The sequence below is a fragment of the Eretmochelys imbricata genome, chromosome 12, assembly GCF_965152235.1.
Source record: "Eretmochelys imbricata isolate rEreImb1 chromosome 12, rEreImb1.hap1, whole genome shotgun sequence".
Taxonomy (NCBI): Eukaryota; Metazoa; Chordata; order Testudines; family Cheloniidae; genus Eretmochelys; species Eretmochelys imbricata.
The window spans coordinates 12,069,775-12,141,863 of NC_135583.1; the positions used below are offsets into that span (position 1 = coordinate 12,069,775).

The window sequence follows — 72,089 nt, forward strand, 5'->3', positions numbered from 1 at the left end:
CCATACCCAATCTTATTCAATCATGTCCTGACAGATGCCAGAATTACATCATCAGCCATAGGCTGCTTACACCTTTAACCAGAGAAGTAAGTTGTAGACCAATGGCAATAAGAGACAAGGTGATAGGAGGCTATTGAGGGAATAAAGGCATGGCTAATGGACAAATGGCACTGTCTGGAAAGGCTACTGCAGTGGAAAAACATGGAAGCTAAATGCTGAAGTATAATGCTCTCTTCTGCAGCTGTGGGCCAAATGTAAGGTGCTACACTTAGGGAAGAAAAACCAAATGCACAAATACAGAATAGGGGAAAACTGGCTTGGCAGCAGCATTACTGAGAAGAATCTGGGAGGAGTTGTGAATCACAACCCCAACAGGAGTCAGCAATGAGGTGCTGTTTCAGAAAAAGCAGATGCAATTTTAGGTTGCATTAACAGAGGCATAGCATGCAAGTCATAGGAGGTGATAGAACCGCTCTACTTGGCACTGGTTAGGCCTCAGCTGGAGTACTGTGTCCAGTTTTGGTCACCAATGTATAGAAAGGATGTAGAGAAACTGGAAAGGATCCAGAGGCAAGAGACAAAGATGATCAAGAGGATGGAATGCAAACCATATGAGCAAAGGCTTAAAGAACTGGATATCTTTAGTTTGGAAAAGAGGAGATTAAGGGGGGATATGAGAGAGGACTTCAGATACTTGAAAGGCTGCCATAAAAAAGATAGAAATAAGTTGTTCTCTTTTGCCACAGAGGGCAGGACAAGAGGCAATGGGTTCAAACTACAGCATAGCAGATTTAGATCAAATCTCAGGAAACACTTCCTAATTGTTAAAACAGTAGGAAAATGGAACAGACTGCCTAGGGAGGTTGTAGAAGCTTCTTCACTGGAGGTTATTAAAAAGAGGCTGGATAGCCGTTTATCTTGGATGGTTTAGACACAACAAATCCCGCAGGATTTGGCAGGGGGTTAGACTAGATGACCCTTGCGGTCCCTTCTGACCATACGATTCTATGAAATATTTGGATTGGTGTAAATTGGTGCAGCTCTATTGAAGTCACCAACTGAGCATTTGAACCTGAGTTCCTAAACGCTTCCGATATGCATTTCTGTTGTGGGTTAATATTGTCTTTCCTTTGACAGACACTCAATTTAACATGCTACCAAAATGCTTTGTAAATTCAAACAATTCAAGGAAGCATGTCTATGAGAATCACTGACAGCGTCATTTGGTTTTATTTGTATCATTGGCATTTTGTGTGTGGGATTTTCTTTTTTTTTTTATGAATAAAAACATTCCATCAGGCAGTAGATTGAAAATTTTCCATCGCCCAATGTATAAGCAAGCAGGTAAACAAATAAACAAACAAAGCCCGCAATGTTATAGAGAACAAACAAAACAAAATAAAATAAAACAAGTTAAACATTAGTACTTGGCTTTTTATGTATAATGCATCGACCTCAAAAATCTGAGCCATTCTGTCCATATACACAAGTGATAGTAGTAACAAAGTGCATGAAGCAAATTGCTAAATTTTAACTAAGATATTAAAATAAAAAGTACTTTAAAACAATACTTTTAATACAGTTTCTTGCCATGATTCCATCATGCATCAACACAAATCAAATCCTGAGGCAACCTGTGCCTTTGACAGTCTTTCTGTATTACTATGTAAATAAATGGAAACGATGACCAAAACCTGCAAGAAGGTGACAAGCGTTGAGACAAGTCCATCTATATTCAGAGTTGTATTAAAAAAAACTCAAAGTGCACTGCTGGTACATCTCATTGGGGCCTATTTGGGACTGGTACCCTACAGGAGACAGAACCAAGGTCCAAAGACGTCAGTTTCCATTGACTTCACTGGATTTTGATTCAGGCACCAGGGGAGTAAAAGGTGATGAATGTTCTGCTACTAGCATCACTATGATGATCATGAAAATTGGAAAGTTGTACCCTATTTTTGGGATACGTAAGTAAACATCTTTTGTATATTTAGGAGGTGCACGCTCTTAAATTATCTGATGAAAGAAAGTGTAGAGTACTGGTACTTAGTGTTTTGGTACCAGTACCAGACTGGTCCATTAATTAGCATTCAGGTCTATTTCTAGTTACAGAAAAGGCATATAACAAACAGAGTAAGTATTTGGTTATTAATATTTTATACAGTTCAGCAACCCAACCAATCGGATTTTACATTGCCGACTTTAACAATCTTCAAGCTAGTGTCTTCCAGTTTTAGATAATACCAGTCCTTGAAAAAGTAGCTGTACCCTGTGAAGAGAGAAAAAAAGAAGGATATATATTACGGAAAACACAATTCTTGATAATAGTTTTTGTTTGTTTCTTTATTATTTCACTATAATAATACTAAACCTATAGGAATAGAAGAAATTTTTCTAAGGATATTTAGAAGAAATTGTGTCTTGTTTTTAACAGGGTTTTTAAAATTACATTTGTATTAATAACTTATATATATATATATGAAATTCAGAGTGGCTATCAAGAGAGGCCTTATTTTGAAGGAAGCCGATTTTGTGAGCCTATGTTTTATGCACACAAATATTTGCTGGCACAATTAATGTCATTTTAAAATTTAGCTATGTGGTATGAAGGTGCGAACAGGTAGGCACCTCTGTGACATCTCACAAACATTTGTGCCTGTGAAGTTGTCAGTGCAAAAATGGCAGGCCACTTCTGAAAACCATGGACTAGGTCCTTAGCTGCAGCTGAGATACATTCAAAGATGGAAGAAGCAAAGGTGGCTCCAAGCTACCTGTATATATTCCCCCAGTCCTGGAGCTTACCATGGTCTGATTCAGACCCTGGGAGAATTAGAGCAGTGCTGGAACATACTCTAACTGGCCACCCATGATTCCAAGGAGCCATGTGGGGAAATCTCCTGGGCACAAGGAGTTCCTGGTCACGCCCTTTCCTCTTGGAACACTTCTTATATCAGAGGCCATGCGGCATGATCTTATGCTGACCCTATCCTGGACTAGAAGGAGAATTCACAGGAAGGCAGCTAATCTGGTTTTCAGGCTTCACAACCACCAGAATAGTGCAAAGCCGAGAAAGTGGACCCAGACATCCAGTCCAAGCCTTAAGGATTATGTCGTACACATTTATAGTGCGTGTGTGTGACTGATTCTTTTTTTACATTCCTCCACATATAGAACACGTTTGTAACCTCCTGGAGCATAGTGACAGAAAAAAAACTAAGGCCTTCAAGCTACCATGGACAAGACATGGCTTATAAAACATAAAGCCAAAAAGAAGACCCAGTATACAAATTATATTGACAATGAGGTTAATGTTGGGTAAGTCCCCAACAGTTCATAATTTGGATTCAATTCAAAAGTTCAGGTGTTTAGACAAAATCTAACATTGCACCGACTTTCTCATGAGAAGTCTCTTTCCCCATGAGGTTTTTGGCATTCTGGTTCTGGTCAAGTATTCTGGAAGAAGACCCTTTCCTGAGGTATATTATTACTTCCACTTCCAGTCCACAATGGAAACCAAGTGGAGAAAACTCCTCCAAAGTAGAGATATGTTCCAGTTGACAAAATTTGGCTCTGGGCCCAAGTTTGGATTCTGACTCCCCTCAGGATTCCATATTCCACAATATGGTTCAAACCCATCTCTACTCCAACCAGTTCTCTAATGGGCTGTTTTAAATATGGTTTTGGAATGGGGAGGAACTTGTTATCTAATTTGGTTTGCCCATTTCTAAAAAGGGAAAATGAGAACTAAAAATCAAAGGATTCCTTTGCTACTAAATCCCTATTTCTAAGAGACTTCCTTTCCAAGGGATCAGTGTCAGGGGAGCTTAAATACTTTCAATATCAATGGTAGCAGACTTTTTAAATACATGTACTGCATGAAAGTGGTGCTGATTGAAAGGATGATTGTTTTTTACAGGAACCAGAAACGTTCAGGAAATGTAATAATTCCTAAAGCTTTTGATAATTCCTAAAGAATAAATTGAGAGCAATGGGATATTTAACTGAAAAACTTATTTCAACTGGCAGCATGCCAAGCAGAATGACGGAGTGGCTGCATGTTCATTAACCACTAGAATTGAATGTCTCCAGGAAGTCTAGAAGTAGACAAGGGCAATACACTCTTGAAAGGAAGCTCTATAATGACTTATGACAGACTGCCGCTCACCACTTCCACTATGATCCAGCACCGCATCTAGGTTATCTGGAACTCCATTCCAAGCATCAGCAATTAATTTAGGGAACCCAGGGTCCATTTTCTTCTTTACTTCATTGTACCTGCAGAAGATAAAGCCCCATAATCACATGGCTTTATTTAATTGTAGCGTCTGACACTACCTTTCAGGAAGTCACCAGCAACTGTGGCTGTACAAAACATTCACATGTGAAATTCAGTAACTCTGTTTTCACACTGTTTCAGTTTCACTAAACTGGTCCAATTTTGTGAAAATCCTGTGAATTTTTTCAGCTTTTCTGTTTGAAAAGGCAATCAGTTCTGAACTGAACATGGACCTCGCTTTCACTCACAGATCGCCTTTTCTGAGCAACGACATCGAGTTCCCAAAATTCATATTTTAAACTTCAAAACGTAATTCCAATGAAGGAGCTCTGCAACCAGCAACTTTTCAAAATGGCACAGTTTGATGTATAATGGCCATTCAAAGTGACATTTCTGAGCCATAAAAATTACCCAGAATGAAATTATAAATAGTTTTGCATGAAATTTCACCCCAAATCTTCACTGTTTTCACACAGCCCTACCAGTGATGATAAAAAGGTTACAAGAGCTAAACTTCCTTACATGTGTTACTACCAGTAATACTTTAGCTTGGAAAAACAGAGAATTTAAACCATCCCAATTACTTTCATTCATTATACTTTTGGGGCCAAATCCTCAGCTAGTATAAATCAGTTTAGCTCCACTGAACTCATATCTACTTTCCAACATTCTTTTGAAATGACTGGAGCTTTGCCGATTTCTACCAGTTGAGGATCTCATGCTTTGTTCACTTCGGGCACTTCGCTCTAGACTAGCCTGTGCACAGGGAGAGGAAAGATGTAAGAAGCCGTTCCCCCATTTTCATAGCCCACATACAGTTAATCCACAAGTGACTGTCCCTATGCACATAGGAGCACAGGGACTAATCCCATTCTGTGACCCTTGGGATGAAGGATATCTAGGGTGACCAGATAGCAACTATGAAAAAACGGGACAGGGGGTGGGGGGTAATAGGCACCTATGTAAGAAAAAGTCCTAAAAAACAGGTCTGTCCCTTTAAAAACGGGACATCTGGTCACCCTAAGGATATCCCCAAGGGGTCAGGGAGGCTATAGCCTGGCTTGCCACCTCACATGGACCTAGTAACTGAGACTGATTCCCAGAAGGAGGAGAGAGGAGAGTATGCAGGATTTACCAAGGGACAGTAGCAATGGATGTACCTATGCCCCCAGTACAGGACTGCATCAGTGAGCCTCATTTTAAACTGTGATAGTGGACTGATCTCTTTATGGTCATCCTCACTTCCTACACACAAATTGTCTACAGAAGTGTTTATATTCCTGTTCTATATAGAGCCTGATTCTCCTCTCCCTTACTAGTTTTACACACCTAAACTCCTCTCGATTTTGACTGTTACCCCTGGTTTATACTGATGTAACTTAGATCAAAATTACACCCATATATTCAGAGAGAGATTTAAAATCATGACTATTTTTTCTATTACTAGTTAAGCAAAACCTACTTTAGGGGGCTAAACCATCCTGCGGTAAAGTTTTAAAAGTTTAGCCACCAGCCCAGTAAACCTCCCTGGCTTAACCATCCTGTTCTGAAGACACTGAAAGGAAGGCAGTGGGCTTCCTTCTTATACCTCAGTTTAAAGCTTGTGATAATGACATGAAAAGGACTTTGCCAAGTAGTTATTTTCATTCTGTCTGGCAGAGTACTTGTATAAAATAAAGCAGCTGCATATTTACGGTTATAATGTCTGTGTTAAACACAGTTGCCTTTTACCAAATGTTTTTTGATTGCTTGCTATCTTCTTTATACAGATATAAATCAGTTAAGCTGTTTAGTTGCTTAACAATAAATTATACATTCTACAGTGACTGCAACTGATAAGGAAGGGGCTTTGATCGAAATAGTGTCTGAGATCAGAGTGATAAATTTCTTGGAGACCCAAATGTACAGTTAATCAAAACAGCGAGTGCTCAGGAGCAAACTAGCGGCTTTGCTAACTCACGGTCTGTAATTTGAAGTATTACAAGTAGCTATATTGTAAATACTTGAAAACATGAAACATGATCAGCTGCATAGTTAATATTTTCAAAGTGAGTGATAAGCAATCTTTTGCTTTTTAAGATCAATGCCTGTATTTTCAGATAATGGGGAAAAGAAGAGTGCTATTCTCAAAGGTAATTAATCATACTTGTCTTTCAAATGGCAACCTTTCTGAAAGGATAGTTTATGTACTTATAGGAATTCATAACTACTAGGATATAAAAAAGACACTTCATCTACTCTGTTAACAACATGAAATTATTGTTCATATAAAAAGGATTCACACACCCTAATATACCTTTGATGTGTGATATAGCTTACATTTCACTGAAAGAATACTTGAAACTTTTGGAATATATTACATCTGTCGTAGGAGTTTCCTGATTTTTCCGTCTTTCTATATTATCAATTAATGACTGGCTCTTATTTCTACCTGGAATGTAAAGTGTGTGTTCTCAAAACCAAACCTTGCCCTAATTCCATGTGCGAGAAAGGTCTGTCTGGAGATTAAAGCAGGAGCCAGGATGTCAGGACCTCTGGATTCTGCTCCCAGCTCTACTCCTTTCTTGATGTGATGTGTATTCCTTAGGTAAGTCACCGCAGTTCAGTGAAGCACTCAGACCGGTAACTAATTTTAAGAACCTATTTTTGTGCCCAAACCTGCTGACAGTTATACTCCTGCAACTCCACTAAATCAAATAAAATGGGTCCAGTTTTCTTCAGATACAACATAAGATATTTGATACTATTTTAATCACACTCATAGACCCACGGTTAAAAACGTTTCCTTCTAGCATGGGACTCAGTTAGACTTTCTAGTCAGGGATGGGTGTGAAGGAGCTGTCCTTTCCTTGTAGCACAAAGTTAGCCAAAACTTCCTGCTGTGCAACTCTTTGAGTATTACTTTGATTATTTGGGAAGGAAGAATAATTTTCAGGAAATCTGGTTTCAGTCCCCAGGTTTGCCACAGACTTTCTATGTGACTTTAGTCAAGTCTCTCTGTGCTTCAATTCCCTTTCTGTAAAATGGGGATAATCCTTAATTTCTCCCAGCCTTTGTCTGTCTTGTCTATTTAAAATATAAGCTCTTTGGTGCAGGAACTGTCATTTACTATATGTAACTACTATGCCTAGCATAAAAGGATCCCATCTTTGTTAGAACCTCTAGGTACCATCATAATATGTGATAAATAACAAAAATAATAATATGACATTTGAATTCTGCATTTGGTTACTTATGTTGCATAACATTATTTTAACTCCCTGACAGGCATTTCCAACATGACTCTTAGGGTACATTAATATACACGCTAGTATTTCTGGGTATCTGTGGACATCCTTACAAAAGGTGCTTGCCTCGCTGTGCATAGAAAACATATGAAAAGGATTACAGATGCTGTCAAAATAAATTTCAAACTAAGATTTGACAAACGATTAACAGATATATTTTGGCAGGATGTGCCCAGCTCCCCTCAGCACCAGCTGGATAAGTAAAGCAAATATGTTAGCCCTTTGTTATTTCTGTTGTGACAAGAAGAGCAGTTATCCCAAAGTTTGCTAGCCTTATATCATCCCTTGTTTCCCCATTTTTATGTCCAATGTCCTTCAGGAATAGTGGTTTAAGGGGAGATTTTTCAAAGGCACAGATGGCAGTTAGATGCTTAACTGCCAGTGACTTTTACCTAGCTCCTGTATGTGCCTCTGAAAATCTCAGAGATTTATTCCAGGCCTTGTCACCTGACCACCTTGTTTCTCTGCTGCCAAGGGATATAATCTTTTTAGGCTCTTGTCTGGCAAAACATTTTGCAGCAAACACCTGAGCCTAAATGAGAACAAGGATCCACCGCAACAGCTGTGAGCTTAGTTAAGGGCTCACCACCTTAACTGTAATGTGTCTCACCTCCAAAACTTGTCTCCTGCAAAAATGTATGTCTTCTTGTTTTTGCTCCAGTTAAAAGCTGCATTGACGTGTTGTACCTCGGGAGGTAACCCCAGACTGGTGAGTTTCTTTGGATATCCTCTCTCCAAAGTACTGGCTGAATAAACCCAGTACTCATTTCCTAAGTGGGAAAAACACTTAGTTACATGGTAGTTAACTCTGGAGGTTTTTCGCCTTCCTCTGTAGCATGGGGCACGGGTCACTTGCTGGAGGATTCTCTGCTCCTTGAGGTCTTTAAACTACAATTTGAGGACTTCAATAGCACAGATATAGGTGTGAGGTTTTTTTTTTGTAGGAGTGGTGGGTGAAATTCTGTGGCCTGCGTTGTGCAGGAGGTCAGACTAGATGATCATAATGGTCCCTTCTGACCTAAATATCTATGAAAAAAAAGTGGATTAACCAAAAAAGCTATTTCTGTTTTGTGACACTTTATAAGATCTTTTATCATCCTGCTTATATTACTAGTAAATGGTGTGTTCCAGTAGGCAGAGAACTGGACTGAGGCTCAGGAATTATGGTTCTGTTCCTGGTTCTGGCATTGACCTGATGCTTGGCTTTGGACATATAGCTTCCCCTCTCTGTTTCCCCTCCTGCTTGTCATCTGGCTTGTCTATTTAGATTGTAAGCTTTCGGGGACAGGGAGTGCCTCTGACTATGAGCATGCATAGGCTTTGCTGTCAGTTGGGTTTACTGTAATACAAATAATTAACAATGATAATCTGCTTGGATGATGAAGTCTTAAAGCAGGGTAGTCTGAAGGCCAAATGCAGCCCATATCCCACATGCACCCTCTCCATGTATCTGTGGTTTGTTTAGTTCAGAAATTTCTATTCATCCATCGAGTTAGATACAAGAATATCATATATTAAGTGGTCGTCTATATCTCCATTTTAAAAGGCCCTGATTCTGTGGTCCTTGATTCAGGAAAACTTTCTAATATGACCCAAAATACATACAAATCAAAGGGCCAAATTCTGCAACCTTTACATTGATTGGTACCTTACTCAGTGAATATTCCCATTGACGCCAGTGAGATTACCCGCCGGTGACCATGGAAGCTTTCACCATGAGAGAATATTTCTATTGGCCATAATTATATTACAATAATTATGAATGTCAGAAAGCTTTTCATTGACTTCACTGGGAGTTGGATCCGGAAGTAAGTTATATAACACGAGAAAGGTGTAAGGTGCAACACTGAAGTTCCTAGCAAACTCATAGATTCACAGATTCCAGGGCCACAAGGGATCATTGTGATAATCTAGTCTGACCTCCTGTACAACATAGGCCATAGAACTAACTCAAAATAATTCCTAGAGCCGAGCTTTTAGAACAACATCCAATCTTGATTTTAAAATGGTCAGTGATGGAGAATCCACCATGCCCAGATTAGATTGTTCCAATGGTTACTTATTCTCACCATTGAAAATTTACTCCTGATTTCCAGTCTGAATGTGTCTAGCTTGAACTTGGATCGGGTTTTACCTTTCTTTTCTAGACTAGAGCCCATTATTGAATATTTGTTCCTCTTGTAGGTACTCATAGACTCTGCTCTACTTCAGATTCCCCTGTATAGGCATCTCAGAATTGCATTAGCTATCTTGGCCACAGAGTACAGTAGGAGCTCAAAGTTGAGTTGATTATCCACTACAACCCCCAAATCTTTTTATAGTCACAGCTTCCCAGGATAATCTTCTCCATCCTGTAAGTTACCAGCGTGGCCTTTCAGGAGCAAAATGTGGATGCTCCTGTACAAAGGATTTTAGGATACTTGGGCTACAGGCAGTTTCCTACTGATCTTTTAGTGTTTGCTAGTCTTTCCTGTTTAGAATTCTTCTAAAGCAATTGCATTTCCCTGGAAAATGTAAAATCCAAAAGCAAAACAAAACAAAAAAACCAAACAAGCAAACAAAAAAAACCCCCACATCAAACCAAACAAAATAAATCTCCGAAGTCCCCAACAGCTAACAATAATATTTACTGAAGATGGCATATCAAAGCATTTTGACTGTGCTGAGTTTTTATTTTTTATCATGTAGCTTAATCCAATAGCCAATCAAACGTGGAATAAATTACCAATACTTTCCCCTCCTGTGCAGAAAATGTACAGCAGCATCAACCATGTGTTTTTTCCATGGTTGGAGATGTTTAGTCATGTTGCAATGGATTCTGGAGGTTAGTTTTTGCTGGCTCAGTTTTCCAAACATTGAAAACAACCTCCCAGCTGCACTAGTTTGGCTAGGCTAGCTGGAGCATATATATGACTCCAACCATGTTAAAATGGATAGTATACTGATTTATATCTATTATTATCCTCTCCCATCAAGCTAGCTAGCATGCCCGCATGCATCCTCTCTGCGTCTCTGAGTAATCCGGGTTCTGCATGTTGCTGAGCTTTTCTTTCAAGATGCTAACAGCCTTTCAGCTCCCAGGGGGTTAATGGCAGTGGAGGGTGCTCAGCAACTTGCAGGTTCTGGACCTTTAGTCCTAGGAAAGGAATGGCTGAAATCTAACATTCATAACAGATCTGATATGGCCTCAGAGGTACATGTCCCTGATCCAGCTTAGCATTTAAAAGATTGAATTTGAATGCAGCGCTTATACAAGCTATGTTTACAACTTGAAACCAATACCTGAAAAAAACACTGTCTTCTCTTCCTGAGGGGCCTCATAGACAGCATCGATTTTTTCTGGCACCTCTGGCCAGAATGTAGCAACAAGCAAGGGACCTGTGGGTTTATTTCGGGGGTTTACAGTCCTCCACATGAATCTGAACAGAACAGAAAATGGCACAGGCTTTACAATGAACTGATTCATCAGCACATCTGTTTCTCATCACATCTGGCAAAGACCTATGTGCAACCACACGCACATGCTCTCACATGGTCTAGCAACAGCAGCACAAACTTATAACTACTTGGCTATACGTTCAAAACGGTGCCTGAGAGGTTAAATGAATCCTCCTGCCGCATGCTAATGGAATGGCTGCATAATCTGCCGCACGCCGGAACCCCACTGAAATGGAGTAGATTGATGGCCGAAGGGCTCACGTGGCTTCTTGCGCCAGAGTAAAATGTATTCTGTGCTTCACTTGTACAAATAGAACCATTTACAAGGCAGTGACATGATTACAGTTATCCTGCTGTTGTGTATGGAGCAGATGGACAAGCATTTGACAAATGCAGACATTTGCATTCCATGAATTGCTCTTGCCATTATTATTGTAGTGACGAAAAGTTCAAATCGAAGAACTATCTATCAAGCAGCTGGGAAGGGAGCTTGGCTGTAAGAGAAACCTTAAACATTAAAAATGTTCATTAGAGAAATGCTTATTTTGTGTACAAGCGGTATCCTCAATTTGAGTTATGATTTTAAAACCTGTAATCGTCTTTCAGTGGCAGGGCATTCTGTAGAAGGCACTTGATAGTAACAAAGGCACTACTGTTTTCCTCCCCTGCTGAAGGAACAGCCTTTTCCCCCTCAACAGAACAAAAGCTTACAGCAGTTTGCCAATTTTTTAAGATGAAAAATCAACAAGCTAGCTGAATCCCTCTTGCAACGTACATTAGCTGGTAGCTTGTAAACAAATCATCAGGTCAAATCCAGCGTTCATCAGTCTGAAAAGTAGGAGCTGAAAAAATGGGCCCGTTCTGCTCACCCCTACCTGGAACCCTTTTCTCATGAAACTCTCAGAGTCTGAAATTGTATTTCAGGGTGGCCTAAACATTGGAGGATCAGGCCCTAAGTGGCCTTTATAGATTGCTGTACCACCATCGGCTGAAATCTGACAGTGAACAAATGGAGCTAGCAAGGACACACGTTGAGAGCATTTTAATATGTATTTATAAGTACGACAGGGTTTTGTCTCATTTCTAAAATTAAACAATTATGATAATCGGGTGTAGTAGCCGATATGAGCAAGACAGCAAATGGCTAAATGTGTATTACTTTTCCTCTTTTTCTACAAAAGTTTTGTTTGATATAACCTGAGATACAGTCTTAATAACTGGGATAATGATGTCTTAATGTGTTCTATTTTTCCACAGGTATAAACATCAATTTCATTTTTATTTTTATTTTTAATGAAGTAATCAGAGTAGCTATAGCAGGACAACAACAACAACAACAACAAAAAAAAGCAAATGTACTGATACACTGTATGAAAAGAGTCCTTTTCCTATTGCCTATTATATGTTTCTTTTCTTTCACAGAAAAGCAGATCACATGTGACATAAGGAACTCCATGTAACACATATCTGCCACTACATTTATAGCTTTTAATAAATGATTAGCCTTAGAGAAGGGCCTAAACTGCAGAATTCTGATCCATGTTAGTGACTCTGCTCCCCTTTGCTAAGTTTGGATCAAATTTAGGTTCTAGTCAGAGAAAATGGCCAGGGATCCATATCCACATTAGGATTCTAAACCTCCCAGAGCCCAGAAGGGTTTGAAAGCCCCTTTCTAATGAATGGAGCCCACATTTTTGACACAACAGTTTGCTGTTGGAAAATGCAATTTAGTCAAAATTGATACATTTTGTGGTTACGTGTTGATTCCAGCAAAAAAATTCAATGGCAAAAAAGGAGAAATGAACTTTCTTGTTTCATTTCAATAATGTTGAAACATTTTGTTTAGACTTTTACATGAAATATTAATTTAATAGTGTATATTACACATACATATAATGCATACAATATATTATGTTTTTACATTAGTGAAACAAAATGATTCAGTGGCTCTGAATTTAAATTTTTTGGACTTTTCATTTTGCAGGAAATTTTGAATATTTTTTTTTTGTTCCAATTGAATGAAAAAACATTTCTAAATGCTGGAATTTCTCACTGAACACAAATTCCAATTTCTTCCCAGCTCTACTGATTCATAAGATTGCTTCATACATCCTCACTGGAAGGGCTGGCAGGTCTTTTAATACCAGACCTCTTGCTTATGTAGAGTAGCACATATGCACAGTATTTCCCTTCCCTTATTTCTTGATTCTACATACATTTGTATGGAGAGGAAAAACAAAAACAAAACCCTTTGTTTTGAAGAGCTCATCTAGTCTTTCTCCTTAGTCCTCTCTCAGTCTTCTATCTGTGTGATATAAAAATTGGATTCTTTGGTAAATTTTATTATTAAGGTGGGTGAGTCATAAAAGTCACAGGCCCCATGATTCAGGGTTATTTCTTAATTCCAGAAATGGATCACAAGGTTGTTTTCTGCCTTCTCTCCCTAATGTTGGGAAATCCAGGAGACTGATAGGCAAATGAATTCCAAAGTAAAACAAATAAGTAGTCACACCCTGTCTTTGCTGAATGTTAGATAAAGTATGAATCAGTTTGAACAATTTGTTTTAGTCTTTTATATTGTTCTTGGAACAACTAAATTATACTGACTGCATGTTGAATTTCATATTTCCCTATGATTTTGTATCTTATAAAATGTTGACCTGGCACAGCTGATGCCTCGTATATACACATTCATACTTGCCCGTGAGTTTCAAGTGTAAGAGACCTATGTGAATAATATAGTTGATTAAAGCTAGGCAATTGCTGATTACACTAATGCTATGACTTGCATTACCACTAGCAGCTGCCAAACAAAGGAAGGAGGGGAGAGAGTTGGAGAGGAACTGCAAGAGGCTGTTGCTGGGCTCAGCAGAGGTGCCCTACATTAGGAAACTAAGTATGGCGTATTTATACACCTGCCAGCCTCTTCTCTCTCTTTCCCAGGAGACTGAGTGGAGATTTCTTCAGGAATCTTGGATTTTAAAGGCTGGGAAACTGTTTTTAGTAGGATCTGTCTTCAGAGATGGCCTCTATTTGTGAACTCCATTTGTACCAGAAAATAACTATGGCTGTATTTTTGTGCAATGTTAATATCCAGTGCAGTACTAAGGTGCTTTCCTGAATCAGGATCTGAAAGTCAAAGGGGCTTAGAATCTAAATGCCTAAATCGCTTTTGAAAATGATACTTAGACCGTTAAGTCAGTTAGGTGTTGCAATGCTGAACACATGAATACCTTGACAAATCTGGGCCTAAATCACTACCCATTTACACCAGCAATATTCCACTGGCAAAAATGGAGGCTGGCTTGGGGCCTGGCTGACAATTCAGTGCTAAAAATGATATGTGTGGCATTGGAGTACCAATTTTAATACCACAATTCAGAAATGGTGTGAGCTAGCCACCAGTCAGGCAGGTTTTGCAAACGTCTCAAGTTACTTTTGTGCAATGAAACAAATTTGACTCCACAGATTTTTTTCCCCCTGCATTTAAAGTTTGTTGTTGTTTTGTTTAAAAGTGATCGACTTTATTGAAAGGCCATGTGTTTAGCTAAAAGGAAGCCTGAGCTGAGGGTTGCCCTCAAATATCGAGGCTAGCAGAAGTGTGTGCCATATGTATGGTAAACAGGAAGTGGTTCAGGTCCTGGGGTCCAGCCCTTTGCAGCTCAGGCATGGAATGGTCCAAAGGTGGCTTTCTGCAATGTTTGCCATCCATGGACTGCTTGTGCAACTGCCCACAGCCCACAAGGGACCATTCTGGCAGCTGCACATCACCAGATTGTAGGGAAACCCTGCCCACACCTACTTTTTTGGGGGCTGAAAGGAATAGCACAGGAACTTCTATGTGCCCCAGTGCCAGCAGAGATTCCTTCCCAAGGGAAATCTCCTGAGGCCCCTTATACCAAAAGGAGCTTCAGTGAGAGTTGTCTTCATAGTTTCTTTACTGTGTTCCTCTCTCCTCCATCTGTCACCCCAGTCTCTGTTACTCGACCAGAAACCCAGTAACAGAGCAAAAGTTAAATCTTCCGAACCTTGGCCCTTGATTCTGATCTCACATGCATGTAAAGTGGGAGTAAATCCGTTAAATTATTGGTGTTATACCAGTGGAGTTACATAGTGGTGAATCAGGCCCCAAGAGCTTGCTTCTCCCTTCTGCTCTATCTTTTTCTCCGAAAGGATGATCAAAGAACATGGCTTAGGCACTATTATTTTGCAGAAAATCAAAAGTGTTCCAGCTTCAAATTAAACGTGGAGGAGATTTCTGGGCATACAACACCAGCAGGCACAAATGATTATTGAATGGCCTGAGATCGGAAGCTCCACTGCAGATATTTTGTGAGGATGCCCAGTTGGTTATTTAGTTCTGTTCAGTGCATCCAAGTCTCTTGTGTTTCAGCCGAGCACATAGCTGTTGTGGTTTCCAGTACTGCTGGAAAAATGGCCTTTGTGCCTGTTTATCTGGGACAATAATATAACCATTGACATTCTGATTCATGCCAATTTCATATTTTACAGCACTGCATAAGCAGTTTTAAACAAGGGAGTCTGCTTCTTTTAAACAAGTTAGATTCGTTTTTACATTTTTAGCTATTATTAAAAAGCATAATTTCTAAAATGAATTTACTCAAGCACAAATGAGTGTGAATGTGCATACATATATACTCCCCCACACATATCACGTACATAAACACATAAGCTGAGTTCATAGATTTAAAGCCAGAAAGAGCCATTATGATTATTTAGTCTACTCTCCTGTATAACAGAGTTGTCTGTTTTTGTGGCAATAATAAAACATTGGATTATTGGAACAATGAATGTACTTTTCACTCTTTTATTTTGTGTTACTTTTTGCAACTTGCAGACACTAAATTGGATGGGTCAGTTCCATTGGATAGTTTGGCCAGGTTCAATTTATAGTCCTAAATCTGAGCTGTTGTGTTTGAGTTTCACACTCTCACACACACACACACACACACACAATATGCACATGGCCAGAACCTTAGCTATAGCCAGCGAATGCTTGGTGTAAATAAGCAATGGGGGGTGGGGAGCACAAAGGTGCTGTTTACACTCCCCCCAACTAGAGCTGGTTGGGAATTTTCTGACTAAATGTTTTTTCATGACTGATTCATCAAAACTGAACTATTTTGCAGAAACATATTTGTTTCAATGAACTTCTGGCAAAACATAAGTGGGTTCCAATGGAACCCTGCCTGGTTTCCTGCCACCTTACCTGGCGTGCTGCTGGGAAGTCCAGGCTCCCAAGGCCAGTGGCTCTTGGAGCACCCCTGCCATTCAGACCGTCTCTGAGTTGGGGACCCCAGAGCTTCCAGGCTCCCTGTGGCAGAGCCCAAGGTACTGCAGAGATGGGAGCCTGGAAGCCCTTGGCAGCTCCAGCTCTAGACAAACCTCCCAAACCTGCAGAGGAGAGCCTGGAAGCCCTGAAAATCTGAGGCTCCTAGGACTTCTAGGTTCCTGGCTCTCTGTCATTTAAACAAACAAACAAACAAACAAACAAACAAGATTATTTCTAAATCCCCCCCTCCTCCCGATTTCCCTTCCACTGGAAATTTCACCATTTCCACTTTGTTCTGAAACAGAACATTCGGTTTGTTCAGAATTTTGAATTTTCCCTTGGATGGAAATTCTAGTTTTCGACCAGAATTTTACAGAATTGCTTTGACAGTATAGCACAAACTTTCCTTCTGCTCCAAGTAATCATAGAATCACAGGGTTCAAAGGGACCACAAGGGTCATCTAGTCTAAAGATCCACAGATGCTCCAGCCTTCTTTTGAAAACCTCCAGTGAAGGAGCTTCCACAACCTCCCTAGGCAGTCTGCTCCATTGTCCTCCTGTTCTTCCAGTTAGGACTAGTGTCCTGAGATTTAATCTAAATCTTCTGTGCTGTAGTTTGAACCCGTTGCCTCTTGTCCTGCCCTCTGCGGCAAGAGAGAACAACTTTTCTCCATCTTTTTTATGGCAGCCTCTTATCACTAAGCAATTTCTCTCACTTACCTGTCTTTGAAGAAAAACGTTTCTCCTCTAATTTGGGAGATACCATCAAATACAACGTCTTGTTTGCATAACACTGGGGTGACTGGTCCAAGTGTTGGAGCTGGATCTGGCCCAAAATCAGTGGATCCTCCTACAATGAAGAACAGATTTATACTGTAATGTTTGAGTGTATTGTTGTTCTAGTAATGTGAAGACCCCCAACTGCTATAAATCATTTAAGGGAAGCAATCACTTCAGTTGTCTGGAGGTTATATTTGATAGAAATTAGAAAATGTTTCAGAGGCTGTGTAGTTCAGTGGACAGGGCACTAGATTAGGACTCAGAAGGTCTTGGGGCAGGAGTCTATTCCAAGCACTGCCAGTAACCTGCTGTGTGACCGTTGTCAAGACACGTCACTTCTATGTGACTGTATTTCCCCTCCTATTCATAGTTGATCTTGTCTATTTAGTCTGGAAGATTTTCAGGGCTGACAATTTTTGGTAGCAATTTGCAATTATTAACTTTGAGAATTTTTTTCTCAGTGATGGCGTAGTTTAAAATATAACAAACTAAAGTTTATGCCGTGGTATCTGAGCTGATGTGCAGATAATTCTGAATAAGGAGTACTATACATACCAGCTTTTTGTACTGCAGTTTTTCCAGCCTGCTAATAGTTTGCAAGTCATAAATACCCATTTTGAGCCATTTATAGCCTTTCTCCCCTTATTAAGAATCAAAATGTTCTCTTCAAAACATGCACTTTGCCATCTGTTGGATTTTATTTTGTTTTGTTATTTGGCCGCAGCTGCATTGCCTGGTGTAGCATCTGGCTGCTCCTTAGCAATCAGGTGGTTTTACATCATTAAACAAAATGTGACTCCGGCTGATTTGATGTAGCTCTGAATAATGCTAGGAAATGTGTAATGAATATAATCCCAAAAGCAAAATACAAGTTTGTTTGCAGAAATGAAAAGTTCTTTGAGTTAAAGTATTACTTCAGTTACTTAAAGAGGCAGGAAGGATGGTCTTCTGGTTAAGGCTTAGACCTGTGACTTAAGAGAGTTGGGTTAAATTCTGAGCTCTTCCAGAGCCTTTTTTCTATGAACTTTGAATACCACTTAACCTTAGTGTGCCTCACTTCCCAATCTTTTGGTAGTATGCTGCATCCTTTTCTGCTTTCATCCCTTTGTCTTGTCTATTTAGATTGTAAAATATTCCAAGCAGGGATACTTTTTCTGTTTATGTGCAGCACCTTGCACAATGAGGTCCAATCTTGGTTGGGCTCTCCAGACTTTACACAAATGATTAAATAATTGTAATTAAAGAGCCCAGGAATTGGAAAGAATGAAGATCCAAGTCAGGTTTTTGAATAAAGAACTTATGTCTGGTGGGTATTTGGTATTATTATTAGCATTTCTAAGGTGTCCAGAACTACAGAATCAAGGCACCAGTAATTAAGAAATGATGCAGGTAAAAAAGGGAAAAGCCTGGCTAGAGAAATGATATGATCCTTTCAAACTGATCAGCAGCCTTCTATTCAGAGATATTTGCAACTCTATACAGTAGTTTACCAAGTGTACAGACTGAATGGATTTTAACTGATCAAAGTAATGAAACCACCACCATGAACTATAAGCTAAAATGATCTCTGGAGAAAAATAAATTAATATTAAAGATGAACGCAGAATACAAATATCTGATATCCCCTTCTTCCCCACAGAAACCACAAGAAACATCTTGTATATACAGATATCACCTTCCACACATTATCTACACATGTTGTTTTTCCTGTTGTACGGCCTAAATCGTTGGCTGATTGATAGGACTGTGATAGAGGTAACAGACTGCACATTATACAAGCAAATTCTGGTCCATCATCAATAAATCAATCAGGTGAGGAGGTTTATTATTCACATATCGTTCTGCAACTTATCAGGAAATAACAAGAAACATCTATCATGTGGAGAATAATCACTAAATTGAGCAGAGTGGAGACAAGAAACTCATGAAAAGCAACTTGTCCCTCCGGCACAATTTATTTTCATTTTAACCACCACCAGCAATCACTAGTATCTAAGTCTAGGGAGTGACTCCTTAATGAACAAGGTAGAATTGCTCATCTTCTGAAGCATCCATCTTTGAAAACAATTGTATGAGGATGAAGATGACGTGTGTGTCTCCATCTGTGAAATAGCTTTACCCTCTTTGCATTGCTTTTCGACGAAAAAGGCCCTTGGAGTACAGACTTAAATGTCCTTTACAGGCTAAAAGAGTGACCTCCCTGGTTGGTGTCAGAAGAAGAAAAGTGTATACCCAGCCATTAACCTTTATCACCCCATTGCTTTAAGGAGACTAAATGAAGAGCTGAATATCTGGCATGAAGTTTTCTCTGGCTGATGGTAGGTAGTACACTGTCCTTGGGAAATGTCTACCCCCATGTTAGGCCCAGGTTCTGCCCGGAACTGTTCATGCACATCTCCCATAGAAACAGGGGTGTGGGCAGGAATTTAAATGTTGCCTCTTGCTGGGGGGAGCACATTAAACACATACACATTATACACATTAAACCATATCAACACATGCATCATATGCAAAGAAATAAACAGCTGCGTATTCACTATTTCAATGAACTGTATCTTTAATCCATTTCGAATACGGGCATATGGGGGGAACATGTACAAACCAAGTAGGTGTACGTACATCCATAACCTCACGTTATGGGGATACGTGTATGACTCACTGAGTTTGTGCACTGCATGTTAGGAGGAAATACCATAATAGAAAAAAAGGGGACGGGGGGCAGAGAGCTTCTCCCACCCTGGGGCTGCAGAGTGAGCTCCTCCTGCACTGGGGGTGGGGCATGGTGCGGGACGCAGAACTCCTCAGCAGGGAGAACGAAAGAGCTCCTCTCCCTCAGGGCTGCGGCCCATGGGGAGAGTGGGGAGGGTCCATACCAGGACCCTTGTACTGCCCTCTGCCATTTAGTCAGGACAGACCACCCCATTTAGCAATATGTAGGGCAAGGAGATTATGATCCCCTGACACCTGGTCATGACTCCTGAGTTAAGGACTCCATGTTAGAGAACAAGTAGCCCACAATTCCCAGCATGGCGTTTCACAGCCGAAGAGAGAGAGGGCCTTTGAAAGTTCCACCTAAAGATTTGGGATTAACCTATGCAGCTCTGGGGCTTTCACAGCTCAGAAACTTAAGTGGCCACTTGTTACTGAATTGTACCATTAATGGGAAGTACGAACACTAACAATATCTTGAGTGAGGCAGGTGAGGAAATGGAAATTTGCATCCCTAAATGGTCAGAAGTGCACATTATTTACAATAGCATCTGAAAACAATAGAGCAGCCTGTACTTTTGATAAATGCTGAATACTTTACCATAAAGTTCCTGGATTCCTTTAATATCATCCTGAGATAGTCTGAAGTTCTTGGTAAATGTGTAGATTGGAGCCATTAGAGCTCCTGGGTCCTCGGAGTGCTCTAGTCCCATGGCATGGCCAAATTCATGAGCAGCAACCAAGAAAAGACTGTAACCTGAACAACACAATGAGTCAACACAGGTTGCTTGTATCCAAATAAAGATATACTACATCTATTATGCTAGTCCCATAAAATTGCCACCACTCCTCACTCCACCAAAAGATTCCCATAATAAATATTGCTTGATGTGGAAAACATGCCATGCATGTTGCCAAGTCTTAGGAAATTTCATTCTACAGAAAGATTTCTTTTAAATCCTATTGTACAGTTGACACGTGCATATACTTTCACTGTCTCCCATGTAAAGTGCCCTTGAACATTAACTTAGTACTTCTGAGAAGGAAGGAAGTAGTTTAAGTGAAACGTTTGATTTATTTAGCATGGAAGAATTAATCTGGACCTTGAATTTTGCTTTCAATCATTAAAAACCATCCAGGGGATATACAGATCTACTATTTTTTTAAATTTTATTTTAACAAAATAGCTGTTTTCATTATTTGTCTTGCTTGAGTTGAAGATAAGATGAGGTGGGAGGAGGCCTAGGATTAGTGCAGTAGCCTTTCACCTGTGGATTTCTGAGTTTAAAACCTACCTTAGGTCACTAGTAATTTTGTTTGCCATCTTAGAGTCTAGTACATATTTGTCAACACCACGTTGTCACCTGCATAATCCTTATTAGTACAGAAGGGCATTGATTCAGTACTGTTAAAGTACTACCGATAGGTGAAAAATCATCCATATTGCAAAAGGGCAGCATTTTACCAACAGTTACCAAATCACAGTGTCTGAATATAGCAGTTATTTCCTGTTCTAAGAAAATGGAAAATGCTTCTGTATATCAGATACCCGAATTTAGCAATTGTTGGTAAAAGTTGCAAATACTGCATTTAAAAAGATCTCTAATTTATTTACAAATAACACCAAAGATTATTAAAATGAAAAGAATTTATTTAAAAAAATCTTTTCCCCACATTTTCAAGAGATGTGGGTTTTTGTGGGGCTTTGGGTGGTTTTTTCTACTAGCCTTTAGGGCAGTGGTGGGCAACCTGCGGCCCACGGGCCACAGGTTGCCCACCACTGCTTTAAGGGAACATTTATGATTAAAAAACCTGTTTCCTTTGTTGTCTTTTAAAAATATCATGCGAACATTTGTATGTATTTATTTTGACAAGCTTTTTCCAAAACCTATCTTTGGGTGCCTGATGTACTCGGAGAGTGTTCTTTTATTTTCAAAAGTAAAATATGCATTCCCAAATTTTTAGGGAAAGTCATGCAAGTGTACATGAATTATAAATATGGGCCCAAACTTATCTAGGATGTCATGCCAATTACATCCATTACTCACAGAATTTTGGTCAATGTTCTTCTATCTGTGGTTAGCCTGAGACAGAGGCGGGAGTAATACACATTGTTAAAGGGTTTCAAGTATTTCAAGAAACTGTGTTACCTTGATCTGGACAAAAGCCCCATTTGCGGTCATCATCATAGTTACCACTGGAAGCACACCACATTTTGCCATCACTACGTCCAGCACTTGTGCAGGATTCATACTTATTGCCAAGGAAAATGAAAGGAAATACACAAGGAGCTCCTTCTGAATTTCCACCAACCGTTGACATTGCTGTGGGGAAACAATATTTAAATACAATAAGTAGAGAATCAACCAGCTTTTGTGACATAAAACTTCTCTTAAATCATACCTAAGCCCAGAAAGCAACTGGAAAATCTGAACTGTTGTAACAAACAGGGAAACTGTGACTGAAAATGACAGTTTGAAAAGGAAATTGCCTGCAACAGAGGAAAAGAGAGATAAAGTCTAACTGTTCCTGCTAAAGCCACTGAAGCTAAAGACAAAAACTGCAACTGGCAACCACTTGAAAGAAGCAGTTACTCTACGGCAGCTCAATGGCATGTGCAATTGGAGGGGGAACTGATTAACAAATGACCTGGTATCAGCCTAATTAATAAGATCTTTTCTGATAATGCTTTCACGTGTCTTCCACAAGTAGATGTATTGATAGAAACTTTATCATTTTGTTATATATCAGCAGATTGTGAAGTGTTGAACTGAGGTTTAATTAGCTTCTAAGGACAAAAGAAGATCTTAGAGGAGTCAAAAAGTCAGATCTTGCACGCTGAGATGGTTGAGGTGTATTGATAGAAAGGATCAATTTAAAAGCTGTAGTTTTTAAACTAACTCTAATGAAAAGGATATAAGCTATAAGTGATACTTGCTGTGGGGTAAAATTTCTACCTTTGGTACTCATGGAGACCACTTTTGTCTTCCTACTCTACCATATCCACCCACACTTACATATGGTACTCATGTGTAAACATACATACAGAGAGAGAGAGAGACATGTATATATGTTTATGTGTGCAAACATGTATGTCTATTTGAGCATAGTGCATCAGGAAGACCACAGTTGTACTTGTGTGTACCCAAAGTAGAAATTATACTCTAAAGCAGGTATCACAAACAGAGAATACACTCCCCCCACCCCCCCATTAAAAAAATCATTTGCCTTTTTAACATATGTACAGTACTAGCTAGCTGTTGTAAAGTCACTTGTTCTCGTACAGGATTCAAATTATAGTTGGCAGCCGAACATTGCCTTAGAAATTTAAATACATAATTATTTAGTGGTGGAATATATGTAATTCTCCTGCAGTCATGAAACTCCAGCTTGTAGTGTTCAATAATGCATACAATACACACAGCACAGTAACAAATATTTCTAAGTCCAGGTTTAATGCTAATTGGGACACATACCGTCAGTTGTTTATGTGGTAATGGTTCCTGAACAGAAGCTAATGCAAGTAATAACATTAATTTTATATCAACAATTTGTTTTATATGGACATAAGGAAAATATATAAGGCACTTAGGCAAATGAAGCAAAGTCCTAATGCTCAAATCCTCCACCTACAGCACTGAAGTGGGTGAAACAGGTTTACAGGGGCTACAGAGACCCAGTACAAAAAGACAGCATATTCCCTTGCATGCCTTTGTGACCATCTCTACAGCTCTCTGCATTGGGAGAAGGCCAGAGAAATAGCCACTGCATCCAAAACTAGAACAGATCCACTGAACCATAAAACTGCTTAGTGGCTATCCATGGGCTGTTACGGCTATTCCAGCCTCTAGACCAGCAGTTCTCAAACTGTGGGTTGGGACCCCAAAGTGGATCACTGCCCAGGCCCAAAGCTGAAGCCTGAGTCCCACCGCCCAGGTCTGAAGACTGAGAGTTTCAGCCCTGAATGGCAGGGCTCAGGTTACAGGCCGCCCAACTGGGGCTGAAGCCCTTGGGCTTTGGCTCTGGTCACCCCACCCGGTACAGTGATGTCTTTGGCTTCCCTGCCCAGGGCCGTGAGGTTCAGGCTTTTGCCCTCCTGCCTGGGGCAGTGGTCCTCAGGTGGGCTCAGGCTTCAATTCCCTCCTCCTGGGGTCATGTAGTAATTTTTATTGCTAGAAGGGGGTCATGGTGCAATGAAGTTTGAGAACCCCTGCTCTAGATTCTGATTATAGTGTGCTGCAGCCCAACTTTATAGGCCTGTAGGGCGGATGTTTCTTCCCCTTATTCCTCAGTGTTTAGTGGAATTTTCACTTGTGGATTCAAGACTTGGGCCTTAGGCTGTTATTAATTTTGCCATTCCTACATGGAACAAACAAATCCACCAAGCAAACCCCAGACTTGCCTTACATAACTCTCTTCTTTACACAGTGGGAAAGTCACTACCTCCTGCATGAAGCCAGCATTGCCGACTTGGCAGTTGGGTAGGCAGGGCAAGGTCTTGCTGTGAACTGTGGAAAGGGGCTGCATTACAACTCTGACCAGGTCAGTGCGGGCCACTAAGAGAGAGGAAGCTGGATCTGCTTTTAAATATGGCCAAGGGGTCAGAACCTTCATGGAAAGGATGCTGAAGAACAGTGCACCCTATTTGTTGCTCAAGGTTGGAATGAAGGGTATTGAGTAGCTACAGTGCAGGAGTCTGGCTTAGCCAGCTCGCATGTAGATTGTACAGGATTCATGTGGGACGTATGGACTTTCATGCTGTGAAAATAGGATAGTTAAATATGGCAGGATTTGGGGTTTGCTTTGTGGATTTGCAGAATCTATGCCAAAGCCATAGGGTCATTCCACTTCTACACCCACTGTACCGAGGCATCACTGGGCTTAAATGGCATAGGGGGCTTTGTGCCATAATTTGGAAAGAGCTCCTATATTTGCTGTAAATCTATAGAGAGCTGGAATCAGGACTAACCAGGCCACTTAGAAGATTGGTATTTTGCACAAACCAGACATAAACAATAAACAAATGCAAAGCACAACAGTCTGATTATGTAGTAACTTCTGCCCAAAAGTTAGTAATTATTTGTATTACCAGAGCACATAGGAGCCCCAGTCTTGGAGCAGGACCCCACCGTGCTAGACACTGTCCAAAAAACAAAAAGAGGGTCCTTACAGGTAAGTGTTTGAACTACTTCTAGTTATTGTTAAGGTTTTGTGCAAGAATTTCAGTAGATTAGTTCCAGTGTTCTCCTGCTCATTTAACTATCACTTAGATTTTTCTGTGTCCCCATTACCAGTTATGCAAAGTTTGATACTTTTACATTCTTTTTTACTGTTAAGAGGAATGGTGGCTCAGAGGGTCAGAAATAATCAGCAACCAATCAAAATGCTCCAAGTGCCTTTTTTAAACAGAGATGGCTTTTTAAAAAGCCTGGAAATGGAGTCAATCTGTTTGTTCATCAGCCAGCCATTGCTCCAGAGTTAGGCTTACATTTAGTTTGGGTTTCATTACATTTGGTGGCTTCACTTTGGCTCCCTTAAGTGCCAAGAATGCTGAACCATCATAGGCAGTTTAAATGAGTAACTGTGCCGTTAGTCTGTATCTCAGAAAAACGATCCCTGCCAAGTTATACAATCCTCTAAACTAATTTTGTCCCTGTGACACGCTACGTAGTAACGACTGAAGTTAACAAGCATTAAAAATTGTCGAGAAAGCAGAAAGATCATTCTTCTGGAGTGAAGGGATAATTTTCAATTTGTTTCCTAGTATGTTGTAAATTCATAAAGGCATGTTTATTGAGTTAAATCTGACTGTGCTAAACACCCTTTTAAAAAAAGAAAAAAATTAAATGTTGAGCATTAGTCATTGGCTGTTTAAGTTTCACATTTCCTTTGTACTGCTTTTTTCATTTGCGGCTCATGTTTCAGGGATATTAAAAAGTAATAATCTACCCACATTTACCATGTAGTGGTAGACATTTATTCCTAAAATTTGAAGGCATGCTCCTACATACATGTGTGCTTATGCTCATTCCTGATTTAGCTGTGCAAATTCCTGATGTCCATGGGCAAGCTATCTAGGATTGTGTGTATGCATCCAAGATTTTTTCATCTGAATTGGGTATATGCAAAATTGCATGCAACCTTAGATGCATATGGGTTTACAAATTTGGGCCATCCTTTGGTTGGCCTGCAGTATACCTCAGATATATGACTGTTGTGGGTAATTCCATTTCCATCTGGAAGCCGAAAGAGCCAAGGAATCTGGGAAAGTTGCTATTTGTGACTTATGTTAGAAAAATGCAAGCAAACTCTTTCAAACCTCAGGAAAGCTTCAGCTCTGAGCTTTGGTCCAATGTTCCAAGTGTGGTTCTGATTACATCTGAATGGATATATTCACTGCTAGTCAGGTGACTAGAGTGGTGAAGGAAAAAGACATACCGAGGCCTCAATTCATTTTTGGGTGTAATTCAAGGGGTTAGTTCTGATCTGTACTGCACAGCTCTCCCTAGCTATTTTCCAGTACTTGGGCTGATAGTCCAGAGATTTATTTATCTGGGGCCTGCTGGAAGAGCATACACAGTAAAGGGGACAGAATTCTGGAATCCACTTCCCTTTTGGTCTGACAGAGCACTGCTCCCTACCTGCCAGGCATATTGAACAGCTATTTTATTTTCTCTGACTTTTCCTGAGATGCAGAAATGACTGGAGGATTTTTGTTCTTCCTGGGGGTTGGAGGGTCAGATGGGAATTCAGTAGTTCTTTATTCTTGTTAACTGACGTTGCCTTGGTTTAATATTATATTGCATATAAACTCATGTAGGTTTATGTATGGGCTTATCTATAGGTTATATTGTGCATGTACCTAGAAGCCACAATCAGCAGATTTTCAGTAAAGTGGAAATATCAGCACATATGCCCCCAACTCAACTACTTGTAACTCTTCAACTAAAGGATGGAAAATTACTTGTGCGACATACAGATCAATGACAAACTAGACCAGCATAGCAAATATCTATTTACCAGTCTCTGGGCAGAAGCCATATTTCTTATCTCTGTCGTAGTCTTCTGTAGTTCCACACCACCGGTACCCATCTGTCCTTCCTTCTGTTGTACAGCTGTCATAGGATGCGCCTTGAAATTTGAAGGGGAACTTACATGGCTGCCCTTCACTATTTCCACCCATCGTGAAAAGAGCTGAAGTGAAAGTGAAGCAGAAAAAAAAATAGAATATTTTTAAGGAGTAACTGTATACATTATAACTAGAAATTGGTAAGAAAAAACATTATTGATTAATTATGTGTAGTATGGCAGCATGAAGAGGCCCCAGATAACATGAGGGGCCCATTGTGCTCGGTGCTGTACATACGCATGGTAAGAGACCAGAGAGTTCATGAGCTAAACAGACAAGGGTGGGAGAGAGGAAGTAATATCCCCATTTCACAGATGGAGGAACTGAGGCACAGAGAGATTAAGTGACTTGTTCACAATAATTATTAACATGGCTCAAGTGAAATCCACTGGGCTACTCGAGTTTATGGCAATATATCTTTTATACCCTGCCTCATAATATATTACTGCCTATTTGTAGCTAATACTTCTGCTTCAAACAAGGCTTTGAGGGAGTGTTCCAGGAAGCCATCTATTTTCCTTAGTGTTTTGCTAATTAATTTACACTGTGCTACAGAGGTTGCTAAAATAGCATCTTAAACATGTAGACAGGTTTGTAGCCTGCCGCTGTCACTTTAGATGACAGTTTTCCTAATGAGCATGTTATGTGACATTCCTCTGTTTGTTTAGTCTGCAGACTGCAATAGAAGATACAAGCAGGGGAGACCATACCCTGGCATTTTTACTATCCCACTTTTCTTTCCTTTAACTTCTCAGTAGCTCTGCTTTACTTTTCTGAATGCCCACACAACAGTCACTTGATGCTGCAGTGATTGACACTCTATAAATATCCAAGCTAGATAGACTGAACTTCACTCCTCTGACAAAGAGGGACAGATGGGCATGCCTCCTGAGTTCCCTCCCAGTTAATAGTTTTGGACATGAGATGCCCCTCTTCAAGAAGTTCAGGTTTGCATCCTCCCTCTCACCCACCCACACATAAACAAGCCTCATGACTTATGAACATTCACAAGATTTCTATAGTCCCTGAGAATCATGACTCCTTCTATCACATAAATGGGGAAGAAGGGTCTTGAAGTGAAGCCACAGAACTAACTCTATGGCTGGAGATCTGGGTTATCTCCTTAGGTCTGCCACAGTCATCCTGTGTGGCCCAGGAAAGGGCAATTAAATGGTCTTGGCCTGATTTTCAAAAATAGGTGTGAAAATGAGTAATGTATGTGTTTGATAATGACCTGGTATCCATCTAAAGGGAGCATCAAAATCTAGGGGGTAAGAAAGTTGCACCTAGGACACGGTATCTTTCCTTTACGGTGTATGTTACTTTTAAGTCTATATTTCAGCCAGTTCTGACTACTGAAAAATTATCACAGACACTTTGTATTTGTGGGATTAGTTTTTCCCTGGGCTTAATCTGTTATGTAAGCAGCAAGATGGCTGTATTTACAAATCCATTGTTTCTTGGCTTGATTTGCTTTTTTTTAGGGGGAAAACCACCTTCTAGCTCTATGGGCTAACTGAACTGAGTGGCATCACTGCTGAATAGGGAAATATTGTGACACAGATGACTGCCTTTCCAAGTTAAAGTATGTACTGACTAGGGCATTAAGGATCCAATCTTTCCAGTTAGCATGCTTTGGTCCCATTGGGGGGAGGGTGTTCGGTATCTTCCAGGACTGGGTCAGAAATTATAAAAGAACAAGTTATTGCTTAAATGTAGCAAGCATGGTCTTCTGGTCTGGCCAAGCTATCCTCTGCACAGGATCCAGGAGAGTGAGGCTCAACGCCATATTTATGCTTCACTGATCCTGCAATCGGCCACATTAGGAACCTATCTCTAGGGGGCACTGCATCCTTCAGGGACCTCTGGATCTCGAGACACTCTGGCAATGTCCAAACATATGGCCCCTATGCTGGGGGAGCAGGGCAAAAGTGACAGAGCCGGAGACAAGTGTCTGACTCAGTATTTATGTCTCAGATTCTGGTGGTGAGTTAGTCAGGACATATACATTAAACAGTGCTGTCTTTATTTTGATTGGTGAAAGATTTTTAAGAGAAAAGACACTTGGAAAGCAAAACAAAATTGAGTTGTTTGGATGACTCATTTGCTGCATATTCGGCTTCCAGGTACAGATCTGGCAGCCTCGGTCTATGAGTAGAATTTTTGATTGGTTTGAACAGGAAGGAAGGGAGGGAGGGATAGCTCAGTGGTTTAAGCATTGGCCTGCTAAACCCAGGGTTGTGAGTTCAATCCTTGAGGGGGCCATTTAGGGATCTGGGGCAAAAATTGGGGATTGGTCCTGTTTTGAGAAGGGGGTTGGAGTAGATGACCTCCTGAGGTCCCTTCTAACCCTGATATTCTATGATTCTAGGGATACATTGCAAAATCATTTCAGTACAATATTAAGACACAGTCAAAATAAGGTTCTTCAATTTACCCACAGGTAATGACATGTGATGCTAAAAGTCCTTCATTCCAACAAAGTTCTTACAGGGTTTTTTTAAACTTAAACCTCTTTGAGTTTTATTGTAAATGAAAAATAAAAGTATCACTTGCTCAGAGAACTGAAATAAAGGTGCAGTTACTTATCATCAAGCCATCATCCAGGGCCTGATTTTGATGTTAAAGCAGGGTAAATCAGGAGTAATGCTAACGCAAAGTTACACTAATGTCAGAGTACAATCAGGTCCAGTATTTCCAGCCCTCAATTAAGTATCGAACTTGTGAGGGGTGCAGCACCCTCAACTCTTTGAAGAAAGTCATTCAACCCTGAACATTTCTCAGCTGGCTGGTGTGTGTGGGACTGAGGCATGGCTTTCCCACGGTCCCTCTACTCCCCGGAGCACCAGGTCTGCGATGCAGTTCGGCCTTCACATGGGCCCCATAAAATGAGATAAAGGTTCTCTACTCCTATCCTGCCCACTGCACAAAACAAACCTTTGAGTTTGATTATCCTTTACACAAAGGGCCTTTTACAGCACTTAGGCAGTATAAAGGGGCCTGCAAGTGGGTTATACCCTAGGCCCTGTTACACTACCAGAATGTTGTCGAAGGACTTAGGTGTAAGTGAGAACCAAGGCCATATGTTCTCAGCAGTGAGCTGTAGCTCACGAAAGCTTATGCTCAAATACATTGGTGAGTCTCTAAGGTGCCACAAGTACTCCTTTTCTTTTTGCGGATACAGACTAACACGGCTGCTACTCTGAAACCTGACTTATAGATGTTAGTTGATAGCTGGGTTGGCGTTCTGAAAGGTGCACGTATAGTGTTTAAAATACCTATACTTTTTCTGGGCAGAATAGCTTTAAAAAAGCCTTCAGTGCATATTCAGGGCTTAAACAGTTCTTTTAATCATTTCACATGTATTCTCTGGTTATATAATGTTACAGGAAAACTAAAGACACTGACTTCAGAAATAAAAGAGCAACCTACTGCCAGTTAGAAATCTTTCCTGACCCAACAGACTCCATGATGTAAATCCCCAATCCTGCCGTATTTGAATGTATTCCTAGGTTTTAGAAAATGGTGTCTTGGAATAATAAGTGCACAATACCATGTGTTTAACAAGAAACATCTGTGCATAGCTGTTCAAGGATCTTGCAAAACAATTACATCACAAACAAACAGCTCAAAACCACCAATTCAGTTTCAAAACATTGACACCAGCATTTTGGTCATTCAGAATCATAACTCCCCTTGACATTTGAAGAGACTGTTTAAACTCTCTAACCCATGTAATTTTAGGCCCAGAAATAGCCCAAGATACATGAATGTCTATCTGTCCACCTACCTACCTAACCATCGTCCCTGCAGTATCTAAGCACCTCTAGTATTTTAAAGAAGTAACAACAGTAAGTTCTCTCTACTCCTCCTTTCCAGCTTGAAGGAAAAGTAACTTGATGAGTTTATAAGGGAGTGATTTCGGGGAGGTGGGGAAGTTGGCGGAAAGACTGAGGGCTTGCTGACATGGCTGAAGCAAAGTGCCCCACAGCAGTGTGATTTCTAGAATGCTCTAATGAGCTGAGCTCGAACTGCCCAGTGTAACTGCTGACCTACTCCAAGAGGTACCTAGTGCGCACTAAGATGATGTGAACTCGGTACCTCTCTGAGTGCACCAGCAGGGTTTACTTGGGGCAATTAGAACACAGCACCTCAGAGTGCTTTGCAATATTGACATGCCCTCAGAAATGAAGGACCCCCTTCTGTCACCTCAGGGTTGGAATACTGAAGTATGTGCCACTATACCTGAAACTACTGATGACTCTGAAAAACCCTGGTTCATTTTGCTAATAGTGAAAACCTCCTGTTCTGAAAAGGGAGCCCAAGAAACATCTCAGATGATGATTGCCTCTGATCACTCGTAGGATAAGAAGATAAGCAGGAAAGCATTGAAAAGGAGGGTATGAGAAAACCTTTTTCTACACAACGGCTATTATCGTCTCAAAAATTATGGCTGCTGGACTGATAAATATATAAATAGAAATACCCATGTGGGCAGTTGTTTTATGTGAGCCACTGCTGATCTCCGCAGTATATGTTACATGGTAGTTAGGGTTGTTAGACTGGGCTGGCATGGGCTTGATCCTGCAAGATACTGAGCATATCTGGTTTTATTAGCTTTATTTTAAAGCACTGGATAAGATGTTTATTAAGATGCACTCCCTTTCCCAATACAATCTACAGTCTAGATATACTCCAGCCTCAACCTTGCAAATAGGTGCACTTCAAGTGTTCCAGGGAGGAACAGCATAATTCCAACAACTTTTGGTTTCAAACAAAACCTCCAATATATTTCATTCAATCATTCCTTTCTGACTCATTATTATATTATTAACTATTGTATTACAGTAGAACCTGGAGACTTCCAATGGGATTGTGAGCCCATTGTTCTAGGCACAGTATAAAATACTCCAGGGACACCCTCCAGAAATTTTTCATATGCTGTGCACAGCTGAACCACTCTCACTTTAACTTAAAAATCATGACAGAGGGGCTGATGGGCCAAATTTCAGTGAGCAGCGCTTGCGACCTGGAGCATGGGGTCTCAGCACAACTCATTATCCCAGCAGACCCTCTGTCAAGGGGCTGCCGGGTGAAATCTGAGTGATGCCATGATCCTGTGTGCCAGGTTGCAATGCCACTCAGTTTGGGGGCCCTCCCAAATAGGGCCCCTTTTTCCCCCTGTTCTGGGCAGCTCTGTCCCCCAATTGGTGCCCCTGCCAATGATACACAACATGCGTACAGCTGTGAGCAACACTGAGGGTATGTCAGTGGTGGGCAGCGATCGATCCAGCAGGGATCGATTTATCGCATCTAGTCTAGACGTGATAAATCGACCCCTGAGCACTCTCCCGTCAACTCCTGTACTCCACCGCCACGAGAGGAGCAGGCAGAGTTGACGGGGGAGCAGCAGCAGTCGACTCACTGCGGTGAAGACACCATGGTAAGTCAATCTAAGTACATTGACTTCAGCTACGTTATTCAGGTAGCTGAAGTTGTGTAACTCAGATCGATTCCCCCCAACACATCAGTTCCTGACTCCAAGATCTTACAATCCAAGTAGAAAAAGAATGGAAGGGGGATGTAGAGGTAAAATGACTTGGTCAAGGTCACACAGTAGGTCAGTTGCAGAGTTGGAAATAGAACACAGTTATCTTGAGCTGTAGGCCCCAGCCCTACTCACAGGGCCACACTTCCTCTCCAGAATATTTCCTGCATTTTGACATCCATTACATCAAATTAAAGTTCACATAACATAAGAGTTTTCTGTAATCTTCTACTTTGCAGACTCACCCTCAAGTTTTAAACAATGGACATATTAAAACTGTATGAAGGGAAAAAGGTTCACCAAATTAGTGTTACTTTAAAAACAATCACCACATTACGTATATGTGCAAAAATTGCTGAGTGAATGAAATTGTTATACAAATAATTTCATCTGTATATGATCTTTCCTAAAAAAAGTTCCAAATTATCTGTGAGTCCTAGCACTCTGTTCACAATTCAAAAAGCTTAATAAAAATACCCTACATATGATCTCAGTTTTTCAAAACCCACTAGAATTTTTCCATTAATATGGTTTCTAATATATGGTTTCTGAAATACTCAGTGTCATTCCTCTGTCTGCACTAGGCAATTGAAAGTGCTTTTTAAATAAAAGACTCATTTGGCATTTGTTAACAATAAAAACCTAATTCTAAAAGCGTGCTCACTTACCTGACTAGCATTTTGCAATATACCATTAACTATATAACTTCTGTGACAGGGTCGGGCCAGATGGCTATAGGAGAGTAATAGAAGGCAGATATATTAGCCCCAGGCTAAGTAGGTCCCTTTTCCCTGGGTAAGGTAACAGGGAAGGTTCCAGAACAATCAGGAACTTTCTGGAGACAATTAAGACAGGCTGATTAGAACACCTGCAGTCAATCAAGAAGCTGCTAGAATCAATTAAGGCAGGCTAATCAGGGCACCTGGGTTTTAAAAAGGAGCTCACTTCAGTTTGTGGTGTGCGTGTGAGGAGCTGGGAGCAAGAGGCACTAGGAGCTGAGAGTGAGAACGTGGACCATTGGAGGACAAGCATTATCAGACACCAAGAGGAAGTTCCTATGGTGAGGATAAAGAAGGTGTTGGGAGGAGGCCATGGGGAAGTCGCCCAGGGAGTTGTAGCTGTCGCACAGCTGTTCCAGGAGGCACTCTAGACAGCTGCATTCCACAGGGCCCTGGGCTGGAATCTGGAATAGAGGGTGGGCCCGGGTTCCCCCCAAATCCTCCCAACTTCTGGTCAGACACAGGAGGAGTTGACCTGGACTGTGAATTCAGAAAAACAGCCAAGCTGAGGGCTGCCATGAAGCTCCAAGACGAGCAAATCTGCCAATAAGCGCACGACCTGCCAAGATAGAGCAGGAACTTTGTCACACTTCATAACATTTATTTCCAATCATCAGAATTCTGTAAAGGAGTCAGAGCATTTCAGTGTAATGTAATGTGATGCAACAATGTATTCCATTGCAGAGAAGGGGGGCCTGGATTGTAACAGAAGACAATGGGCTAGAGCCTCAGCTGTATGAATTGACAGAGCTTCAGTGACGTCAATGGAGGTACAGAGGTTCTGGCCCTCTGACTCTTTCTGCCTTCACCTTGTGAGTTTCACAAACAGTGGTCTCAGTTGTTGCTTTTGTGGGAGCTACAATTCCTGCTGGAGCGGCATGGTGTTCAAGGGGAAAGATTTGCTGCCCCAATGCGTAGATAACTGCAGCACACTCCCCTCTCTGAATCTGGCCCCATCTTGCTAGGAGAAGCTGACCCTATGATTCAGGGAGCTTGGGGAGTGTGCTTGTACTTGGCTGCTGGGTGTCAAGGAACAAGCGCACAAAAGGCTTCTTGTGCTATCTCCTCCTGCTGAGCAGCAGGTTCAACCTGGTCCTATATTGGTGATATTTAATATCAAGCAAGTCAAAAATCTAGGCATGGTGAATCAAGTGAAAAAAATCTTTCTTTTATCTGTTCTCATTCTCTTTGCAATTACACCACACCCTTAGTGGGACTGTTATCCAGTGGAAAAGCCTGTGATTTCCTCAGCTGACCTGGATGCGCCATAAGACATTTGGAAACTTAGGACCTGTATAAATCAAGATTAGTTCCTTGCAAGACTCACTTGTGCTGTGTGGGGGAAAATGCTAATCTGCTCGTTAAAATGTGAGTGCTTACCCTTGCAATGGCTGCATGCCCAGTTTGGGCCAAATCCTGGTCCCACTGAAGTCAAAAACCAAATGCTAGTCCTTTCCATTGCTCCCCTGTTATGAGGACCTTTCTTTGGAGGGGGCCAACTGACAGGACTGAAAAAAGAGGAGGATTTCTTACTAAGCAGGCAGATCATTTACTTTATTCAGTTCACCTGACCTGAGCACAAATTTCCTCTGTGATGCCAAGAAGGAGATGGTGGGGAGTTGTTTAGCTAGTGTTTTCTGTTGACATCCTCCTCGTAATTCCTTTTTTTGATTTTTTTTTCATGTAGTTAATAAGGACTGACTGTGCTCCCGTTGAAGTCAATGCTATAATTAGATTCCAGGAGCTGAAGATAGTGGCCCAGATTCTCTGCTGGGTGCACTGAAAGGGGGAAGGGAAGGGACACAAAGGAGCTGATACTGCTACTTGTTCCTGGGACTGAAGTCTCAATATCTGTTTCAACATACTTTAGAGCATTCAAAGTAGAAAGGTACAGTGATATCCTGACATGCAGAATAACTACAGCTGACACCTCTCGGCTAAAATCAGCCATGAGACAAGCCTCCAACCCAAGTGTTCAACTTACATTCATGGGGACAGAATCCGTATTTGCCATCAGAATCAAAGTTGTATGTGGTTGAGCACCAAAGGAATCCATCATTGCGCCCTGCATCAGTACAGCTGTTATATTCCTTATCATTGAACAGGAAGGGAAATTTACAGTATTCGCCATCTGCATTCCCATACTTCACCTTAACAACTGTAAAGGGAGAAAACACAACAGTGCATCCCGTCACCAATTGTTTTCATTCACTATGGTGTCTGCATACAGGTTTGTTTCTTTTCTGCAGTGAAACTTTAGTTATAAGGGACATTGGTGTAGAAATTTCAGGTGCATTTACACTTTGAACTAATAAATTCTGCTGGTTTCCCAATTGGCATGATGACCAAAGCTGAAACTGTAACAAGTAATTTTGAAAAAAAAGCATGGATATTATTTGTGTTGAAGGGCCCAGAAAGATAATTATAGTAGTTGCTATAACAATGCAAATTTATACCCAAGCTGTTAATTTGTTTAGTAATTTAGATCCTTTAATAGCATAATCTAAAATGTGCACGATAATTCAAAAGGTTCCAGGGAGTAGTTTCAGCGTAATCTTAACATGCCTCTTAATCCATTTTGGCATTTTCAGTCAGAATTTAATCTGATCTACTGCTGTGCTAGTGGATACATTCATGCATACATCCCCAAACCTGGTTTTTATTTCAGGAGATTGTAATATATAGAAACTTTCCTTAAGAATACAACACTGACATGGTAACTTATTTTAAAGTGCATTCGACCTAGTTTCCTTTAGTGATTTCTCAATATGAAGAACTAATTAAGAACATAAGAATAGCCCTACTGGGTCAGACTCAGGGGCCATCTAGCCCAGTATCCTCTCTTCCGACAGTGGCCAGGTTCCCCAGAAGGAATGAACAGAACACGTAATTATCAAATGATCCATCCCCTGTCACTCATTCCCAGCTTCTGGCAAACAGAGGCTAGGGACACCATTCCTGCCCATCCTGGCTAATAGCCATTAATGGACCTATCCTCTGTGAATGTATCTAGTTCTTTTTTTGAGCTCTGTTATGGTCTTGGCCTTCACAACATCCTCTGGCAAGGAGTTCCACAGGTTGAATGTGCATTGTGTGAAGAAATACTTCCTTTTGTTTGTTTTAAACCTGCTGTCTATTGATTTCATTTGGTGACCCCTAGTTCTTGTGTTATGAGAAGTAGTAAACAACACTTCCTTATCTACTTTCTCTATACCAGTCATAATTTTATAGACCTCAATCACAAATTGACCATTTGTAGAATAAATCCAAATACAGTTTCCTGTTCATTGTTTCCTGTTCATTGTTACTCTTAGGCAAATATTCAGTCAAATAATGACAGCCACAAATCTATTGCTTCTGCTAAAGTTTGAAGAAAGCCAAAAGAGATGGAACTTGACTACCAGGATATAAGGATTCAATTATTTTTCCAATGAACAAATTACTTCAGAAATTTTGAATTTGAAGTGAAATAATGAAATAAGTATGCATTTTAAATTCTGCTTTTGTGAGCTTCCATTCCTGTTAAATTTCTGGCACAAAGAATTATAATCAGTAGACTATTATTTTTGTCAAATTAAAGTGAAAAAAATGACAATAAACATCAGTAATATTTACTTCTAAAAGGTGAAAGAAATGGCCAAATCATGCATGCCTCAGGTGAGTATTTTATTGAGATCAGAGTTTGGTTCACAAGGTATAAGGCAAACAATATTTGGTCAATAGTTTGCATAAAGAAAACATCCCCTAATTCTCCAGAAGACAAACTTGCAGACATCTCTAAGTCCCGTTTTTTCTCAGCCCTGATATGGATCTATATTTCAATTCAAGTCATAAACCTGCAGAGCTCAGAACTCAGAAGCTTTTGACAGATTACATGAACCGACAAATCCTTACTCATCTGAATGGTCCCACTGAAGATAATGGGGCAACATTTTCAAAAGTGATCACTAATTTGTGGTGTCCAACTTAGAGAGGCCCAGTTTTCAGAAAGCACTGAGCTCTCTTCCTCTAAAAAGGAAGTCCCTTTAAAGGTATCTCAGTGGTTGGGACCCAAAAATGGAAGCACTCAAAATCCCTAGTCACTCTTGAAAATCATGGCCTGGCCCTTCTGCTTTGAGGGCTCTTTACTCACTTCTCTCTGCTCACATGAGTAAAGGTTTGCAGGATCAGGTCCATAATTAATTCTAATTTTGGGGAGAAATATTCAACTTTTTCTAAAAAATTATATAAACTTTCAATAAAAGCAGAATTTCAAATTATTAAAATGCATAACCATCAGCTTCCAGAGTCATAGTTCTGTTCTAGCATTTACTGCTTAAGTCATTTCAGTAACAGATCTCTGGCCACCATTTAAGACACTGCAGTCTATATTTCAAATGCTTTGAAACATTAAAATGTTTGGGTACCTTGTCCCTCTCCCAGAGTCCACTGTTCATCATCATCAAAATGGGAGTCACCTCCAACACCTGGCCCAGGTGCAAAAGCATGAGCTAGGAGGCCATCCTTGCCATCAAATGGATATCCATCACCATGCTCTGCACAAGAAAGAACACAGAAGAGGAGCACTTACAAGTTATAATGGGCCCAACCCTGCAAACACAGTCATGAGTAAAGATAGTCACATGGGTATTCCCAATGAAGACATCACTGGGAATACATCACATGCAGAAAGTTTGCAGGATTGGACCCTAGGAGAGGAAACTGTTTCATATAAAAAAGAAAGCACACAAGATTAGTGTGTGTATTACAGCATGTTTCTTTATATGCACTAAGGATATTTGGAAGGTACTCCGGAGTTAGTGAAGCTCTGTGAGATACTCACACATTACACTGTGCTATACACATCCATGATATGTTCTTGATTTTAACTGGTGAGAACAGTAAAATATACATTGTAGTTAAGTGCTATTTTCAGAGGAATATAACTGTCCTTGTCAGTCTGCAACTGACAGCATCAGACATGAGGACCTATTTGTCTTTGCAGGCTCCTTTAGTCAGTTACACAGCAAGCTATTCATTTACAATGTAGGTTTCAGAGTAACAGCGTGTTAGTCTGTATTCGCAAAAAGAAAAGGAGTACTTGTGGCACCTTAGAGACTAACCAATTTATTTGAGCATGAGCTTTCGTGAGCTACAGCTCACTTCATCGGATGCATACCGTGGAAACTGCAGCAGACTTTATATACACACAGAGAATATGAAACAATACCTCCTCCCACCCCACTGTCCTGCTGGTAATAGCTTATCTAAAGCGATCATCAAGTTGGGCCATTTCCAGCACAAATCCAGGTTTTCTCACCCTCCACCCCCCGACACAAATTCACTCTCCTGCTGGTGATAGCCCATCCAAAGTGACAACTCTCTACACAATCCCCACACAAATTCACTCTCCTGCTGGTGATAGCCCATCCAAAGTGACAACTCTCTACACAATGTGTAGAGAGTTGTCACTTTGGATGGGCTATCACCAGCAGGAGAGTGAATTTGTGTCGGGGGGTGGAGGGTGAGAAAACCTGGATTTGTGCTGGAAATGGCCCAACTTGATGATCGCTTTAGATAAGCTATTACCAGCAGGACAGTGGGGTGGGAGGAGGTATTGTTTCATATTCTCTGTGTGTATATAAAGTCTGCTGCAGTTTCCACGGTATGCATCCGATGAAGTGAGCTGTAGCTCACGAAAGCTCAGGCTCAAATAAATTGGTTAGTCTCTAAGGTGCCACAAGTACTCCTTTTCTATTTACAATGTACTCTGCTATCTTCCCCTGTATGTCCCCTTCTCTTTGCACAGGCTACCAGTGCTGCTCACAGGAAGGCAAATTAGCTTCATTTTTCTCAGTAGCGAATCCCTGAAAAGCTGACTCCTATTCAGTGTCCCGATGTCTGTGGTTCAGTCCATCCTACTTCCACATCAACCATGTCTAGCCTCAGCCCGCTTGCCGGGCAACTGCCTTTTCAGTAGTTCTCCTGTTACTACACTGAAGGCTTTTCTTGGAAGCTCACCACCTTGGGTAACGCAAGCTGGCAAGGGCATAACCCTGTTATTCACAGCTCTCTCACCACAGTGACCTGACCACCGAAGCTGCCAGTGTCTCCAGTTACATCACTAAAAGCCTTTTGGTCTGATGTGTTGCCATTTGACAGAAGCCCTAAATACGCAGGCTGGAGTCTCTATTCCATTGTACCTATTTTGTGCTGGCCTCACTCCATTGACATTAATGGAGTTTCTTCTCCCCAATATTCCCAAGTATCAGGCATTAGTCTTCATCAGTAAAGACTTGGTTTGAGAAAACTTGTGAACAACAACAACAAAATGCTGTATAGGGTCCCCACCAGTTTGACTCTGACACACAGGGGCGTGAACAGTGATTACAAAGAACTGAAACATGTCTATATTGTATACTTAAGTATAAAATACTATAGGGGAAGCAACTCTTGTGCTATTTCTGGGCTGCTGTAATCAAGAGGTACTAAAATCAGCATGAGCACTCTGGATTTTGTGAGACTTCAGTTTTGTGGACCAAACAGGCCTGGTAAGAATCAGAAATTTTGGGTGCTTATCCATCTCTGAGCCTTCTGAGGTTAACCCATCACTAACTTAAGCAAAGAAAACAAGCCTGAAACACAGACCTCCTCAGAGAGTTTAGCTTTTCCATGAGCTGTTCCCTTTGGTTCCAAATGCCGTCTCCCAAAATACTGAACATGTGAATATAGTTATTAAAAAGTATATGGCTCTCTACAGCTTGTTGGTTAAAATGCCAGAGGTCCCTTATGAAACCCAGGCTCTTTCTGTGTGAAGTAAAATTAACAAATCAACCTGGATCAAGTCTAATAACACTGGCTGTTCAGATCTAGATTTCGGAACTCCCCAAAGCTAACTATGTTTGGATTAAGGGCCTCAGTTCAGCCCATAAAAGTAAATAGAGGCTAAGTGTGAAGTTCAGATGCCATGTCCCAATTCATCTGTAGTGTCTAGGAGTATTAGAATAGTCTACCCTCTGCAAATAACCTTTGAAGACGTTTGAAAACCTAGCAGAGATCTATAAATTAACAGTATAATATCATTCCATTCACTTCAGTGGACCTATGCCAATTCACATCCGCTAAGGATCTGGCCCAATATTTCCCAGTTTCTATTACTGATAGTTTAAATTCAGAAATATTTTTTGTCCCCTAGCAATTCTCTTGTAACAGATAAATCAAAGGTGTATGTGTATGCACGCACGCACGCACGCCCCTTTGTGAAATCTGACATAGTCTGTACAAACCAAGTGGAAACTAGGTCATGGTTTGCCAGAAAAGCTCATTGGAGTGCTCACTTGAAGGTAGGTCATTCCAATACTGAGGATTAATGGAAGGAAGAAAACCAAAGGCATATGTAAAAATAGAAAATATACCCCATCGTCCAAAATTAATCATAATGTCCGCTTCTCCATCATTAATTCGGGAAAATGACAGTGGTGTGACATCGCTCCAGACTTTAAAGGCTCGAGCAAAGGCATCGTCTACTGTTTCAGAGTCCAAATCCGGTGTATACCCTAAAATCCTTAAAGGTAAAAGGAAAAAAAAATCACCGTCTCAGAAATTAAACGACACATAAATGTGTTGATCTTTACAGCTTGCTGTCTAAAGTATTGAAAGTACCAGTGAAATTAAGTCCTTTGGTAAAGGGAGGTGCCAACTGTGCAAAAAAAGATCGGGACATTCCCCACGCTCAGGGGTATTGAGAATTTGTTGGGAACAATCTCTAATAATCTGCCAGAGAGTTACTGATATTTCCTTTAAGAATGAGGACACTGCAGGAAACAGCATCATACATAAGCGGTAATTTGACCTGTGTCTGTAGTACTTACATTTTTAATGCACTCTGAACTAAGAATATGAATTGTATGTCAGAGCTGGCATACTGGAAGAGCCATAGCTAACAATATTTTGCTTCACTAGAATTAAAGGTCCTTCCAGTCATATCATCCTATTAGACATATGTGTACACAAGCACGCACTGAGTCATCAGAATTTTGGGAGCCTCCTAACTACCAGAAGCAATTTGGAGCTCCAAAAATGGGTACTTTGCCCCTTAAGTTTAAAAATCACCTTATTGTTTTTAGTCATGTTTTGGGTCAACTAAATGATAGTTAATTCCTTGCCGGTATGCCCAGCAACCCTGCCATCAGGGATGCGGTACAGACCGAGAAGACTGAGAAGGGGAGACACAAGCACATAAAATAGAGGGACAGCTCACAAGTGCACCTCTTTCTTCATCTTGATTTATGCTGACCGGGACTTATTCATGCATCTCATTTCAGACAATGATCTTCCTGCTAAAGAAAAGCTTCCAACACTGTGCGGCTTCTTGTGGTTACTGGATTGGCTTTGTGTCTGGGATTACTGCAGTGGGATGATATCATCTGGAGCACAACAGCAAAAGAAGGCCTGCAAATCTACCACAATGTTCTCCAGAGTTCGCTGGGCTACTCACACTATGAAGGATGCTCTGACACCCACCCAACCCGCCCCTCCCCCCCCCCCCCCCAGCCAAAGAAGGATGAACACAGAAAAGCAGCTAGGAGGAATCTGTGAGGATTTCTGATTCCCTCATTAAGAGCCTCATCTTGGACAACTGAAGTCAGTGGGAGTTTGGCCATTGATTTAAACAGGAGCAGGACCGTAATTCTTTGTGGTTTTATCATCCATGAAATACGTTTGCTGCTTCTTAGACAGAATGCCTCACAGTCATAAATAAAGCTGGTCAAATTGTTGTGAGGAATATTAATCCTTTCTCCCTTTTTCCCTCACCTTTGCAAGTTTTTCATGAACCAGTCTGGATCTGTAAGGGCCTTGTCATTCATAAGTATTCACACTTGGGTGAAAAATGTTCAGCCTCCATGTTGTTTGAAAACTGTTCACTTCCACTATTGACTACTCATTATTCCTTATTTACGATGAGTTACTAAAGTCACATGGTATTCCTTCAGGTCCCTGACTGGATGAAAAATCTTAAGATTAGACACTAAAGAGCAGTAAAAAGGAAATAATTTTAATGCCTTTGTTTTAGTAGCTTCTGGTCTTCATTGCCATAGTTTCTGAACACTGTTGGGTTTATCCCCATAATTATCCAGTGCAGTCAGGAATACTATTATGCCTATTGTACAGACAGAGGTGAGATTAAATGACTTGCCCAAAATTTCAGAGGAAGTTTGCAGCAGAACAAAATAAAACTCAGATTTCCTCCACTTTAACAACAAGACAATCCTTTCTCTCCTTGAATTTATGGCACACATTTTGGATGAATGTTCATTAAACTTTAAATTCTGGGGATTCACAGACATTTTCCAGTGGTTGTCCACACACAAAGGGATTATAATTTGGAGATCCCTGGTTCAAAGTCTGGAGCTCAGGCCACCAGAAAATTCCTCCATTTCTAAATGCCACATTGCAGCACTTCAATTCTCAAGGCATCCTAAGTTTGTGAAAAAGCAATATTGCTAAGGCATTACCTGTACGTTATCTGATTTTTTTCCCATTTTGGCTTTCTTGGAAAAAAGTTATAATTAGCCACATCTGGATTACCACAGCGGGGCTTCTTCATCGTCTCAATAGTGTTTTGATCCAGATCTCCTGTTTCAGGCAGCCCAAAGAATTTCTGCATTTTCTTCAAAGTATCTTTCAGCACGAACAAATTGCAGTTGTCTTTTGGGCACCCATAGTATGTATTGAGGTATTGCTTTAAAAAAGGAAAAGGAAAAAAAACACAGAGTAACAAAGATTTCAAAACTCTGCAACCTGAGAGACATCCCTACAATTATTGACACTGCATGTTAACTTTTCTGTCTATACTTTGTAAGGTTTTTTTTAAAATTACTATGTTAACAACCAACATCAGATAATCTTCTTAGTTGACACAGACCTCCTGGGACACAAAATACTGCTAAATTAAGCAGTCGTTCCAGTTATTAGAAATATATTGGAACACTTTGTTGTCTTTATTTCATGAATTGCTTTATAAAAAGCAGAACACAAAGCATTAAAAATGAACCACAAAGGAAATGAGGGGTTCATCTTTTATGGGTTTCTTTATTGTGTATAAACCTGCTTGTTTTATACTTTAGAGTTTCAGGTTTAGTCTATCCTTTTTTTCCTGGAAGAGTCTATGGATGATTGAAGAACTCTGAGGTCATGATATCAATGGAAACCAATGGAACCATATTAATTAAGAGGGAAAGTGCTTTTTATTCAGACTGTTAGAACTGACTGGGGTTTTAGATTTGTTTTTTGTTCCTCTGTTTAACTCAAATGCTTGAGAAACAGTTGGAAGAAAAGAAGTCTGCTAAAGCTTCACTTACTGTTCCCCCCATACAATCAAATATGAGAAGCGCACAATCCACATCTCTGAAACCTCCTCTAACAGAACAAGGAAAGACTAACCTTGACCTTCCTGATAGGTCCATGGTAACAAACAGGCCACAAAGTAGTCTTTCTTTAAGAAACAACATTCAGGCTTCATGATGAATTGTAAAGAAACACAAAGGGCAGCACTTACCCATTTTTCCTTCTCACTGTGTTTCCTCTACATTGTTCTATAGAAACAACTCTATTTTCATAAATTTGATTCATTCATCAGCCCTTGTACGGTTAAAACACATGAAGAGAACAAAAAGGCATGTAAGGTACTGGTTTGCTTCGCTTATCACTTGGAAATAACTTTCCATTTAAAATGGATGAGGGTATGCCTTTTGTGGCCTGTTGTGTCTAATCACTGACGTGTATTACACTCAGTCTGTTTCCTAGCAATCATCCCAGTTAAGAAGTCCTACCATTCATCTGTATGCTGATTAACTGGATACTTCTGTTTAACACAAGAATTAGGCATACCATCGTTGTTATGATTATCCTTTTAAGGTATGTGTTTTCCTCCCCCAAATGTGTATATGCATAGAATTAACTAACCAACCTACCAACCAAAAAAGCAAATCCCTATTTTATGCTTCCCTTACCCTAACCCATAATTTCCTGGTCTGTCTCACTGTGAGCTTCTTGGGGCAGAGACCATCCCTGTTTGAATGTCTGGAAATCACCTACCGTATTGTGGAAGCTGCCATAAAATAATACATAAAACATTGTGTAGCAGTCCTATTCTGAGTTTCAAAATTTGATCCTTCATTTCCCCTTTCAAAGTACTCTCCTTTCCCCCCCTGGAGCTTTTAGAAGACTTTAAACTATTTCTAATACATACAGTGCACGCTATTATAGGATGCAAAGCAAACAGAAGTGGGTACACAAAAGGCTGTTAATTTAAATTATAATTAGAGGGCTTAGCTTCAAAATTTGGATCCAGAGATCGATTTCAAAAGCCCTACCTAATCTTCACAGCTCAAGGTGTTCAGACCTGGGGGACTGATTTGGCTTATAACAGAAACTGGACCAACTATGATATTTGGATTAGGTACTATGTTCCAATTTGGGAATGGATATCCCTATTAAAGTTTGATTGTGTTCAGATACATATTGAGGATATTGGTTTGGGTACATCTGTAATAATAATAATAACTAATTGATATTTAGACCATAACTTTCATCCAAAGATCCCAAATGCCTTGACAAACTAGCTACAAACTAATCGCCCTGATCTCACAAAGTGATCCTTGGGGAACCTTCACTTTTGTGTAGAAACAGACTCATTGACTTCAGTGGAACTCCATGTTGAAGTCTGTTGTCTGCAAATCCCTGTGCAGGTTCTGTGTGCGTGTATAAAAGGATCATTTCAGCCATTCCTGACACACATTGTAGAATGGAAGGCAGGGTATGTGCTGTATTCAAAAAGTGAAGAACCATCCTAAACCAACAGAAAACATGGCAGCTAGAATACAGTTATTCTAATTGAGTTTAGACAAGATACCAGGGCAAACATCCCTACAACAGTAAAAAGTAGCAAGGGATTTTTTAATGACTAAAAGTGGTCAGGGCCTGGACCTCATCAGAAAGCTGGCACGTCCACCAACTCAGCACCCCATATCACCGTGCCAAGGAAATAGTTCACTGTTGACTCAGAAGGAAGGTTGCAATATACTAACTTTGTGCAACAACTTGGGTTCCTCTGAAGGTGCTTCATTCAAGTACTGACCAGGTTTGACCCTGCTTAGCTATAAGATTTGATGAGACACAAGTCTGAGGTGGCATTTTTGCTCTGGAGACCATTGCATCAGCATATAAATTAACAAACAAATCTTATGCAAATTCTTCATGCTGTTCTGCCACCATGAGGTTCCTTCCACCAGAGCATAGTTAATGGGGCCTATTAGCTTCATGTGAAATGGTTCAACTCCACATTTTACCCATATCAGCACTTGGGATAGGTTATCCTGATTTTCATATTGGCATGTAAATATCCTGACCATGCCTCTGTCCTTAACTCTCAAATATGTGCCATGGTCTCAAAACTAGGGTGTATGGGGCAAAAGTTTATAGGCAGTCTGAAGGGGCAGGGTGCTTCTGTTCCCATATACTATAGTTTGGGACATAGCTGAACAATAAGACCAAAGAGGCACAATAAAAATATTTACTAGCTAAAATATAAATCAGGATAACCCATATCAATCTTCCCTACAATGGAGTTAGGGTTGAAGAGAAATGAACACAGCCAGCTTCTCTATGAGAACAGGCTTTTAGTAATGTAAATTATATCTTGGCCTGAGCTACGAAATTCACCTCTCTCAAAGTCAGGAGGGAAGTGTGGTTCTCTGGGGTTTTGATTCAGGCCATCATAGAAACAGAGTCCAGCTGCAAAATATTGATCTAGGTTCTGATTCTGAGCTGTAAGTTTACTCAGATCCAAGGCCCAAGGAAAACCTAGTCATGTAGCATTATCTAGGAATACTACAAGAGAAACCAAGAAGAACTCACACATTCAAGCAGCCGGTGATTTTCCTTGGAATATACACAATAAATCAGTTTGCTGAATGAAATGCAGATGAGATGATTACCGTTATTCAATAAAAGCCTGACTGTGTCTAACAAAATGGAGAGAGTATTTAAGAACAGTTGAGGTACCGTTAGAAATATATGACCCATTGTCATGCTGCCAAGGTCAGTAAAACCTTTGGTGATTTGTCCTGTGAGAGCCAAGACTGGAAATTGCTATTTTGGGTCAGTTAGCTTGCTTTTGCTAACATCTCCACCCCCTTTTGGAAATTCTCCACCCCTTGTCCCCAAACCTCCCTTCTGCCTGGCAAGTTTCCCTGAGATGCACATCAACTCCTAAAGAAAGAGGGACCAACTTTCTATCATTTACATGCTAAAATAAGGATAATCTATCTCAATCTTCCTTAAAATGGATTTACTGGTGAAGAAGAGAAATGTCTATAATTTATATGCTAAAATAAGGATAATCTATCTCAGTCTCCCCGAAAATGGATTTCCCCATTATATCATTTTAAGAAGGTCCACAGGGTTACAATAAGGTTAGGATAAAATCCTACATATCCATAACTTGCTAGTGTCAAATTCAGAAATCCCAAACTCTTTCCTTTGTTCTGGATTGAATTTGGTTTAGGAAAGTATATTGCAAAGTTAGAACTAGTCATTATCTTCTTTGAAGCTCAGAACAGCTTTTAGCTATAATTGTCCCTTAAAGCTGTGCTTATGCAATGCATAGTAAACAACAGGGAAAACAAACTTTTGAAAAGCTGTGGAAACTGCAAACAATAAGTTCAGGTTTATGTAAGTATTTTCCTATATTTTTCTATTCCATTTTATTTACTTTGGATTTAAATTTATCTATTTCCCTCCCCGCTCCCCTCCTTTTACCACTTTAGTGAAAGTCACAGCAATTAATGAAAGTATTCTTCTGACATATTCAGACTTCAGAGTGGGGAAAAAAAAGACTCTCCATTCTGGCTTTAAAATTTTTAAGAGAGGAAACATTATTTGGCTCTAGCTTTTGCATATGAAAGCTGATATCCTTGTTAACCAGCTCTCCCTTCCAGAGACTCTAGAGAGAAAAGGCTACAGTCAGTCACTCCCTAGTCTCAGCTGAAACCAGAAAGAAACATCTGCTATGGAGAACAACAATATCAATCTGAAGCAAAAACCAAAACTTACCACTGCTAGTTCTTTGTCTGTTTTGGGGGAGCTGTCTCCAGGAAACTTAATGATTGGGGAAGGTGCAGCTAAAATTTGGTGAAAAAAATATAACTGGAGCACGAGTACTTTAAAAATGAAGGCAAAAAAGCTAAAAACAATGTGAGTCTTCATTTTGCCTGAACTCGAGTTACCCTCTTTGCAAAGAGATTTCTCCTCACGGACTGTCGGTCACTTTAGCTGCACAGTCCACCAGTTGCTTATCGGCACATCTTAACTCTCTGCACCGTTTCCCCTTTTGCTTGCTCTAGCAATTCCTTTGTATGTTTAAAACATCCAGATGCGCAGTCTCAAGCTACCACAAGAGGAAGTCTGAAAACCAGTGGAAACATGAGAAAAAGGGCAGTTACCAGATGTGATTTGCTGTGATTTTAAGGTAGCCACAGGCAGATATAGTGATTTAGGCTGAAAGAGACAAAAGGCCAAATTCTGCCCTTATTTAATTACATTCAAGCCCTAGGTTTGCCCAAGTGCAACTGGGAACAAAATCTGACTGAAGATTAATTGCTGATGAGGTATCATATGCATGGTTAGTAAATTTTAAAAATAAAAGCCTAAGGATTTTTTTTAAAGTTTGGTATTTGCATCATTTTGTTCAAACTATTTTCTTGCCCCAAACATGCTTCAGTCCTGTGTGTCTCAATACATTAGGGTGCATTTTAGTAAACATTTTGGGCTACATTTGGAGTTAGATTGTACACCAACACAGGAGAGAGAAGTCTTGTTACACTCCTGATCAGGCTACATGAACCATGGATCTATGCACACAGGACTCATTGGGACTCCCTCTCTGGCATGTACAGAACACATAGTATGTGATATAAAATTTTGATCAACACTCCTTTGGGATAACCTGTATAACTGACATGTGGCTTTGTCCGCTGAAAGCAAAGTACATTCTCTCCTCCTCTCAGTACAGTTACACTCAGGCTGATTTTGCAGATACAATAGCAATCTCATGTGGATGCAGTGGGATCCAGACCTTGTCTATGCTAGGGATTTTATCCATCGGTGTAACTGTACCAGTGCAACCTCACTTGGCCACACTCCTGGGTACTTTTCATTTTTATCTCATGCACAGTGCGGCCAACTCTCACGGTTTTATCACAAGTCTCATGATATTCAACGATTTTCTTAAAGACCCAGCTCCTGGAGTGACAGGCTTAGGTGTGAATCTCAGCTTTTATTTAAAATAAAAATAAATTTCTAGGCCTTATGCTTGCAGAGAAAAACTTGAAGATGTGACCCAAGTGTACTCTAAAGGCTCGGAATAAAAAAACCTAAAAGAACCCATAATTTGGTTTAAAAATCATGAGGTTTTTTTTAATCTCATGGCTTCTGGGGCCTGACTCATGATGCTGAATGCCTGGGTTTGGTAATACTGCATGCATACCGTGTGCACTCTAATCAACAGAAAACCGCAAAATATGTTCTGTTGAATGTGAAACAGCCCGCAAAGTGTTCACCAGTGCTCCTGTGATCCAAATGGCACCACAGAGATTGCACTGGCATCATACTAATTACGACTGAATGCAATTTTTGCAGGATGTCCTGGAACTTGTGCTTTTTGCCAAGTGCAGCTGTTTGAAAAATGGGAATTTGTTCACAAAAAGTTTTTATATTGGACATTTTGTATCTGCTCTATTGCCAAGCCATTGTGCTAACTGCATGCCAACAGAAAGAATAAGGGGCTTTTACCATGTCTCTGAACACAACCCTCTTATAATCGGGCCACAGTTTCAGGGCAACTGCACCTATACTTGCCCTCTGTGGTTCACCAATGGCACCCACTCTCAGGCTTCCTGTGGCCAGCTGCCACCTCTCTTGGGCCAAGACTTGCAACTCTCTCCCTACCGATACAGGGGTTTTCCAGGCTGCAGAGTTTCCTGCTTTACATTGTGATATTCCCAGCTGTGCACTTTCTCTTCTCTCCAGAGTTTATGCCCAGTGTATTGCCTGCAGGCACAGGTCACCACATAGCTCTTCCTAAGCAAGCACATTTATTCTTAAGGTGAAAGCATTACAGAGAAAACATATTAAAACAATAAAATAACCTGTAGACACAATAATAAGCTTGCCAGAGGTCATCCCAACTCCAACCTCAGGTTCTGGCAGATGCCAGTCCTCCAAAACCCACGTGGTTTCCTTGTAGTTACAAGTTCATAACGGCCTTAGATTCAGAGCCAAAACAAAGGCTGGACGAAGCAGCTGTTTCTTTATACAGCTCAGGCCTTTGATCTTGGCCATTGATCAGCAGACAATGACCCACTCTTCAGGGTGTAGCTTCGAAAGGCTGAGTTTTTGTATAACCACAGGTGGGGAATTTGCATTAATCTCTCCCTGGGTAGTCCTCAGGTAATCCACTTCACATTTAGTGTCTCAAAAGTCCATTCTGCTCTGGCATATTTTTAGTATAGTCTTTGAACTCACAGACCTCACATCACATCTCCCCCTAGAAATGTTATGTGAAATCCTGGCCCACAATAATACATAACTTTTGCATTGAATACAATGGACCCCAAATATACTTAAACTTAATTCAATAAGGTCTCCCAAGGATATGCAGGAAATTGCCATGTGTATCTCACTGTGGTCATGGGGTTCCATGTGAAATCCATAGAAGGAGCTTCTGTCTCAGTGAGTGCTACTGTCATGAAATGAGCTTAGTTTCCCTCAGGAAAAACCAAACTTCAGGAGCTGAGCAGCCATTGGAGGAATAGAAGCATAGGAGGAAGTGCTGAACCACCACCAGGGGAAGGGCAGTCCAGGAGCTGCTGCCATGAGGTCTTTGTGGAGCAGGGCTGAGGGGAGGAGATCCCTGCATAGCCTGCTAATATCTGAGAGTGGGTACTGGAGCTCCCCTTTCTATACAGAGCTCTTCTGAATCTTGATTTGCCCTAATTCTCCTTTGGACAGGGATTCTCTGACTGTCCAACAATTTACCCAATTCAGGAGATGTCCTCCAGCCATGCTGAGAGGGCCACTTGCCTCTCTACATCCTCCACACCCTCTTCATTTCATTTCCTCTCATGCTTCCATATGCCTTGCAGTTGGTCTGCCACACAGGAGTTACAATGAACGGTTCCCTCCACTGGTCCAGTTTGGAACTACACCTCCCAGTTTAACTTTTCCTTGAATCCCACATTCTCCAAGGACATGTCACTAAACTCTGCACAAACACCAATACAAAAAATATGGACCCATTTTCCACAGCCCTATGCTAAATTGAGGAGGGCAGCTTTTGTCTTCTGTTTGTAATGGCAGGTCCTATTTATATCTGGCCTCATGCAGTTATAAAAGAAGAACAACTAAGAAATCCCAAGTTACATTTGCTAATTTGTCCCTAATTAAGTTGGTAGAAATTTTAGGATCGGTGATTCAGGATTCTGAGATCCTCCATCTACTGATACATTTTGCAATAGGTCGGGTGTTATGATAGTCTTATTACATAAGGATTTTCTGACTTTCATGGAACCCTTAACATTAATTTAATATAGCTTAGTGTATTTCATTTTCTAAGGGTATTGTAACGCCAGCCATTTAAAACTGAATATTTCTTGGCACATTCTAGTTGCCTTCATAACCCTCATTGAAACATAATGAGTGCTCAGGCATTCTCATTGCATTTTGATTAATATAGCATCAGAAAGGATTGAGGAAACTCATGAGTGTAATGTGAGATCCCTTGCAGTTTGAAAAATCCCTTTTGTTTCCCAACAGCACTGACAACAGGTGTTGCTGAAGGTTCCCACTGAAATGAATTCCCCTATATAATCCCTCTTTGAATTAACATGGCAACAAAGATGTCACAGACTTTGTTCTGAAATGTTGCTTCTAACCTTTGACATTAGTTGAACAGATACATTCCACCACTTCAGCTGGTGAGCTGTTCAGCAACTTATGTTAAATTAGGAACCTTAATAAACAGAAGAATACTGGGTATTTGGAGATGATGCTAATGTTTCAGTGAATGACATTCTTCCTTCTAAGTCAGTATGAAATCAGTAGTGATCCAGAATAGTGTGAAAGGGCACTCGCTATGTTGTAAGAACTGCTGTAAGACAAAAGCCACTTTTGTTGTTAAAAATCCTATGGCAATGCTTTTCAACAAGTGTTTGCCATATTCTGGCCAAATTCCAACTTGTTTGTTTATTTCTGGCCTCCTTAAATTCCAATCTAACTTCCTTAGCAAGTGGTCAGACTGGATGATCACAATTGTCCCTTCTGGCCTTGGAACCTAGGAATGTGTTGTGGTTTTTAAAAGTTTGTGTTTTATGGGCCCACATAATTCAAAAATCAGAATGTTAAAATGGTTGCATTTATAGTAAATAGTTATTTATGGCAGCACCCTTCTCTTTTGTAGAGTGGGCCAAATCATCCCTTTCTTAAAACCACTGGAATCAGTGGGGTAACACCAGAGATGAACTTGGTGGAACCTCAGTATTGCCTGAACTGAATATGGTGAAACTTGCTGAGAAGAACAAGGAAGCGCGATGTTTAGGTGGATGCTCCTGTCTCAGCTCATCCCATTGTGCCTCATTATAAATCACAAGTAGGGTTCACCTCACCCCACTTCTGTGGTTCCTATCCTCTCACCATATTTTTTAAAATATGGGAGGCTCCTGGGAAGCAAAGTAACAAAACACTAGCCGCAATATCCTTTCAAGTAAATCATACATTTAGGGTAGTGGGGAGAGTAAATCCTGTATTTCCCTTTCCCTCCTCTCCCCCTGCACCAGGTGGCTCCACTTCTCAGATCCAGGATCCTGGGGCCGATCCTATTCCTCCAGGAAGAAATAGCTCTGAGTGGGGCGAAATCCAAGTCACAGTGAGGCAGGCAATGCTGGGAACAGGGTAGATATGTGTGCGGGAGGCTTCTAACAGTGGCAGGCCCTCTTCTTTTAAGGGGCTGGACTGGGAAAGCTGCCTAGATTGGACTGGGACTAGGAGGAGAAGCTGTAGGAAGAGGAGCAACATTTGAGACTTTATTTGTAATTGTTACATTGTAATTAGTTGAGAGATGCTCATTTATAACAGAAATGAGGGCTGTTTAAGTTCCCAGGTAGATAGGGGAAGGAGAGGGGAATGCCCTGGAACACAGGGTAAGCCGGTTAGTAGGACAGAGGCTCCCGAACAGTTAGGGAAACAATAGCAGGAAGGCTAGAAAAGCAGGACTAGCAATTCTTGGGCAGCAGAGGAACCTCTAGGGCCCTGTCCAGCTACACTAGTGAACTGCCTCCTGCCCTGCCAACTTAATCTCCCCCCATGCTTGCATCGCTCAACTGTGTTCTCGAACACTTCCCAGCTACCAGCTTCCCTGCTCCTGGGCTCTTTCCCTGTTCCCTGTGGCTGCTACATGGCTCCTTCTGCTGCATGTTGATCATGTTCTATAACTTCTTCTGGTCCTGCTCCTCAGTTCTTTCTCCTTCCCCTGTCCAGGGAGAAGGAGCTCAGAAGGACCAGGGAAGTCAAGGAGCCAGAGGAAAAGGCCAGGCATGGATGCTGACTGAGGCAGAGAAGAGAAGCCGACACTCTGTACACCACCTCTTTTTCCACTGCCTAGCACAAAGTGCAGCCAGAATCTAGCACTGAGAGGGCCACTAGAGAACTGCCAGCCCAGTGCTCCACCCTCTCCAAGCTGCATATGATCCATCTATCTACCCACTGCCGCTGTCTCTATGATGCCTAATATATGTCTGAAGTCCGCTTTATCCTGAGTGTAACAGGAACAATGCAAGTTCATTGTGGCTGACAAGTGCTGACACAGGAATATTCAACAGAGGAAAACTTAATACTAACAGTTTATCTGTTAGGGGAGAACTGTCTCCAGGAGACAGTGATTAGCGACAGCAGCTCTAATGTGAGTTTAAAAAAAATAACTGGAGCAAAACCAGTATACATGGAAGCCAAGTGAGCTCATCTAAATACAGAATGTGTATTGCTTGCTGTGTGATAGATCCTTTCCAACACATAATAAGCCTTAACTTCTCAATCCCTTCATTTTCCCTCTTATTTGCAACTCTTTTCTCCCTGCACTGTTACTGGCTCAAGCCATTGCTTTTGTACTGAATATGCCAACATGCAAATGTGCAGCTTCCGACTACCACACAAGGTAGTCTTTTTTAAACTATTGGAAACCGGAGGGAAAAGACAATGGTTTCACCGGATCTGGCTTACAGCATTTAAAGTAGCAACAGCAGTTGTTGTTTTTCTTTTCCTTTAGTTTCTGGAATTTAGGTCCAAACGACAAGAATGGAATCAGTTTGTCAGCTTGTCCTTGAATTAGAAATGAATTTTTGGCAATTCAATTAATCAAAGGTTAAGGCCTTTTCTATTATGACTGAAATCCTGGCCCCCCCAAAGTCAATGGGAGTTTTGCTGTTGACTTCAGCAATGACAAGGTGTCACCCTATGTTTTGATTTATTATCCATTTTGCATTCTGTCTAGATTGCTCACCAAGATATGACAGCAATGAACACATAAGAAATCACTAAATAGATAGAATAAAGCTTGGGTGGCCAGAAAGCTAAAAAAGGGGGTCCAGCCAGGGAGGGGCAAAAGATTTACTGTTTGGGTTTGGAGGTGAGCCCAGGATGGGAGAATGACCGTGTGTGTGTGAAGCCAAGCCCGGGAGGGGCAAAGGAAGTTCTGGTTTAGGACCAAACCCCAGAAGGGGGCTTAATTGTGTCTGATTTGGTCAGAGGCTGAGCCTCAGCAGACCGAGCAAGGGAGTCCAGAGAAGGGATTGACTGGGCCTTATCCTCGAAACTGGGTAAGCAGCTGCCAGAACAGGAAATACATTTACATGTGGTACCAGAAATGGTGTCTGAATGGCACCTGGAATAAGGGGAAAGAAGGGATGGACCGTGAACGAAGAAAAGAGAGAGAGAATCAGAATACAAGGAGGAAGTTTTTTGGTGCTGCTGCCCTTCTTCCTTGGTGTGTAGAGGGACAGATACGGACACTGAATTTCATACACCCATTTCTGGGGAGGACTGAGACTGTAAAGCAGCTTCAGCAGCTCAGTGAGGCTCACAGATCGTCTGGGAAAGAGACAGCAATGGCTACCACACCGAGTAGACAGGCGGGACCCAAAGGACTGGAGACTCAGCCAAGGAGATGTTATGGAATGGACAGATGGGACATCTAAGAAGAGCTTCCCTTGGGTGAAGTAGGGGGAAAAGTTGCTGGGGTGAGTTGCCGAGGTGAATCAGGGGAAGAGCCAAAGAAACTCTGCCAGTGGCTGGAAGATAGACAAGGCTTAATTGCTTTTGTTGTGGAGACGTGGGCCCCATAAAAAGATTCTGCCCTTTGAAGAGGTGGAGATGCTGAAAAGAAGAAATGTAGGGGAAGCAGAGGGCATGAATGCCTAGAAGGCAGGTTGCAGCACAGCTGTTACTGGAGACAATGACAAGTGCTCAGCAAACCCATCTGGGCAAGGGTAAAGGAGAGTGGAATGAAATAATTACGTCCACTGATGCAAATCTCCCCGAGGCGTCAGTGCCCAGGGAAATGACCCCTGGGCGCCTAGAGCTGACAGTGAAGAGCCCACGAGAGGAACCAGGTGATGTTAGGCAGACTCTATTGGCAATCCTAAGCGAACAGGAGTTGGTGGTGGAGGCCTTTTCTGAAACTTGGGAGGAGAACAAAGCTGTGGGTGGGGCACAAATGCAGCCTTCAGAGGAGAGGACATGGGAAGCCTCCTTCCCTTCCCCACAGAGGAGTAGTGAAGAGAACTTGATGCTATGAAAGACACCAAATGGAGAGCCCAGGAGGAAAAGGAGCAATTGCTTGTGGAAGTGGACCAGATGAAGAAGGAGCTTGTGAGAATGCAGAACAGTCTGAAATATGGATGTTAATGTGGCCCAGTGAGGACTGAGTAAGGAGAAGAAGGGGAGGTATGTGACAGGGCTTAATCCCCATCACTTGCAAGGCCAGAGAGAACCTACTTAGGGATGCTCCACACTGGGAGGTGATTAACTGATTGCCTCCTGGCCTAAGGAGGTGGGCCTAGGAGGTATAAGTACCTGAAAGAGCTCAGTTTGGCAGGAGAGTGCTCCCTCTCACTGGGAAAGGGCCTGGGGGAAGGTCTGACAGTTTAGGATCGACTATGGTCAGAGGTAGAGCTATAGAAGCAGGGTTAATCCTGGATGGGAAGGAGTCTTGAGCTAGGGTTTGCAAAATCCAGGGAAGGAGGTAGAAATCCATAACGGGTAGAAAATCAGGTCAAACCCCTAATTATGAAGCATAGGGCATGCCTCCTCCATAGGGATCTATTGGTGGGTGGAGTTACGTTTAAGTCTCTGTTTTACAGGATATGTGGTTCCTGTGCCATCATATGGACAAGTGTGATAAAGCAACAGGGAGCTCAAAGGGCGTGGAGCTTTTTGTTGATAATTTAGATGTTATGCACAGTAGGTCATTAATTTATTAACAGAAGCAACAGCAATCATGTCTCTTCGATGATGCGTACTTACCATAAGCTGACAGGCCCTACTTACAAATGGCCCAGAAGTCCAGTAAGTGCAAAAGCCTATTAAAAATATTAAATCATGAGGTCTGTGAGGTGGAAACTTTCCAAAAACCCCATGAAGGGGACACAACGCAAGGGTGAGTCCATGAAATTACCCAGAAGAATCGTTTTTCTATAAGAACAATTAATTAAAGAAATAATAAATTGAACAGCTACTGCGCAGCACTGTGAGATTGAATATTGATATGTACATCATCGTCATCTCAGAATCCAGCCCGGGTAGCAATTGAATCCTTTTTACCATACAGGTGCACCCTCATTTAAAGAAAAGCAGCCTGACTTTGCTGCTAGATAAGCTGCTATGTGAAACAAAGGGTATGTTTACACTACAGTGGGAAGGGTGGATGTAGCTCAGGTGGGCATACCCAGGTGAGCTTAAATCTAGCATGCAAAGCTAAAAATAGCAGTAAAAGTAAAGACCTGACAGCACAGGCTTCAACATGGGCCTGAGCCCACTGTGTCCTCGCTCCTTCCCCTCCCCCCAGAGCCTTCTGCATGCCACGAAACAGCTGATTGAGAGGTGTGGGGAGGGACGGGGAGATGCTGATCGGCGGGGCTGCAAGTGGGCAGGGGGCGCTAGGAGTGGGGGGAGGGGAGGAGCTGATGGGGGGCTGCTGATGAAGTATTGTGGCTCTTTGGCAATGCACATTGGTAAATTCTGGCTCCTTCTCAGGCTCAGCTTGGCCACCCCTGCCTTAGTTTTTAGGTATTCTCGAGTGCAGCTGGAGCTGTGACTGCAGCTCAGGTAGGTATAGCTATAAGCTACCTAGGACAGTATGGACCCAGGTATGGGCTAGCAGTGAGAATACGTACCCAGGGTGCAGGGTAGGCTTGAAAATTAACACGGCTGTTACTCTGAAACCTATATTCAAATAAGTTTATCATGGGAATTAGTGCCTGCAATTTATACTGCCGTTTTCTGCTGTAATCTAGCCCTATTTCTTTTAAAGACCTGATCAGGCAAACCCTTACCACTGAGATTACTGCTTACTAGTGCACAAAGCCTCATTGGCGTCAACATAAGAAAACAATATCTAGAAACCTGAACGCCAGATTCTGTGTCCTGTACTCACATTAAGCAACACTTTGTGAAGAGTCCCGCTTCTTAACCTGGGCAAAGAAAGACGCTTCTGGCTGATTGCAGCTGTCTTTAAAATCAAATTCTATGTTAAGACAAATTCAGTTGCCTTAAAAAGAAATACATCACCCCCTAAGGCCTGACAGAAGAATGTAGTCCTGACGTTACTAGATTTACCTAAGCCTGCGTAACACAGCATAATCATAAATAATATTAGGGGCAGATTCTACCACCTTTATTGGTGTTGAATCGTGTCTTTTTCTGTGAGTAATCCCCTTGATCTTATTGGAGCTACTAACAGAGTAAGGTACTACTCAATGTGAGTAGGCTTGGAAATATTAGGGGTTTTTTTTTAATCAGTAAATGTTGATTTCACCATACACACACAAACTGATGAAAAAGTACTGATGAAAGCTACAGCTAGGCAAAGTAAGAAAAACGCTGCTTGAGAACTTATTGGCGTTTGATGTCAGGATATTTACTTTGTGCACTTTGACATGGGATGTTACAATTTGTGTGTTAATGGTTATAAAGTTTTAATTTTTTGAATCCCAACGTCTACCATCGTTAAACATGAATTGTCTGACCTCCCCATTGTTGGACCCCTTCCAAAATTTCCCACAACTTTGAAAATTAAATAAATAAAATTTAAAAATGCTTCAGACCCATGATTTTGCATAAGTGTGAGCATTTAAATGAATAAAAATAGAAAAAAAATGCTTACAAATAAACATTGCTATTACCTGTTAAAATGATTAAAAATGAATCTAATTCAGTCAAGCCTAAAGGTGAGTAAGCATGGAAGAATCTAGCCCTTAGCCAGCAAGCCACATTGCAATTGTACTCCTATTAAAATGATGGCTACTTACAGTAGTGAGCATGAGACTTAGCAACCAGTGCTTGCAGGATCAGATACGTAACCACATAATGTGGGCCTTTGTTACTTTGCTTTTTCTAATTTCTTAGGTTCACCCTGAGGAGTAGATCACTGAGTGACCTATTTATTTAGTCTGAAGATGTGCATGGTACTTCCCGCCATGTGCCATTCCAAAGTGTCGCTATTCCCCGTTGTGGGTGTGTTTATATTCTTGGGAGATGTCTTTTCGGTAACAATTGGAAAGCGCAGTCCCGAGCATGTCACAATAATAGTTCTGCTTCCTTTGCTGTCGCTGCTGTAGAGCCGCTTGCTGATAGGCACTGTCCATCTCACTCGTCATTATAATGTTAGTATGCAGACACCAAGGGGCTTTAATTAATGACTGTGGAGATCTGGTCTTTTATAATTCATGGCAGAACTTTAATTAAAATCAAATGCATAGTGGTTGAAATAGCAAAGGATTTGAAGTGCACAATCTTTGATGGGGAAAGTGATTCCCTCTGACCACTAGCATATACCCTGAATGCAAATGACTTTTAATTAGGCTAGATTCAGAGAAGAGAATGTGCTTTTCTTAAAGCAAAGAGGTCCCTGTTGTCATGCTCTTTGTGAAAGGGGAAAGACTGAGAGCCTGTAGTCATTGGATTCTATTATTTTCTTTACAGAGTTCACATACAGGTGAAAAGTCTGCTTGTTCTAAAAGAAATTTGCACAGGTTTGCTTAGCGCTTATATATTAATATTGGGGTGGCAAATGCTATGAAAGCGCACTAAATAATCATCTCAAGAATCCTGTGCAAGATATCAGCAAGATAATCCTCCTTTTACAGATGCTAAAACTGAGGCACACAAGAGTGAGGTCACTTGCTGAAGACAATGAAGCCAGGATTACTTAGAACTCCAGTCCAAAGCAAATTAAAATCAGCAGGAGTTTTTGCCTCTCTCTCATGAGCACAAACTTACTTTCCATGCTAGATCCTTAAATAGACACAGATTTTGAACACCACCACAAACAGTCATTCAGGAATTGATGTTAACAACATTTCTAAACAGGTCACACCTGCAACGGTTCAGCCCTTCTAAGGACAAATGACAATATGTGGCCTTGCTCTGATTGAGACTCAGATGTTTGCAGCAACGTTCTGCTGAGGCAAAGCTGAGAATGCCTCAACTGCTACCACTCTCATCCAGAAGATGGAGTGGAAGTTGGTGAGTAACTTAAAGACTCAGTCTGACTGCTAATCAATTATATTTATTGATGGCTATGTTATAACCAAGCTTAGCAAACATTGTAACATTAAGGTTCCATTGCTCTGTTTCAAATACAGTAGTTTGTGCTGGGGAACGTGTTTGTTTGAAGGCATTTAATTTGTTGCCACTCATTTTCTTCTTTCTTATTCAAAATAAAACTCCCATTTAACCAGAAATTCTTAATTTAAGAAACTTCTTATCTAAGGGATTTGTACTGCTGCTCAATTACTGCAGTATCTGAGCCCCTTCCACATAAAATCAATAGCAACAGTGAAGACCCAGTGGGCTGCACAGACTCTCTGCCACTTCCCTTTTATGGGCCGAAAACTCTGCTTGGGGTAGGATTTGTGGGTTTGATTTTTAAAATTTCAGATTATTTTAAAGGTATTTTGGTGTTGCTGGTTTTTATTAATTGGCTGGTTGTGTCTTACTTGATGTACAGTCATTTATTTTTGCTAAATTCTGCCCACTACATAGAGAAACCTATTTCCGTTATTTCTCCCTCAAACAAACAAACATACTCAAACCCGTAAACTTGCAAAAGCTAGCAAGTTAAACACATTACAATTTACCAGAGCTCAGGAAAATTGGATAATAAGTCAAAATAAGGCAGAGATGGTCTTTAACAGTATAGGCCAGCTTTTACAGGTGATTGAATAGTGAGGGGAAATTACTTTATGTTGGCAAATTCAGGAAGAGTTTATTTACTAGCCACAGAAATGGGAAAATTTTATTTGCAAATCATTTATTCAATAGCTGACGGAAAGTGTATTTATTAAACTATTTTTGAACAACATTCAACCAGCCGTAGTTGCCATCTTTACCTATATCCAAGTAGTAAATTCTAGCTTATTTCATATAAAAAATAACTTCCCTGGAAAAGAGAGAATAGCAAGAGTGGGTATTCAAGATATTAATAAATCTTGGAGAGAGTTACAAAGCGTGCCTGCTTTATATTACCAACTTTTCACATAGTAATTCAACCAGCTGTTAAAACTAAAAATTGAGAAGTGTCTTAACAAGTGGGCATGATCTTGGGGTGAGAGGCTTTTCTAGAGTTTTTCCACTTTTTTTTTTATCAGCTGGGTAAAGTAAACTGTTACATCAGTTTGATTATTTAAGGCTGCTTGCCTGACAGACTTAATGTATTTGTGTATTAGTATTAACAAGGCTAGTTATTATCAGGGCATTTAGAGTTCTGCATGGATTTTTTTAAAAATTAAATTTAAATAAAATAAATTTTTATGGGGTCTTCCTGTCTGATTAGCAGTCCTTACATTTCAGGCAATTTGGGTTACTTTCAAAATTAGCCATGTGCAATTGCAGGTCCAATTTGTGTGCAGAAGTACCAAGATTTTGCAAGCAATTGAAGTAACTGTATACACACAAGAAACTCCCTGTTTGAACATATGCAGTCCTGCCTCAGTTCAGGGGATTGGACTAGTAGGACTAGAAAAGACTGGAATAGGTCATCATTTCTATGATTCTATGCAATTACCCAATTTGTAAATGCAATTGAAAAATTGGTCTCTTAATTTTATTTAGTGACTTTCTTTTCTGTATTATTATCCGTAACATTCAGCATGTTTCCTTTTAACTAGACCAATAAGGCAGCATGAGCAAGACCTGTATCATTATAGGTCTTAGTTCTAGGAGACAGACGTGATAGAACTATGACCTTTGGAAGCCAGTAGAGGGGAAAACTATAGGGAAGCAATGGGAATCCCAAAGGGGAGTAGCTGGTTAAAGCCTAACAGCCTTCAGAGGTATTGAGTTCAAAAGAAACCATCCATTAGAAGGAAAATGTGAACCAGTGGCACCACCTGCATTTCTTCAGATGCCTTGTGTTAGTTGTTAACAGGAACAGTTGAATAAAGGCAGCATTTAAATGGCCAATGAGAATGTGTCTGTAAAAAGATTAAATTCCAGTGTTTTGTCTATCAACATTTTTATTGCCCTTCCTATGCTTTTTATGAGCTGTTAATTTCTTTCATACTTGACTATTATTAATACAGGACCAATAAATGGCTAAACTACTTCCAAAGGCAACTTGATCAGCCTTACACTACTTCTATGTTTTCCAGTTAGTGGGCCTGAGTCTAGTCTCCCGGGCACCAGTTTTACATTGGCTTAACTCCACTGATTCAAACTGAATTGTTTTCTGATTTTAAGCCTGTGGCAGCTCTGGATCACACCAATTTTTCTGTTCCAAAGAATAAAATGTCTAAGGGTTTAGCTAGGAATCTAAATGAAGATTTACTTTGCCTAGATGTCTGTCTTTCATCTCGCCCTTTCTTGATGCTGTAGAGAAATTGAATAGCTGGGCAAAAGGAGTTGGTTGGGCAAGTGTGATCATGACCAGATCAATCCATGTTTTCTGTTAAGAGTAAAACAAGTAATGGGTACTCTTCTCTGTGCACATATGTGCCCTATGATAGATAAAAAAGCAGAGTGAAAACATCCAGCCTGTTCTGTTGATACAGCAACATTGGTTTGTCTAAGTACAGTAAGTTTCCTTTTCTGTTTCTTAACTTTGCCTCCTGTACTGTGTACATGGGGAGTAACTACTGTTTAGTGTGTTGGTTGGTGTGCTACATATTAAAAGTTGTCTTTGAAGAAACCAGATTCTCTTTGTCTTGGTAGTATCCATCATAGTATCCATATGGGGAAAGGGTGAGAATGAAAGATGTGTTTGAAGGGCAGAAAAAGGAAAGCGCTGGATGTATGAATTAATTAACCCGATGACCAGACAAAAATAAGACTGTGCACTGTTAGGGTTCTACTTGATTGCACACTAAAGTCAATGTCAAGCCTCCTATTGACTTCCCTGGGTGTCGATTCAGGCCATCAATATGAGACAGTCACCCAGCTTGTCTTAAATACCCAGTGCCAAAAAGGGAGCTAATCTGCCATGATTTCAGCCAATAACCCCCAGGGAAAAAAATAATCCCTGCTCCCCAATTTGAAAATACCCTTTTTTTAGAAAAAATTACATTTGGATACAGGACACTGAAATCCTGATGTTTCTTTTTATGTGACAATCTACTAGAGTGGCACAAGACAACAGAGGGTACACTATGTGATTTCAGCACGGCATCATGTTAACCTATTCATCTGACAATGGTTGCTATGAGAATGGCAGTGCCAGAGCCACGACAAGCTGATTATACACACCCCACCTGTCAAGGTTCCTTCCCCACTCTGAACTCTAGGGTACAGATGTGGGGACCTGCATGAAAGACCGCCTAAGCTTATTCCTACCAGCTTAGGTTAAAACTTCCTCAAGGTACAAACTTTTACCTTTTGTCCTTGGACCTTATGCTGTCACCACCAAGCGTGTTAAACAAAGAACAGGGAAAGAGCCCACTTGGAGATGTCTTCCCTGCAAAATATCCCCCCAAGCCCTACACCCCCTTTCCTGGGGAAGGCTTGATAAAAATCCTCACCAATTTGCATAGGTGAACACAGACCCAAACCCTTGGATCTTAAGAACAATGAAAAAGCAATCAGGTTCTTAAAAGAAGAATTTTAATTAAAGAAAAAGTAAAAGAATCACCTCTGTAATCAGGATGGTAAATACCTTACAGGATAATTAGATTCAAAACATAGAGATTCCCTCTAGGCAAAACCTTAAGTTACAAAACCAGGAATATACATTCCATTCAGCACAGCTATTTTACCAGCCATTTAAACAAAACAGAAATCTAATGCATATCTAGCTAGATTACTTACTAAGTTCTAAGACTCCATTCCTTTTCTGTTCCCGACAAAAGCATCACGCAGACAGACAGACCCTTTGTTTCACCCCCGCCCCACCCCCAGCTTTGAAAGTAACTTGTCTCCTCATTGGTCATTTTGGTCAGGTGCCAGCGAGGTTATCCTAGCTTCTTAACCCTTTACAGGTGAAAGGGGTTTGCCTCTGGCCAGGAGGGATTTTATAGTTCTGTATACAGAAAGGTGGTTACCCTTTGAGAATGGCAGTGACAGAGCCACGACAAGCTGATTGTACACACCCAACCCCACCCCACCCCTGTTTCTGGACAATGCTATGTAATGGTAAACTGCTCGTGCACAGTTTCTCCAACGAAGCCGGGTTAAACATTCTTTCAAACTCCAGTGTTCCTCTGCCATGGGAATGAGTTTACTTTATTTTGGCAAGTGTGCAGGAACTACCAGATGGGGCTAAACGGTGATTGGCTGAACCAAAAGGGGAACCTCCTATACATCTGCTCCCCTTGTGTGGGGAGAGGGAGAAGCCAGTGGCTGAAAGCAGGCCTGGCTTCTGCATACCTTCAGCATGTGCTACACTTTAAACACATGAATAGTCCTATTCAAGCCAAGAGGACTACTTATATACATACAAGCTTTACTGGACTGGGGTCTATTGCTTGAGGAAAAGAAAATATATTTGTCATAGCTGAAAGAGTAAATTCCACTCCCTATGATGAGCTTTAATAGGTGAAGTTCAGTCACGTAAATAGCCCTGCGTGTAAGTAGCATGAAGCAGGAAGAAGACACCTCTTAGGCCACATGAGTAAGAAAAACAACATTTTATACTTGTGATACTCCCCAGGAGTACTTGGGTTGTGAGAGACCTTGCCACTACTTGCCCTTAGTGTGAAAAGGCTCTGCCTGCATTCAGCTCCCCACAACCAACAGCCTTTGTCCCCCAAGCACTAACTTCCAACTCTCCGCAGACAACCTCACCCTTTTTGTGCAGCCTAGTGCTAAGTACACACCAACCCCTGAGTCCTTGAAACACTCCCTGTGGTAGCTAGCCACTACCACTAGACACAGTAATTACTAAGTAAGCTGTCCCCAGAGAGACAGTGTACACACAGCCTGAGTGGTACAATTCAGGATCAGGTCCTTTCTAACAGCACATCACCAAATATATTTATAGTGAGAACAATTTATTTATATAATACATTTATTATAAATTTATTAACAAAGATTAAAATTTAAGAGAAACTTAGAACGGATAATGAGTGAAAACAGAGCTGGTTACAGATATAAAACAAAATATAAAATACAATCCCAGGTCTACACTTATTAATGGTTATCTTTTCTATTTTATAAAGTAGTTTTTCTCCCCAGGATTCAGTCTTTGACACAGCTATTGGTTATTGGTCCAAGTTTTCATGAGTACCCCACACCCTACAAGGGGTTTCTTCAGTAAATAGATACCAAATGGCTTTTTGCTTTTCCTTATGTTTCCCAAACCTCATTGTTATGATGCCAAAGTGAGGATGGCCCCTTGTTGTTTGTTCTCCTCTATGATGGCTCTAAGTTGTCTTCACATCCTTCTGTTGACTTGAAATGTAAATGTAGCTCCCATTGTGTTTGCCTTGCAATGCTAAATCTACATGTGAACTGGGGCAGACATGAATATACATCCCTTTGTCTGGCAAAACCAGTTCTTTGCCTCTGCTGGGGAGTAACCCCTTGATACAAACTATAAAGACATATTTTCACAATGTAGATTATATAAACACAACTTTTAAAATATAATCAGTACATACATTTACAATGATAATAATCCCACGATCCTGACTTTCATTGAAAATCTCACGTGACAGTCTTTATAGATAAATGCTAGACAGAAAAGTTTTAGGTGTAGTGAGTTTGTCAGGCCTGATAGGCGCTTCTGTTACAGAGCAGTGAAGCCTTTGCCAGTTGGCATCAAGGGGGTCGTAGGGTCACAAGACTAACATAACACCTTTCATCCCAGGAGCACAAAATTCTGTACACATGTAAATGATTAACCCTTACAACACCCCTGTGAGTTAAATTAAATATTATTCTCAGATGAGGAAACTGAGGCATGGAACCATTAAGTGACTTATCCAAATGACTCAGTGGCCTAGGAACTGAATCTTGACTTGACGGTCATGCGATTAGTGCTCACCCCAACTGTTAAATTATTTACACAGCATATAATTTACAGGCTTTGTCATTCTATTGGAGGTGGAGGGGGGAGTCATTTTTAAAAAGCTATTCCATGTAGTGATGGTTACACTTGTTTCCCTCTTTCAGAGCTTCTTTTGATACAGAGTTTTTGTTTTTCTCTTTTGTGATACTGCCTCTGGATGTAATGTTTATTGCCTTCACTCTGCATTTCACTTCTAATGTACAGTAAAAGCCAGGCTGGCCAAGTCAGCTTGTTCGATATCAATACGTTTCTGTAATAAAACTCTGGATAATGGGAAGACGTGAAAAGGGGAGAAAAGTGGGTGTAATATGCCTCATGACCCCCATAATAGGGTTCAATAGGAATTGTGAGGTAGGTTACTGGATCCTGTCCTCAGTTAGTTATGTGGCACCATATTTTTAGAAGAGACACCACACTCTGAAATATCTGCAGTAGCTCCCTCCATACCACTAGTGACACAGCTATCTTTAAAATCTCCTTCAGGCCAAAACTATTACCTGTTTGCTTTCTCTCTTTTGTAACAAGATCCAGGCAGTGGATGTTTGCTAAGTTTTCTCTATAGGATTACCTGTGTGGCTCCCCCTGCCAAAAAATGTTTGCATTCATTATTGTCAGCTCTATAGAATCTGCCTTTCCTGCCTCGTTATTGCCCATTGACGAATAAGAACCTCAGAATTATTAGTACTCCAGGATGGACAAACAACCCACTTTTGTTCTGACCAGGAATTGGTGATAAAGTGTTAAACTGTGGTGAAATAACTGGGTGGAATTTTGCTCCCAGTAGTTTGGGTGGGTACGGTCTTGTTGTCGTTGAGCAGGGGGTTGGACTAGATGACCTCCTGAGGTCCCTCCCAACCCTGATATTCTATTATTCTATTGGTCTCAAGTTGCAGTGGGGGAGGTTTAGGTTGGATATTACGAAAAACTTTTTCACTAGGAGGGTGGGGAAACACTGGAATGCGTTACCTAGGGAGGTGGTAGAATCTCCTTCCTTTGAGGTTTTTAAGGTCAGGCTTGACAAAGCCCTGGCTGGGAGATATAGTTGGGGATTGGTCCTGCTCTGAGCAGGGGGTTGGACTAGATGACCTCGTGAGGTCCCTTCCAACCCTGATATTCTATGAGTTTTACCATTTGCTTCATTGGGGACCAGGAGAGAACTCTTGTACTGAAGCCTTTCAATTTCTTCCAATTATGATGCCACCATACTCCTAGTTTGCAGGGTGCAAGTGACTTATTTGAAAATGCCATTGTGGTCAGGAAAGGGGCTAATACCCTACAGTCCTGCGATCCACACATCTGAGTCACATCTGCTTATTTAACCAACTGAAATGATGCAGAGATGACACAGTTATGGGCAAGTGAAGTGAGCTGCCTTTCTGTTCCGCCTGGCACTTAAACAACATCATTGTTAGCTAAATTTCACGTGCCAGATCTTTATTACTGGTAGTGATGCATGAGCCATAAGGATCACACTTTGACTTTCAGATCCCAGTATGAGTCCGCAGAACTAGCAGCTTGAAAAAAAATCATCCTTTGACTTGTAATCTGAGTAGACTTGATCTGGAAGACATTGAGATACTGTATACTAAAGGCTAAATGGTGCCTTAAAGCACATTAGCCAGGCTAGGGACCCTGAAGAGCTGTAACAGACAAGAGGTGGCTTGAGGTACTGGTTTAGTGCCACTGTCAACAGAATATCTCAGCAACAAGAGGGGTAGTGTGATGGATAGAGTTAATTTCTTTTAAAAGGGTGCCCCCCAAACCAGCATGCTCCTCCTGGATACAAGTAGATCTGCAGGGGATTAGAGGCCCCCCACCCTGTTATCCTACCTTAATGGGACATACCCTCTTGGGATTTAGAACACCATTGGCCATGCTAGTTGCTCCTTCCACTCACTGTACACAAGCGAAGTCACAAGTTGGTCATAAAAACCCATAAATCACTTTTGCAGTCACTTTTCAGAGTATTACCACAGTGTAAATGCATCCTGTTTCGACTGTTGTTCATTTTAGCACCTGGGATCTCCTTCTCCATCCCTCCATTTTATACAGTATTTTAAATTGTTGCCATTGTCACAATATAAAAGAATTCTGCCAGCAATTTATTTTTTTCTTAGAAATTGATGAGTTAAACCCAGCACCAGGGATCCAGCTTTGGAGATCTACTATATTGAAACCCAGGACATGGAGTAAAGTCATTGGTGGATTAAATCAAAGGCAGTCAATTGATGATTGCTGATGGACTGGCAAACCAAGACCTCCCCCCAACAACACCACCACCTTATTCAGAATACTAACCAAACCCAGGCTGTTTCCATCTTGCAAATTATCTGGCAATTTCTGCTTCCAGGAAAGGTATCCTTCCCAGTTTTCAAAACCTAAGTTCAAATGAGCTTCAGATAAGCATCTGGATACCTGGATGCTGAATCTTCTCCAAGCTTGGAGGCTCACGCCCTACTAATGGCTGTCAACAGTGACTTTGATCTTCAGTATGACTTTTTATATACAGATTAAGGCCCAGAAGCACCGGTACATTTTGTCAGCTTTATTCTGCCCAGTGATGGAAAGCAATTGTAAACTCATCTTACCTGGCCAATTGAATTGGGTTTATGGCTGCTTTGCATTGCTGCCGTGGTGCAAAGCAGCCTGAGTGTGCTGGTAATATTGAACCCTGGTGTTACACTTACCTCCTTCTCCATGTATATAATGTTTACAATACAGGGAATATTGTATTTTTACTGTAAATTACATCTTGTACTTTCCTGCATGTTAAATAGTTAAAGGAACAAGACATGGAAATTAGAGTAATAAGAAGTGGCAGTGAAAGGAATGCTTGGAACTGACCCCTGCTATGTACATAAATGAATGAGACAGAGTAGGTTTAGAAAAGTCCACATTTTGCAGTGACTCATAAAGATAACAAGGAAAAAGACTAGTACATGATTGCTGGATACTTTCAAAAACAATGCAACAGGATCAAGATATGATTAAGAGAAAAACGTGAATTTTGGTGTAGTCTAACTGCCCATATTTGGTAAAGCTAAACATTTTTCTTAGTCATAAAAATACCCAGGGAACTAACAACTCCCATGTTTTTGTAACTACTAGTTAGAATTATCTTGACTTCAGCCACTAGCTTTCAATAACCCTTAGCTACTTCTTATTGTAAACCAGACTTGACCAAGGATTGCAGGCATACTCTGTTTTCATTTAGACTCGTGTAAATCAGGAACGATTCCATTTAGGTAGATGCAGTTACACCTGTGTACATGTGATCAGAATCATGCCATGGGCATGCACTGCAGCATTATATAAGGGTTGCAGGGCTGAGATCTCCAATTCTTGCTTTTCAACACCTTTGTGGCTGTTGGATTTAACATTATTTAACCTAAAACGTAGCAATATATAGCAGAGTTATAAATGGTCATAGCCCTCTCTTTCTCTGTGATATGGGCATGTCAAAGCAAGTACTGGCAATCTCTGAAGAGACCATGATCTCAGATATGTGCATGACAAGGAATTGCCCCCAAGGAATGGGGATTTTATAGAACTCTGTGACATTACCTTAACAAAAGAGCTGAGCTCCCTGGCCTTACCTAATGGGGAGGGGGAAGCAGACTAAGCTGCAGCACTTTAACCAGACCAAACCCCGATCCCAAACCAATTTGAGATTTCTGGGAAAGACTAGGGATAAATCATTAAACTGAGATGAGGATTGAAATTCAATCGTAGCTCCAGATGTAGGTGCAAAGAATTTGGCAGCATTAATTTAGAATCCAGTGGAGTTGAGATCTCAGCATAAAGATGCCACCGGTGGTTGTGAAGGAAGAAAGAGTTCTCATTGCTGCCATCTCTTCAATTTGAGGAGCATAAGTTACTGAAAGGATTACACAAAACTCGACGTCCTCTATGCACAAAAAACAAGTTATGTTCAGTTCTTGAACAACTGACAGTGCTCTAAGCAGGCGTGCAAGATGACCTCTCTTAGATCTTCTTTCTAATGCACCTGTTGCTTATATGAAGAAATCATACTGGATGACTGACTATTATGTCAGGTCTTCAGATCTGAAGACCTATCTTGAAATAAATTAGCTCGCAAAAAGGACAGCAGATACAAGGATGCATAAAATTTAATGCTGGCTCCCCAGGTCTTTTGATAGGGATCAAAACTCTTCCTTTAAGTTAACAAAATGTGAAGCTACTGATTGTACTACTTGTTTTGGCATTAGTATTAGAATGCCACCACACGTCACTTAAGTGCATTTGCATCAAGAGATACATCTCACTCTTTAATCATATGTGCAATGCTGACATCTTCACTTTGGCAGGACTTACTTCTTTCCTCATATTTTATGAAGTGCATAGACTTGATTTTTAAATTTTTAATTCCAACACATATTATTAAACACTCAGGCATGGAGAAGTACCACCAGTCAAAGTTGTCATTATTATATGCATGGAGGGTTATCATCTGCCTTTCTATCCTCATGAATCATTAATGATGCACAGAGCTTTGTCATTTGTCTTTCCAATTCTTTGTCTTGATTTTATTGCTTATGCTTTATGACACATGGAGATTTGTGTAGCGAGTATTCATCATCAGCATTATATATGTGATGGAATGTATCATCTATTAGGCCCCAGAATTAATTTTTGTTCTTGTTGTATTTTTCATACTAATTTTACTCTAAAATAATTACTTACCCGTGCTGTTTCCTTTTAGTCTTTAATTTACTGAGCTAATTATCAACACAGCTATACCATATGTTAAAAGGTAACCAACCCACACAGACTAACCTTTTTTCCACTTCCTATGCACTTATCCCCCGACTATCACACCAGGGTTATTCATTTTATCCCCAGCTGTGGAATTCCATGTTATCATTCAGATAATGACCTCCAGTATTACTAAGATGCTATCCAGTCTTCCATAAAACTGCCAGTTTGGAATGTCTCTTGCCAAACATGTCGGGTGCGCATGATTGTGATGCAAACTCTAGTCCACAGGGAACTGTGTGGAGACTCCTAAAGCACTTTTGACTTCTGCGCGTCATCTTGAAAGCCCCCCAAGACACTCTGATCATAAGATGCAGTGAATGTTTAAAGTTTTGCAAGCTTGGCTTAAAGAGCTTCATCAAATGTTCTGACACAACTGGCACTCATGAACATTTTTGAGCTGTAAACACCCCAAACCAGGATTTTCTAATTGCCAGTAATTAAAGTGCAGGGTTCTTTGTGAAATTTTCTCCTTTTTTGATAAGTCTGAAATGTTTCAGCTCCCTGGTGGTGTTCCAACATAGGCGTGGGCCTGCCTCAGGCTGCCTGCCTGCCTGCCACTTAGAAGGTACAAGAGGAAAAACTTGGGCTTCGTACTCCTCTTGCATAAACAGTTGAGCTAAGGCTACTGGTGTGAGTTAGTAGCAACAATTTTCTCGGATGACTTCTTTTTTATTAAAAATGTATCGGCTCACCCCACATACATCACTTACTGCCAGATATGACTTTTCAAAGGATCGTGGTGTGCACAAATTCACAAAGGGAAGCAACTCACTGAAAAGGTTCTATCGCTCAGAAGCATGAGACCATGGTGTCCCAACTGGAATGGGTTTGCTTTATATTTCATAAAATAGATCTTTTAAAAATGGGATGAGCCTAGATGGTTTGGAATAGATCAGGTACCTTCAAATTGGGGAATTATAGACCAACCAGCCTAACTTTGATACCTGGAAAGATATTGGAATAAATTTAATAAACAATCAATTCGTAAGCATCTAGAGGATAATAGGGATATAAGTAATTGCCAATATGGATTGATCAAGAACAAATAATCTTTGACAGGGTTAGTGACGTAGTTGATGGGGAGAAGTTCTAAATATGATATCTTGGTTTTAGACACAGTCCCACATGATCTTCTCATAAGGAAACTAAAGAAATTGATTTAGATAAAATTACTATAAGATTGGTGCATAACTGGTTGAAAGACCATACTCAGAGTAGTTATTGACAGTTTAATGTCAAACTGGGGGGATGTAGTGGGGTCCTGCAGAAGTCTGTTCTGGGTCTGGTACTAGTCAATATTTTCATTAATGACTTGAATAATGGAGTGGAGAGTATGCTAATAAAATTTGTGGATGACACTAACCTGGCAAGAGTTGCTCGCACTTCGAAGGACAGGATTGTGACTGTTATGGCATTTTTTCTGCAATATCCCTACTGAATTAAGTTTAAGTATTTTAGGAATTCATTTTATTAAAAATGCAAATGTTTATGTATTATTGTGGGATTGAATTGAATTTCTGTGGGAGGCAGACAGAATTAATGCAGTCTCTGGGAATTCAAAAGACTCTGTTGAACAATGTAGCAGACATGAATGATCTGTTGGGACAATATGTGTGAAGTGGAATTCCTAGGAAGCATTTGGGAGAACAGGATTGCAATCTCACATATGGATTCAGCCTTTGAAGCTTTGCTCTGGTGCGGACAATCTTTTGTCTGACGATCACCTGTAACATGTGGACAGGTCAAAGATGAACTATATAAATGAGTACCTGATTTATGAGGGTGCTGGTTCTGATCTGAAGCTGTGATGAACTTGTGACCACAGATAAAACCACTGAGTGCAGTTTGAAGGACTAATCACCAGCCAGAACCCTTGTTGGAGTGAGGGCTGATCATGATAAGCTTATTACCATGCATGTAGATTCTCTTACTCTTTTTAATGTTTTCTCTGTAATACTTTTACCCTACGAATAAATGTGCTTAGAAAAGTTGTGTGGTAATGTGAAACTATGGGAAACCATAGCTGTTCATAATCTCAGAAGAGAAAACAGAGTGCAGGAACTTGCCTGTTGAGTCTACCTTGCTGGGGAATAAAACAGGCAGAGAACTCTTCAGCCTGGGAATACCCCAGCCAGAAGGGAGAGAGATTCAGGTCTCCTCCCGAGAGAGATGGCTAAGAAGCCAGGAGCCTTGTGCGGGTGCCCTTGCTGAACCATGGAGGTGGAATACAAATGCAATTGCCCTGATCTGTGACAAGGATTAGAATT

The 72,089-nt window shown here is 40.8% G+C and overlaps 1 protein-coding gene across 1 annotated transcript; it reads right to left on the minus strand.

Annotated features, from left to right (window-relative positions):
- Positions 1 to 2,165: 2,165 nt before the first annotated feature.
- On the minus strand, positions 2,166 to 42,900 carry MMP2 (matrix metallopeptidase 2). Its single transcript, XM_077830947.1, has 12 exons — positions 42,734 to 42,900; positions 40,634 to 40,782; positions 37,646 to 37,774; positions 35,224 to 35,397; positions 26,804 to 26,977; positions 21,934 to 22,107; positions 20,385 to 20,540; positions 17,015 to 17,144; positions 10,846 to 10,982; positions 8,174 to 8,333; positions 4,166 to 4,275; positions 2,166 to 2,269 (listed from the first exon to the last, which is right to left on the minus strand). Exons 1-12 carry the CDS (start codon positions 42,883 to 42,885, stop codon positions 2,166 to 2,168), a joined length of 1,749 nt encoding a protein of 582 aa, XP_077687073.1. The 5' UTR covers positions 42,886 to 42,900.
- Positions 42,901 to 72,089: the final 29,189 nt, after the last annotated feature.

Coding starts and splice junctions, on each gene's coding strand:
- MMP2 (XM_077830947.1), bottom strand. CDS start 42,885: ATGCAGAAATTCTTTGGGCTGCCTGAAACAGGAGATCTGGATCAAAAC. Junction 35,398..37,645: donor GACTCTGGGAGAGGGACAAG/GTACCCAAACAT, acceptor CTCCCTTTACAG/TTGTTAAGGTGAAGTATGGG. Junction 20,541..21,933: donor GGGCTTTTGTCCAGATCAAG/GTAACACAGTTT, acceptor TGTGTTGTTCAG/GTTACAGTCTTTTCTTGGTT.